This window comes from Candoia aspera, chromosome 5, assembly GCF_035149785.1.
Source record: "Candoia aspera isolate rCanAsp1 chromosome 5, rCanAsp1.hap2, whole genome shotgun sequence".
Classification (NCBI taxonomy): Eukaryota; Metazoa; Chordata; class Lepidosauria; order Squamata; family Boidae; genus Candoia; species Candoia aspera.
Genome location: NC_086157.1, coordinates 62,815,360 through 62,867,696, shown reverse-complemented (window position 1 = coordinate 62,867,696; position 52,337 = coordinate 62,815,360). Strand labels below are relative to the sequence as shown.

The 52,337-nt window shown below is 39.1% G+C and overlaps 3 protein-coding genes across 7 annotated transcripts; 1 reads left to right on the top strand and 2 right to left on the bottom strand.

The window, feature by feature from the left end:
* The first annotated feature begins 10,908 nt into the window (after positions 1-10,908).
* On the top strand, positions 10,909-30,373 carry IFNGR2 (interferon gamma receptor 2). The gene is made up of 7 exons (XM_063305420.1): positions 10,909-11,137; positions 17,823-17,949; positions 18,058-18,227; positions 20,226-20,368; positions 24,107-24,242; positions 25,957-26,111; positions 28,709-30,373. Exons 1-7 carry the CDS (start codon positions 11,068-11,070, stop codon positions 28,844-28,846), a joined length of 939 nt encoding a protein of 312 aa, XP_063161490.1. The 5' UTR covers positions 10,909-11,067; the 3' UTR covers positions 28,847-30,373.
* A 1,311-nt stretch (positions 30,374-31,684) lies between these two features.
* On the bottom strand, positions 31,685-52,037 carry TMEM50B (transmembrane protein 50B). 5 transcript variants are annotated; one of them, XM_063305414.1, is made up of 7 exons: positions 51,963-52,037; positions 40,933-41,083; positions 38,842-38,954; positions 37,914-37,981; positions 37,097-37,189; positions 35,023-35,080; positions 31,685-33,128 (listed from the first exon to the last, which is right to left on the bottom strand). In XM_063305414.1, the coding sequence occupies exons 2-7, from the start codon at positions 41,029-41,031 to the stop codon at positions 33,083-33,085; spliced, it is 477 nt and encodes a 158-aa protein (XP_063161484.1). In that variant the 5' UTR covers positions 41,032-41,083; positions 51,963-52,037; the 3' UTR covers positions 31,685-33,082. The 5 variants fall into 5 exon arrangements, with proteins under 5 accessions (XP_063161484.1, XP_063161486.1, XP_063161485.1 ...); XM_063305416.1 differs by lacking the exon at positions 51,963-52,037 and adding an exon at positions 44,346-44,370; XM_063305415.1 differs by lacking the exon at positions 51,963-52,037 and adding an exon at positions 44,198-44,264.
* Positions 49,836-52,039, bottom strand: DNAJC28 (DnaJ heat shock protein family (Hsp40) member C28). Its single transcript, XM_063305412.1, has 2 exons — positions 51,963-52,039; positions 49,836-51,372 (listed from the first exon to the last, which is right to left on the bottom strand). The coding sequence occupies exon 2, from the start codon at positions 51,324-51,326 to the stop codon at positions 50,193-50,195; it is 1,134 nt and encodes a 377-aa protein (XP_063161482.1). The 5' UTR covers positions 51,327-51,372; positions 51,963-52,039; the 3' UTR covers positions 49,836-50,192.
* Between the last annotated feature and the right edge of the window lie 298 nt (positions 52,040-52,337).

The following is a 52,337-nucleotide window of genomic DNA, read 5'->3' as shown; positions in this document are numbered from 1 at the left end:
GTGGAGATGGTAGATGTGGCATAGAAAGAGGCGAGCCAGCTGCTGAGCCGACGGCAATGAGGCGCATCGAATAAAATGAGCCTGCTTGGAGAAAAAGTCTTTGACCACCCAAATGACAGTTTTCTTTTGACTGGGGGGGAGGTCAACGATAAAATCCATGGAGATCTCAGCCCCGGGACGAGATGGTTTAGCAACAGGCTGGAGAAGACCCAGTGGTTTTCCCACTTTTCGTTTGGACATGGCACATACAGGGCAAGAGGCAACATAGTCTTTGACATCCCGCCTTAACGAGGGCCACCAAAATTGGCGGCGCACCAAATGCAGGGTTTTTACGAACCCTAAATGACCCGCCAGTCTATCATCATGGGAGCGTTGCAACACTGAAGCTCGCAAAGTTTCAGGAACATAAAGTGGGTGGCTGAGCCATGTGAGATCATCCTTAAAGGATACTTTGTCTCAATTAGCCAGCAACTGTCATGAGTAAGGATGGCGAGCAGGGGGCTCCCACCCAGACTGTCAAGCGCATGCGTAGCACTGAGGAACTGTTCAGCCATTCAAAGAGACACAGATCGGGACCGCCTTAACCTTTGGGGTTTATATGGCTGGGTTTTTCCCACGCTTCCTCAGTTTGTTAGGATTCTTGTTAAGTACAGGGTCTGCATGTAGGTGCGCTGAGCATGCTCAGCTTTTCCGGCCAGGCAGATCCGCTCATACAGGGACTCCGGATCATCTCTGCCCAGTGTCCACCTGAGGACATCTCTGTTGAGTCCTTCTTTGAATTTCTCGATGAGGGTTGATTGTGACCAGTCGGGAACCTTGCCCGCCAAAGCTTTGAATTCAAGGGCATAATCAGCTACCGACCTGGGTCCTTGGGTGAGGGCCTTGAGCACCTCCTTAGCCCTGGCTTTGGCTAGGGGATCTTCAAAAAAGAGCTTCAAGGCGAACATGAAGTCGTCGAACGACCCGAGCTCCGGAGCATCTGCTTCGGTCAGTTGGACGTACCAGTCCGCTGCTCTACCGTTCAGCTTAGGGGTGATGGCTGATATCTTAGCCTCTTCAGAGGTGAAGCACGACCCGTATTGCTTCATGTAGTTTTTCGCGTTGGTCAAGAAAAAGGAAAGTTTGGTGGGGTCCCCATCAAATTTGACTGCAAAGTCCTTTGCCACCTTCCCGGTTGGAGGGGACCTAGTTGCGGGTTGAGCTGTAGGGGCCCTGGACACCCCAACGGACCCTCTCCATGGTGAGGCCCCGTTGCGATGTCTCCTCCGACCCCGCACCAGCTGCGGTCCGCTAGGAGGAGGGGAGGAGGGCTGTGGAGAGCGAGGGCTCCTGTCGCGGCTTCCCTGGTCAACTAGCGCAACTGATAGGGTCTTCAGCAGATCTTCCACTGACTCCATCTTCGCCTCCAACCTTCTCACCCTCTCGGAAGTCAGTGATTCTTCCCCTCATTGGGTGTCCGGTCGCTGCTCTGGGGCCACTTTGGTTGACTCTCCCTTGGGAGTCAAGGGGAACCAATACTTCCAGGAAGTCCCAGCTGCCTCCTCCTTGGGTTCACCCTCATTGCTGGATCCCCCCAGCTCAGGCTTGAGCTGGAGCCCCTCTGGTAGAACAAAAAGTCGGGGGAATGGGAATGGGGCTCTTCGGTGCTGGATCAGCTTGCGGTTCCAGCCCCTTGGATGTTGGTCTTGATTCGGTCATCGCTGACTAATTTCCTCGCAAGGAATACCTTGGAAGGAGTTAACGGGAATTACAAAGATTCTCAGCTTTATGTAATGTTTGCCTATCCTGAAACACACTCAGACTCACAAGCAATGGCTTGAAACAAATCTGGTTTATTTAGGAGTAGTGTGCAAGTACAAAGAAAGCTGAGAATGAGCAGAAGCGCGCCAAATACAAACTAAAAACCCTTGGTGCAAATGTAAGCCCTCCCCCCGTACAACCGTTTCAAGTTCCCCATCCCAGGTGCCCCTAACAAGTTCTGCTAATCAACGGGTAAAAAGACCTTGAACACAAACGATAACCCAAACACATTCCATCCTCAAGAAAACAGATAGACAGCCTGGTACAAGGTCTCCCAGCAGCTCCCTCCCAACTGGAGGGACCATGGCATGAGAAACGTTACGATGTAAATCAAACATCGCAACGGTGAACATGACAGTTTTACTGTGTGTTGTATTATCTGTTGCCAACAAGGAATCGGACTAACGCTGAATAAACTATGAATGTTTTTTTTAAAGAGACTTGTGGCTTTATTTTTGAATGTTATCTTCTAATATATTTTGATTTATACATGGCTCAAAGATCAGGTAGAGCCTTCAGTCTGAAAGTGTTTGATATATATTTGAAATAACACACTTTATTAAGTATGTATCCTGTTGGGATAATCTCTTTATCATTTCTCACAGATTTACCCATGTGAACTTGCTGATCTCAATTGCTTAGCATGGGAAGGAAATACTTACAAATTGTGTCAGTTTCATTTTAAATACAAAATAATTAAGTCATCTTAATTTTAATTTGGGGGATAGTATTTGTGTAAAAATAGTATTTTTAAAAAACCTAAATGGTAGTGTGTGTACACACACACACACAAACATAGAGAGACAGACAGACAGACAATACTTCCTCTGGGACACAGTAAAGCAGCCATGCATGCATATGGGCAGAAGTAACTGGGGACAGCCTGTGAAGTACCTGCACAAGTTTTCCAAAAGATGTTAAAGTTCCAAGGAGGGGTGTTCACTCATGCCAAGGCATCTCTTCCAAATGCTTTGCACAACCTTGATGTGAATAAAGATTGTAGCATAATACTGAATTATTCTGTTGACAATAACAGGAACAAAATGGTTAATCTTCCACTTGGAAGGTTAACAGTTCAAAGCTGAACCCTAACATATATGTGTGAGACAATTAAGAGTAGTGTCAGTCACGTGAAAAGTAAGCACACCCCATTGAAATTTTTTACTCTTTCAACATATTTCAACATACGGATACTGTATTTGATTTTCATTTCAACAATATTGATAAAGGGGATATCTGTATACTACTAAAACTCTAATTGTGTTTGTACCTTCAAGTTAGCCCAAACGGTGCATTATACCACAAAAATACTTGAATCAAGGTACCTAAAAACTGCTAAGTGAAAGAATATGTAAAAAATCTGGGACTTTACTCCTGTGGAATTGAAATTTCCAGTGTTCAGACCAGCTTTATTCACAAAGTTGTGGCTGTTGCAGCATCCCCATGGTCACGTGATTGTGATTTCCAGCACTCCCTGCCAGCTTCCCACAAGCAAAGTCAATGGGGAAGCCAGCAGGAAGTTGGAAGTCACTCCCACTCCCTTTTTGCCCGCCTGTAGTCATTCTGTTTATATGTTTGGGTAAGTAAATACTGACTTACTGAAGTTCGTTTGCCACTGCAATTATTTTTATATTTATGATTTCTTTATGATTTATACTCTTCTTAGATGATCACAGGACTGTCCAGCATTGAGGTAAAAAAAATCTGATCAGCCTAAAATTTAATGTTCATTCTGGTCACATCAGACTGCGCTATCTTTTGGTCAAAGGATGACCCAATGGGTCACAGGGTTGTCTAGTAATATAACAAGTATGCACCATTTACCTTTTGTGTCTATTTTGTAATTTAAATGAACATAAATGCAAATTTTGCATATGAAAAAAGTAAGCAAGCCTCTACATTTATCACTAGTTCAAACACCTAAAATTAGAATCAGGTGCTCCAGATCAGGTGCTGATGATTAGAACATTGTTAGAGAGGATCTGGCAGGAACCTGTCTTATTTAAACCTCAGACATTTAGTTTGATTAGCTCTTTGTTGTTGAAGTGTGTGGTTTCACCATGCCTAATCAAAAAAGCTCTCTGAGGCCTTCAGAAAGAAGGTTACAGATGTCTATGAATCTGGGAAGGGATTTTAAAAAATCATGTAACTATTGGACATCAATCATTCCTCTATCCAGAAGATAGTCTACAAGTGGAGATGATTTCAGACAACTGCCAACTTGCCCAGGCCACTCTGTCTCAGCAAGTTCAGCTTGAGAGCAGAATGCAAGATGGTGAAAGAAGTCTCTAAGAACCCCATTTCATCACATGACCTACAGGTAGCTCTTGCCATTACTGATGACAAAGTGTATGAGTCTACCCATTAGAAGTTGCACAAATTAGATCTATGTGGAAGGTGTACCAGGAGGAAACCTTTGCTGTCCAAAAATAACATGAGGGCAAGACTAAAGTTTGCTCATGAACACCTAGGCAAGACTTCTGGAACAATGTGCTCTTGACAGAAGAGGCAAATAGTTATTTGACCACAGTACCAGAAGACCAGTTTGGAGAAAACCAAAGACAGCATTTCACCAGAAGAAACTGATGCCAGCTGTAAAGCATGGTGGTGGAAATGTTACGGTTTGGAGCGGCTTTGCTGCATCAGGGCCTGGGTACCTCGCTATCATGGAATCTACTATGAATTCTTCATCAAACCAGAGGATACTTGAGGATAATGTAAGACCATCTGTCAGAAGATTGAAGCTCAACTGAAAGTGAACTTTGCAACATGACGGTGACTCTAAACATTCCAGTAAATCTACCAAGGAATGGCTGGGGGGGAAAAAACGAAATGGAAGGTTCTGAAATGGCCAAATCAAAGCCCAGATCTAAGTCCCATTAAGATACTGTGGGCTGATCTGAAACAGGCTATGCATGCAAGAAACCCCTCATACGTTAGCTGAAAAAATTCTGCATAGAGGAATGGGAAAAAATTACTCCCCGTCGATGTCAAACACCTACTTCAGGTTGTTTCTGCTAACAAGGGCAATACTAGGTATTAGAACCAAGGGTGTACTTACTTGTTCCGCAAAAGGAAATGGCATATCTGTTAAATTTTTTGTTGAATAAATGATTGAAAAATCAAATTGTCATAGTTTTTACACGCTATTTATATAAAATAGTATATAAATAGCACCTTTATATACTATTTGAATGAAGATAAAATATTGATATGTTCACATGTTAAAAAAGAAAAATTACATGGGGTATACTTTTTCACATGACCGTAGACTCCTCACCTATCATATAGTCTCTAATACATATATCTTATTTGCATATGAGATTTGGTGCTTAACAGGTATCTGATATGCATTACAGGAAGTATATAGCTCACTTCAAAGATAGGCAAACTTTAAAGCTGTAAGATTTACTTTATGTCATGAGTAAGGATGGCGAGCAGGGGGCTCCCATCCAGACTGTCAAGCGCATGCGTAGCACTGAGGAATTGGTCAGCCATTCAAAGAGACACAGATCGGGACCGCCTTAACCTTTGGGGTTTATATGTCTGGGTTTTCCCACCTTCTTCAGTTTGTTAGGATTCCTGTTAAGTACTAGCAATAAATATTAGAGACCAGTTCCTTGTCTCAGCGTGTTTCCTGGCTGTTAGGACACTTTATTTTAATAGAGCCCTCAAATCCAAGAATCCTGGTACAAAAAACATGAATGCAGAACTAAAAATTTCTGAGTTCAGGAATTTTGTTTTGAGTTTCAGAAGCAAATGGAATTTAGTTCTTCCACGCACAAATCCATCCTGCCTGAAGTTTTCTTAACTTACTAGTATAATTTTAGTAAGGGATAGGTAGAGAATGAGTCATTCTCTTGCTATGTTGAGAATCAGAAATCTTGTTGATACATGCCAACTCATCCAGAGACCTGCCATTAGATTAAGTCTACATGTTATAGTCACTTCATCCTTGCATACCTGTATGTGTGAGACATACTTAAGGTTGTATATTTGTATGAAAAATGACCACTTGTTTCCTTGCATATAGGCTTGGGATGTGGGTGAGTGATAAAACATGTATCGTATCACAACACCAACTCCACTCTTACGTTCTTGCTTGTGATGCTATGATGCAAGTAGAAGAGCGGAGCTTGTGTCATCATTTTGACATCATTGTGGTTAGGAATGGATGCCTATGCTTAATTCTACTTGGTTACAAAAACTGTGAATTCAGAGTAAAAAATGCTTAAATGTGTTGTGTAGAGCAAGTTCCTGTGCCTAATTTAATTTTAAAATTAATGTTATATAATCCCCTTTAAAAGTATTTATCAATACCAACTATCTCACTGAAAATGTAATCTGATAGAGCCTTTAATCCTCATATGTCCATCCTAGTCCTCAGGTTAGAGTTCTGCATATGCTTCATTGATTTGGAATGCAATATAAGTTTCAAGATTGTGCTTCTATGTGGTTCCCAGGAGATCAAGAGGAAGTAATACATACTTGCTGTAATAGTGAAATCCTCATGATACTTGACTCATACTCATCTTTCCACAAAGACTGTAATGATTAACAACAAAAATGGTCAACTCCTGTGTGTAGTTTAGAATATTCCAGTTAGTTGTTTATATTTTGTAAAAATATTGAATTTATAATGAGGGAAGAATCTAGTTCAGATCCCTTCCTGAATCCTTATGATTCTGAACTCTCAGGACACTATAACTATGGAAATAAAATGAACTAAGTGGGTACTTAGTTCAAAGCTGTGAAGCAGCAGTGGGGACAACGTTGGATCAAGTGTGAATGTGTTTGAATCGCATTTTGCAGCTGTTACATTTCTTAGATGTCAATTTCATTTGATTTACAGAGATTTACAAATAAACAATGAAGAATCTTATTCCTTTGTCATTTCTGCTTCAGATATCTTGAAGTTTAACTTGCTAAACAACTCAAAAAAAAGAATAGGAATAGTTGTAAGAACAGATGGCAAGAGGCACTTTACATTTGCAATTTACGTTTTATACATACAGTAGAAATATTTGATAAACATTTTTAAACAGTCCATCACTAGCACTGGAACATAAGGCTGTTTGAATACCTCCAAGAGAAAAACTGTTCTCCCCACCCTCTGAACTGGATCATGTTAGATTATGATTGAGGGGTTCTAGAAAAATTATATGTTGAGATAAACAGTCTTTTCTTCTATACTGTTGAGGTAATCTTCCTTAATATGCCAGAATTCCTCCTCCAATACAGAGATTTATATCATCCCAGAAGTGTGTATTACCTAGAGTCACATCGGGAGTGATTTGAAATATGGCAATGTGATGAAACAGATTAAACTTACTATGGACAGTGGAAATTAAGCAACCAGGAAAAAGTTACCTTCTCTCATCATACTAAAGCACAGGAAAACTTTTATGTCCCACCCAGAGAAGAGGAACCTGTGAATCACAGGACATGGCTTCAGGATATTGCAGCTGCCATGATTAAAGAACTGCTGCTCTGGTCCCTGCAATACTTCAAGTGAACGGATAAAACTGACCAAAAACAGATCAAATGCAGATAAAATGAAGTGTCTAAAAGCAATATTCCAGGATAGGGTAGGAGAAGGAGATGGTAAGGAACAAATTTCATCAAATTTGCAGTCATTGTGTTAAAAATTTGTATTCAAGCTATATCAGATTGTAGTTATAGTTCTATTTTGATGCTTTACTAAAGGTTAGCAACCTGATCTTTGCTCAAAGGATAGTCCTCCCTGAGGCAAGGTTGGCAAGGATATAATAATGGGGTTGCTACTGTGGCTAATGCTACTTCTCTCCATGGGAAGTTCCTGAAGAAAGCAATTCCTTAATTGTAGGTAGTTCTCAGGTTGTGACCCTAACTGGGACTGGAATTTCCACTGCTAAGCAATGTGGTCATTAAGCAAAACATGACATGACCACACTGCTTAGTGCCAGCAGTCCTGGCAGTCTTGGTTGCGGTCATTAGGAAGGACTGTGCAGTCATTAGATGAGGACCCCGTACAGTATTTCTCCTGCCCTGTGTGAACTGCTTCCTCTTCAACTCTCCCCAATGCCTATCCCCCACCCCACCACATCTCTGCCCTCTTGGCTGCCCTGCACAGCAAGGCCAAGATACAGAAGCCATTCTATTTTGCTGCCAACACACCCCCATGTCACCAATGTCTCCAGCTGACCTTGTCATTGCCTTTGCCTCCCTCCCCTCCCCTCCCCTCCCAGCCCAGCCCAGCCCAGCCCAACCCCAGCTGGGTCCAGGAGACGCAGCCTCTCCTACGGCCAAGGCTCTGCAAAGCCATCCCGCTCATGTCCCGGCCAGCTCAGCTGAACTTTGCCACAGGGACCATGAGTGGCAGCACTCCTTCCCCCAGGCAGACCTGGATTGCATGGCACCTTTGCAAGCAGGACTCCCCAAGCACAGCATGCAGTGCACTCTGGGACAAAGCAGGGAGCAGCAGGTTGCAGAGGCAGAGCTGCAGCCTTGGTCATCCCCAAAGTCTCTGCACATGCCCCGAGGCTACCTGGTTACCACTTGCTCCCGCCTTTGTGGTGCAAAGGCCAGAGAGCCACCTCGAAAGCAACAGCGAATCCCAGCAGAGGCACGCACACGTTGGTTGTGGTTCTTTGCAGGGAGAAGCAGAACCAGGAGAAGCAGAAACTGCTGCAGGCAGGAAGTCACACTGGGACTTTTGCACCCAGGTCCAGGCGGATCTAGGGTGGGCTGGTGCAAACCCCTCTGGTGGGGCCAGGGAGGTGTCAGCAGAGGCTGCACCATGGGGCTTGAGGCTGGCCAGGAAGAGGCAATGAAAAAGACAATGAAGGTCAGCTGGGGGCAGCAGCAAGGGGCAGTGGAATACAGTGGCCTCTCAGCTATGCTGTGCAGGGCAGCCAAAAGGGCAGAGATGGGGGGGAAGGTGGGTGGGGGGGGGAGTTGAAGTGGAGGCAGTTCACACAGGGAGGAGAACAGGATTGCGGGAAGCTGGGTCAGTTGTAAATACAGGTGGGTTGCCAAATGCCCCAATTTTATCAATCAACTCTATACTATTTGTACAGTGTAAAATATGTATTGCATAAAAGTTACATCTTGTTTCCTTAGAATACAAATTTCTGCATCAGTGAAGCATCAAGAGATTATGTCTCTGACCTGGATGGAAAGTGGCAGTGCAACAGTGCAAAAAAACATCAAGAGTTTGGCAAAAGCTGAGGTTTGTTTTTTTTAAAGAAAGGGCTGTACTTTCCTTTTTATTCATCTTTATTTAGTTGTGTCTCTATGATGTTGTGTTCATCTTGTCTTCAGCCCACGTGTGCAGGCCCGCAACTAGGGTCTGTGTCACCCGGGGCAAACATGGATTCCGCACCCATTTTGGCGCCCCCCCCCCCAGCGTGGTGCCTGGGGCACATGCCCCGCTTCCCCCCTAGTTGCGGCCCTGCATGCATGAGACACCCTTATGTTGTAGCTAACAGTACTGTAATGTCTCTGCTTAAGCTGACATAAGCAGTGGCAATTTTAGGGAGTATACAATATGTTGCAGCTTGACAGACATGCCAGCAGCAATATAGGTAGATAACCGGTAGGGCAGAATAAGCCCTGCGCTTATTAATCCCTTCCTGCTGCTGCATGCACGCTTCCTTCCCATTCTCTCCCAGACCTGATCGCCCCCCTCCCTGGGAAAACAGCAACATACAGCTTCCAACTGCTACTATATCTGACAGCTTTCTACAGCCTGCTGAACAACTGATCAGCACTGAGGAGCAGTGCAGTAAAGTAGATGATCTCTCAAAGGTTTTGAGGGAGCAGGGACTCCTATTCCAGAGCTAAGAACCCGCCCCATCCACTCTTGGTGGACTTGTTTTGACTAGGTTTTAGTGCTCTTTCAAAAGTACATTTTTAAGGCAGTTCCCTCACCCTGCCTGGCTGAAGAACACTTAAAGCAAAGGTCTCGGTGGCCTCAAAAGGTGGTAGGTTTGAAAGAGCTGGGCTCTGCTGCTTTACTGGGCACCTCACCCTGCAGCTTGTTCATCAAAGGGTTTCTGAGATATTTTGACCGATGGCTTAATGTGCAGAAGTTATCTCACTGGCCAATGATGTTCAGAAGTAGGGAGGACACAAAGCCAACATTTAATCAATGGTTTTGTTTATCACACTCTGCACACCATCATCTAGCAGCAAAGAGGTCAGAGAATCTAGAGGCAGGGTAAGGACTGGCAGTGAGGAGAGCAAATTTTATGACACTATAATTTTCTGTAGGCTCTAGAAGAGAGTGGGTGTTGCAATTTATTCCTCAACTTGAACCTGAGACATATGTATGCATCTGAGTATGTAGATCTTGCCTTATCTTTATTCAGCCGTGTATCGTTTTACACTTAATTCGTTAATTCACTAGTTTGTATTTAATTCTGACTGTGAACTTGGTTGGTTTTACTTCTGCTAAAAACAGTTAATAAATCCAATTCCCAGTTGCAGGAAGTCTGTGCAGCAATAACGGTATGGATTTTCTTTTACCCTCTGCATAAGAGATAGTATTGGAAAGAAACAATACTGTAGCTGCCACCTTTGCTGCTACTTTAGGTAGACTGGCAAAAGGCTGCTGATGGAGACCTTCAGTCCTGCCACAGAACTCCAGTCTCCCAAAGACGTTGATTTTTAATGCCGGTAAAGGCACCGGCAGTATCTGCTGCCCACTGTTCAATATTCCACTTTTCTATTCATGCTGACCACCCCAGGTCTCTAACAAAACGAATTAAAATGCATACGCCTCAGGCAAGTATTTTAACGCATACATGCAAATCAATGCTAAATAAAGTGCGTATGTACATAAAACCTACAATTTCAGGGCAGGGAACCGGTGGCTTTCTTGATGCTGGATTCCACCTCCCATCAGTTTGAGCACGCCAAGTCAGGGCCTTGTAGTCCCTGGGGTTGTAGTCCAAATAAATTTGCAGGGCCACAAGCATCTCACCTTTCACCCCTGGAATTAGAGCGCTACAGGGAAAGACAGGACGTCTCCACAAGTAACAGCGCCGCCTCCTCTCGCTCGTCCTGGCGGCGAACTTCTCACCGCGCGGGAGGGAAGCAGCGACGCCTCGCTTTCGCGCCGCTTCCGCAATTCCGCCTCCACCCTCGTTCGGGAAGCGGATGAAGCAGAGCAGGAACTTGGTTGCCGCGGCCTGACGATCCTCGCGTGCAAAAAATGGCGTACGAGATGAGAGAATTGCCGCGTACCCCGTCGGGAGGTGCGTGAGAAGACGACGTTCAGAAGCCATGTTACCTCTTGCCGACTGGCTACTGTTCTTCTTCCTGTGGAGGCAGCTGTTTTCCGCGGCTGTCGAAGGTACTTCTCAGGGACTGGGAACGGCTACCGAGAGAGGTTGCCAAGGAATGTAGATATGGCGTTGGAGGGGGCTGGAGCGGGCGTGGGAGAGACGCCAAGGTATCTAGAAGTCGTCGTCCCTTTTTCATTAGGTGCATTGGCTTTTTAAATTCCAGATAAGGGATAGAGCTTAATTTTTCAGCATCTGAATAGGGTTATCTCTTTCCAACACTCCAGCAGTCTAGCTACTGAAATCCTTTATGATTTCAGATTCAATCTCAGCAGGTAGATTTCCTCAGGGTGATTAAAAAATAATAGAATATAAAGTCAAAATTCTGTAGCGCTATTGAAGGAGACTTCCCAGAGTGCGCCAGCTGAAGGGTAGAGGAAGGCTGCCTTAAAGGCAAAGGAGTGCTGTTGGATTGAAGAATGGCGAATTTACTCTGGAGGAAAGGGTACCTTCGATAAGCGAAAAAGTTCCTAAGTTTGAGCCGCTTCTTTGATAAAGAGATACGGTTTTAAAGTTCTACATTTGCTCATCTTTTAAATACTGCCGAATACAAGCCAATACAGCAATCTATCAGAAAATTTGAAACCATTGTGTAATGTGGAAAAAAAGTTTGTGCAGGCCTACTTTCCAGTGATTCTTGGTTGGGAATCAGAAGCGTAGCTTTTGATTAGAATTCCCCTTGTACCCACAAGAAAGTTTCAGAAACTGTCTGCACTTGCACCATTCTGGTTATGAGGTAAGAGGGAGGTGACATGTTTACCTAAACTTACCCTTTTGGGACTTCAGTAAAGGATCGTTACCTTGTCGTGGTGCTGGAGCTTGAGCACCTCAGTGATGCCATGAGCTAAACCGTGAAGGGCCACCCAAGACGGGAAGGTCGTGACAGAGAGGTCAGACTAAATGCGATCCCTGGGGAAGGTAATGGCAACCCACCCCAGGATTCTTGCCGTGAAAACTAAATGGATCAGTACAACCAGAGATATGTCGGTATACCATCGGAAGATGGTCAAAATGCTACTGGGGAGGAACAGAGGATGAGTTCAACTAGCCCCAGACGTGATGACGCAGCTGGCTCAAAGCCGAAAGGACGGCTAGCAGCCGACTGTGCTGGTGGTGAATGGCGAATCCGATGTTCTAAGGATCAACACACCATTGGAACCTGGAATGTAAGATCTATGAGCCAGGGCAAATTGGATGTGGTTATTGGTGAGATGTCAAGATTAAAGATAGAAATTTTGGGCGTCAGTGAACTGAAATGGACTGGAATGGGCCACTTCACATCAAATGACCACCAGATCTACTACTGTGGACAAGAGGACCACAGAAGAAATGGACTGGCCTTCATAATTAATAGTAAAGTGGCTAAAGCAGTGCTTGGATACAATCCAAAAAACGATAGAATGACCTCAATTCGAATTCAGGGCAAGCCATCTAACATCACAGTGATCCAAATATACGCCCCAACCACAGATGCTGAAGAAACTGAGGTAGAGCAGTTCTATGAGGATCTGCAACACCTACCGGACAACACGCCTAAAAGAGATGTTATTTTCATCACAGGAGACTGGAATGCTAAGGTGGGCAGTCAAATGACACCTGGAATTACAGGTAAGCATGGCCTGGGAGAACAAAACGAAGCAGGACATAGGCTGATAGAATTTTGCCAAGACAATTCACTCTGCATAACAAACACTCTCTTCCAACAACCTAAGGGACGGCTTTATACATGGACTTCCCCAGATGGACAACACGGAAATCAGATTGACTACATCCTTTGCAGCCAAAGGTGGCGGACATCTATACAATCGGTAAAAACAAGACCTGGAGCTGACTGTAGTTCAGATCACGAACTTCTTCTTGCACAATTTAGGATCAGGCTCAAGAGATTAGGGAAGACCCACAGATCAGCTAGATATGAGCTCACTAATATTCCTAAGGAATATGCAGTGGAGGTGAAGAATAGATTTAAGGGACTGGACTTAGTAGATAGGGTCCCGGAAGAACTCTGGACAGAAGTTGGCAGCATTGTTCAGGAGGCGGCAACAAAATACATCCCAAAGAAAGAGAAAACCAAGAAGGCAAAATGGCTGTCTGCTGAGACACTAGAAGTAGCCCATGAAAGAAGGAAAGCAAAAGGCAACAGTGATAGGGGGAGATATGCCCAATTAAATGCAAAAGTCCAGAGGTTAGCCAGAAGAGATAAGGAATTATTTTTAAACAAGCAATGCGCGGAAGTGGAAGAAGACAATAGAATAGGAAGGACAAGAGACCTCTTCCAGAAAATTAGAAACATTGGAGGTAAATTCCAGGCAAAAATGGGTATGATCAAAAAGATGGCAAGGACCTAACAGAAGAAGAAGAGATCAAGAAAAGGTGGCAAGAATATACCGAAGACCTGTTTAGGAAGGATAACGATATCGGGGATAGCTTTGACGGTGTGGTCAGTGAGCTAGAGCCAGACATCCTGAAGAGTGAGGTTGAGTGGGCCTTAAGAAGCATTACTAATAACAAGGCAGCAGGAGACGACGGCATCCCAGCTGAACTGTTCAAAACCTTGCAAGATGATGCTGTCAAGGTAATGCATGCTATATGCCAGCAAATTTGGAAAACACAAGAATGGTCATCAGATTGGAAAAAATCAACTTATATCCCCATACCAAAAAAAGGGGAACACTAAAGAATGTGGCACAAACTATTGAACAGTGGCACTCATTTCACATGCCAGTAAGGTAATGCTCAAGATTCTGCAAGGTAGACTTCAGCAGTTCATGGAACGAGAATTGCCAGATGTACAAGCTGGGTTTAGAAAAGGCAGAGGAACTAGAGACCAAATTGCCAATATCCGCTGGATAATGGAAAAAGCCAGGGAGTTTCAGAAAAACATCTATTTCTGTTTTCTTGACTATTCTAAAGCCTTTGACTGTGTGGACCATAACAAATTGTGGCAAGTTCTTAGTGGTATGGGGATACCAAGTCATCTTGTATGCCTCCTGAAGAATCTGTATAATGACCAAGTAGCAACAGTAAGAACAGACCATGGAACAACAGACTGGTTTAAGATTGGGAAAGGAGTACGGCAGGGCTGTATACTCTCACCCTACCTATTCAACTTGTTTGCAGAACACATCATGCGACAAGCTGTGCTTGAGGAATCCAAGGCTGGAGTTAAAATCTCTGGAAGAAACATTAACAATCTCAGATATGCAGATGATACCACTTTGATGGCTGAAAGTGAAGAGGAACTGAGGAGCCTTATGATGGTGAAAGAAGAAAGTGCGAAAGCTGGCTTGCAGCTAAACCTGAAAAAAACCAAGATTATGGCAACCAGCTTGATTGATAACTGGAAAATAGAGGGAGAAAATGTAGAAGCAGTGAAAGACTTTGTATTTCTAGGTGCAAAGATTACTGCAGATGCTGACTGCAGTCAGGAAATCAGAAGACGCTTAATCCTTGGGAGAAGAGCAATGACAAATCTCGATAAAATAGTTAAGAGCAGAGACATCACACTGACAACAAAGGTCCGCATAGTTAAAGCAATGGTGTTCCCCATAGTAACATATGGCTGCGAGAGCTGGACCATAAGGAAGGCTGAGAGAAGGAAGATCGATGCTTTTGAACTGTGGTGTTGGAGGAAAATTCTGAGAGTGCCTTGGACTGCAAGAAGATCAAACCAGTCCATCCTCCAGGAAATAAAGCCAGACTGTTCACTTGAGGGAATGATATTAAAGGCAAAACTGAAATAGTTTGGCCACATAATGAGAAGACAGGACAGCCTGGAGAAGATGCTGATGCTAGGGAGAGTGGAAGGCAAAAGGAAGAGGGGCCGACCAAGGGCAAGGTGGATGGATGATATTCTAGAGGTGACGGACTTGTCCCTGGGGGAGCTGGGGGTGTTGACGACCGACAGGAAGCTCTGGCGTGGGCTGGTCCATGAAGTCACGAAGAGTCGGAAGCGACTAAACGAATAAACAACAAACCCTTTTGGGAAGCATGAGAGTAGCAGTTGTGAACTTTGTGTCTGTGCAGAACTGTTGCTCATGAGGACTTAGAAAGATTGGTTGGGTGAATGCTCTATTTGTGCAATTTCATGATGATGTGCTGAATAGCTTGACTTCAGTATGTAAATGCAAAGGTGAAATGCCACAGATTACTCTGAGATATGTTTGTTTAAGGTTAGTATATGTACTATAAGGTGTTAGGAGAAAGCATGCAGTTGCTGAGTACCAAAAGAGTGCATTGTGAATCTTGTCAATATTATTAATAACAGTTATGTGTAATCCCTAAGGACTTTTGGCAGTGTATGGATAAGATACATAATAAATAATATACAGTAAAGAAATATAATACATAATAAATGTGATACAATAAAAAGTATACAAATACTAATGAAAAATATAGAATACTGTTAAACTAACCAAATGATAACCAAATGAAGATGAGGTCAAGACCCAAATGCCTTCTGCAAGAACTGTTTTGAGCAGCTTCCAGAAGGCAGTCAGGGTGGGAGCCAACTGGATGTCCACTGGGAGGCCGTTCCAAAGAACTGGGGCAACCACTGAAAAGCAGCACTGTCAAGCTTTGGACCCCCTCACTTCCCTAAAGTGTATGTATTTGTGTGTGTATATGTATTATATATTTGTCCCTTTGAGTCACTGTTGACTCCTAGTGACTGTCTGAACTAGTCCCTGCAGTTTTCTTGGCAAGATTTCAGAAGCAGTTTGCCATTGCCTGCTTCCTAGGGCTGAGAGAGAATGACTGGCTCAAGGTCACCCAGCTGGCTTTGTGCCTAACTGGCGAAGCCAATTCCAATGGACGGCTGAAGTCCTGCAGATAACTAGGCACCGAGCCACGCAGGGCTTATAGATTAGTATCCAGCACAGGTGTAATGTGCCTCCACTGTTGAATGTTGGTCAGCACATGGGCTACCACTGCACTCTGAAGCAATTTCAGAGCGATCTTCTGTAGGAGCTGTGAGTCTAAGAGAACCCCAAGTGCAAACCTGATCCTTCTGTGATACTGCCAGCTGGTGCAGAGAACCCCAGTGGACAAACAGTAACTCTGTTTAACTAGGATTCAGTTTAAGTCTGTTCACTCCCATCCAAATGTTAAAATCTCTAGGTACTGGGACAGGACTTCAGCAGCATCAGAGTTGGCTATTGATGTAGAACTGCATATTGTCAGAATATTTAGTTATGAATACTCTGTTGTTATTTAGACAGACATTTATGGGACAGTGGGTTGAAAACTAACTTGACCTGTAAGTTTCTTATGAAAGCTAGCAATACGGATGTTTGCTTTGTGCCTTTTAAACAGTAATATAAAAGATAAAATGCTTTTAAAATTAATGGAAGTATTTTTTGGCATCAGTAAGGCTACAAAAGCTGATGAATGTGTTTAAAGTTTGTAGGTAAAGAAAAATGATGTGAGTTACATAGAACTGCTACAACATATACCATACCTGTATATATTATAATTACTTGTCTTGATGCAACATGTTTTAGTGTACCTAGTTGCCAAAATCATCTGCATTAATATTTTGGGAAGGGCTTCCTTCCCTCAGTTCTATGCTGTCCTGCCAAATCTCCCAAAATGAAGAAAACAAATGGACAAAGGTCTACTAAAAAAGCAGTAAAAAAAATCATGCATGCGGTTAAAAAATCACCATGAGCATTATCTAACATGCCCAGCCACCCAATTTATACTTATGATTTATCTAAATAAACATTTTTGATGTCTTTCAAACTGTGTTCCACAGAACCCCAAAGCTTCATGAGAATGTGGTGAGGTTCTATGTAAGGGGGGGGGGGAAGTTCACTTGAATGCAGCCAATTTACCATCACTGGAGCTTTGCCTCTTGATCAGTGTTTCTGGATATATTTTTTTAAACCCAAAAGAATTTGAGACCCCCTACTTTAAAGTATCCTCTTAGTTCTCACAGCAAGATGATTTCTAGTAACTTAATATTTTACCAAGTATCTGTACATTGCTAACTTTCCATGGCAACAACTATGTATTTCTAACCCTGCCACTCTGACAGTTGGGGAATTTCCTCGGGCTTGGATTCTGAGCTTCTCTTAGATCCATCCTTCTACCCACACCTCCCAAAGCCCTCTCCCTTCAGTCTCTCCCTCTCCAGAATTTAAGTTGGACTAAGTGTCCAGTCTTACCATTCTAGCACCTAGTCATCATTGGGCCCAATTAAAGGTGCTGATTATTTTAACCTTGGCACCCATGTACTTGCAGACCCACCTTTCCCAACCAGAAATAGCTTCCTCCTGCCCCTCTCCCCACATGCCTGCACCTTGAAAGGGGCTGCTCTGGGTTCTCACTTTGTGGGAGGTTAAGGGAGAGGGGAATACCTTACCCCTAAAGTAAGGGGAGTCACCACCTTGCTTGTATTTTGCAGAGCTGTGGAAATCACCCTGACAGGCTTCAAACAGGCATGGTTTGCATTTGTAATTGTTATGAATTTTAAGAGGTTTTATGTAAACTGCTTTGAATCACAAGAAATAGGATGGTATAAAAAAGTTGTAATAAATATCCCTGGGCTACTGGCATCCTGGCAATAACCTCAGGCAATACCTGCATTAGTAGTGGCCAATTCATCTTACCAGTGAAGTGTTTTAGAGAATGCTGAACTGTGGATGTATGTGTTTTTATTCCTTTTACGCATCTTTTGTTTGTTTGTCGTCTTAGGATTTTCTCTCTCCTTACCTGCACCGCAGAATTTGACAATTAGGTCATACAATTTTCAGAATGTGCTGAGCTGGTCTCCAGTTAAGGGAATCAGTGGTCCAGTGTTTTACAGTGTTCAGCGTTGCTTGTAAGTAAACAGATGTCAAATATCAAATACATATTTCTATTCTTTATCACATGTTTTCATTCAAAGTACATCACTAAGGAATTCCACTGTCTTTGTATTATATTGCAGACAATCAGACCAAAGATGGGAAAAAGTGAACTGCACAGATATCACAGAGCCTGAATGTGATTTTGATCATATCAAGGATTTTTACAGAATTATTTTACGTGTTAGAGCTGAACAAGGCAAATTAAAATCTGAATGGACTGAAGCACCTGTTTTTATTGCTAAAAGACACAGTATGTTTCATGTGTTAACTTTTCATTTACTGATGAGTTAATGCCTCTAACTATGTCTTTTTTAGTCATAATTTCCTATGTGGAAGGGAAAACAAACAGTAGGCAGTAGGACAAAAGATAGGGCCTATGCTATAATATCAAGTCTTGAATTATCTCAGAGACTGAAGAATTTATAATGATTTCAGCTTTTATAAACTAAGATCCACAAGCATTTTATGATGTTGACTCTGTTTCACAAATGCTTGTCATAATAAGCTTTCTTTTTTTTTTAAAAAATGAGACTCTTATTTATCATAACAGAATACACAGCTATTTGTAGAAGTATGCTATAAGCAGATTTGTACATTTCATTTCACAGAGGTATACTAGCAACAATTACCTGTGTTCTGTATCAAGGTTGTATTCTCTTATCCACGCTTCTGTAGACATGTTCACTGATGTGCCTTTTTTAGCCCAAGAAAAATATTCATATGCTTCATTGGTACACTCTCCTCTGTGTAAGAAAATTTCAGATGATATCATATAACCATTGCATTGTACAATGATGAATAAGATTTTCATCATTTGCCAGAAGTACCTATGATGTAATGTTTTGTGAACAACTAGTCTATCTTAAGTATTCTATATAAAGAAAAGCATGGAAAAGCAATCTATTTTTTACTATTGCTCTTGCTTCTCTTGTCATCATACCTTCTGTAATATTATTTAGGTTTTGGTTGATTCATGTGTGAGATTTATATCCTACTTTTCCTTCAGAAACTCAGGGAGTCAGATGTAGCATACACTTTTCCATTTTTCACCTCCACAACAATAACCTTGTAGGATAGCTCATTTTGGGTCACCTGGTGAGCTTTTATGGCCAAAGGTAAACTTAAACCTGGATCCAGTACTATCAGAAAGTACCAAATTCTTTCATTCAAGGTATGACCCAGTGTTGAATAGAGGCTAATCCAGACTTGAACAGAAAAGACTCAGCCCAGTTCACAGGGGCCTCCCATTTATGTTGTCTTCAGCTCCTAGATGAATGGCAGGATGTAAGTCTAATGAAGGGTTTGTTCTATTTATTCAAATGGCAGTGGCAGAAAATGCTGCAAGTATGCATTCCTTTTTGAATGCAAATACTCTCAAGTATTGAAATAAACTAACACAGTTTGTACATGTTTCCTGCATGTTAGATGTAAGACTGGATTATCTATATACTACTAAAACTCTCGTCTATAATTTTTAACTGGACAAAATGGTGCATCATAGGGCAAAACTTATCCAACAGAGGTACCTCAAATGGGCTAACTTACAGAATGCAGGGACCCATTTCTCCTGTAGGATTGAAATTTGGGGAAATTATTGCTGTTTCAACCCCCTGCGCTGCCTCTGTTCAGTGCCACCACCACACTGCCACTGTCATGTGATCCTCATTTACAGTGTTCCCTGACACCTTCCCACAAGTCAATGGGGAAGCCTGGGAAGGTTGCAGAGAGAAAGTCAATGGGGATCACCTGACTGCAGCAGTGTGGCAATAGGTTTGGACTTGCAACTTCCTGCCTGGGAAGCTTGCAGGGAGAAAGTCAGTGGGGAAGCTTGTAGGGAAGGTTGCAAATTGCTTGGGTATGAAGTACTGCAGCGGGAGACTTACTGGGAAGGGAGGAGGGAAGGAAGGAAAGGCAGGTGGGAGGGAGAGAGGAATGAAGGGAGGGAAGGAGGGGAGGGAGGGAGGCAAGGAACAGGGAGGGAAGGGAGGAACAGGGAGGGAGGAATGGAGGGAGAAAAGGAAGGAAAGGAGGGAGGGAAGGAAGGAAAGGAGTGAGGAAGGGATGGAAGGAATTTCCTATGGTTCCTGCCAGTTTCCTTCCCTGCTCCCACTCCCACTGCTTTTTTGCCCCCCCCCCATCATTCTGTTTTTCTGTTTAGGTAAGGAAATATCTCTGAAATGATGACACAACAGGTCACGGGTTGTCTAGTGTTTGATTAAAAATAATAGTGTTTGTTTATTCATTTTAGCCATTTTAGGACCTCCAAGAGCAATAAATGTAACATCAGAAGCTAATTCAATTCTTCTAAGTTTCTTGCCTCCCTTTGACCAAAGAAGTAATTTCTCTTCATTTGAATATACAATCTATTGGGAGAATTCAACAGATAAATCAGTAAGTACTTGCCTTTGTTTGACAAGCCGATAATATAAGAATTATAAGGAAAAGTTTGTCTAAACACAGATTAACCTCTTATTTATTTTTATATCATTACCCATACTTTAATGTCAAAGCAATTTATAATAAAATTCTTAAGATTCAATAATTAAAAATACATTAAAATAATATAAATCATTGTCATTAAACAGTGGGAAAATCATTCATCTAATATTCATTCAGGGGGGACCTGGGTGAAGAGAGAGATCATCAGTGGCCACCTAAAAGATGTAATAGGGGATAGCTTATGGATATCAGGGGAGAAAGAAAAGCCTGCCCATGACTAACCTCATAAACCTGTAGTTATGTAGACAAAAAAGATGTATTTTTAAATGCATAAAAAGGTACCAACATTATTTTAATGGGGTTTGTTTGGACTATTTTTTTTTAAATAGTAGAAAATAGATTAGCTGTGCTGGTCCATGAAAAAAGAAATCTAGATTCATAGTTGGGTTAAATTTTTATTAGAACCTATCAACCCCTTTCTAAAACAGTACAGCGTGGATTAAACATACTGAATATAGGAATGCTGATTGACTGTTAACAGAAGAACAAAAAGAAGATTCACTGGGATTTGAGCAGTGTACTCATTTAATAAATAAAGAATGATGATGATAATTAGGAGGAGGAAGAGGCAAGGAGGTTTTATTTACTCAGTTTCTATGGCTGCTCACCTATACATGACTCTGAATGAACCTTTATACACTGAGCACTTGATACTGCATATTTTATTGTTGGTTCTACATCCTTTGTAATCTGCAAACAACCTAAATATCACTGAAGCTTTTCAAACTACCTACAGAACTCCTTATCCAGATGGGATAACATACTATGTTGTATATCAAGATACTTTTTTTACTTGACAGTTTTAGAGATCAGCTTTCATTCCTTGAAAGAGGGTCACAAACACCTTAGGGGTTTTTGCAGATGTGACTATCCCAGTACCAAGACCCTAACTTAGAAATTCTCCAGACACTCCATCAGAAAGCTTAAAGAATTCTTTATTAAGGATCCAATTAACACAGGATAGTAATCAAAGCTCCAAGTGAGATTTTGGCACCAAGACATTCAAAATGATTCTTTCCCTCCTCTGATCTCATCCCTTCTCCTTGACTCACAAACAAGCTGTTTCTCACTCATTTGTTCCCCCCTTCCATCTCAGCAGTTTATTAACATGATTAACAACACAGGTGTCTTATCAGTAAAGCATCCTTGGCTGAAACAGCTGAGGGAAAGGAATGTGAAGCTAACACGGGTTGAATCTCTAGGAATGCGGTGAATGTGTGAAGCCAACTAACGCGTGTAGAAATCTCTAATGGCAGGCCAAGAGAAGGGAGCCTGACATGCCCCCTCCTAGAAAAAAGAAGTCCTGGCAGGAAAGAACGAGGAATGCCGACCCTGCAAAGAAGAACAGATAGAGCATAAACAAAATTATTTAGGCTTATCAGGGAAACAGGCATGGAAAGAACGAATTAAGTTGGGGGCTTGGACATGGTGACTGTTCACCCATTCGCTGTCACTTTTAGGGAAGTGTTTCCACTGAATGAGGTACTGAAGGTGACCTCTGTGTCGTCGGGAGTCCAAGATTTCCTGGATTTCAAATGTTCACCATCAATCATGATAGGGTTAGGAGGAGGGGAATCAGGATGCCATCGATCCAAGGCTTGAAAAAGTTTGAGAAGGCTGTAATGGAAAACAGGGTGAACACGTTGCATATTTTTGGGGAGTTGCAGCTGTACTGTAACAGGATTGATGACTCTGGTAATAGGGAAGGGTCTGATGAATTTAGGGCCCAACTTCTTAGAAGGCTGAGTGGATTTAAGCTGTTTAGTGGAGAGGTAAACTTTTTGTCCTCTAGAAAGGTCCCATTCAGGGGTGCATTTGCGATCTGCAAAATTTTTGTGAGTGTCTTTAGCATCTTGTAAAGTTTGAAGCATGAGGGGCCAGTTACATCAGATGTAGTCCAGTCATCAGCCATGAGAGGCTGCTCAAGAGTTTGAGGTAATTCTGGAATAGGAACAAAGTCTTGTCCAGATACAAATTGAAAAGGGGAGAACCCAATGCTTTTGTGAATAGAGTTATTATAAGCAACCTCAACGAAAGGAAGTAGCTCCACCCAGTTGTCCTTTGATGACTGAGATAACAGCGAAGATATTGTTCTAGAACAGCATTCAATCGTTCATTCAATCCATCCGTTTGAGGATGAAAGGAGGAGCTTAAGGCTTGTTCCACCCCTATGAGCTTAAGAAAGGCTTTCCAAAATTTGGAGGTGAATTGGGACCTGCAATTGGAAATGACACGTGAGGGCACCCCGTGGAAATAGTAGATGTGTTGAACAAAAAGCCTAGCGAGCTGGGGTGCTGTTGGCAACCCAAAGCAAGGAATGAAATGTGCTTGTTTGGAACATAAGTCAGTGACAACCCAGATAATGGTTTTCTTTTTTGCTGTCGGGTAAATCAGCAATGAAATCCATGGCAATTTGTTCCCAGGGTCAAGTGGGATTGGCCACAGGCTGTAGTAACCCGGTAGGCTTACCCCCTTTATGTTTAGAGGCAGCAGAAACAGGACAAGTGGAGATAGAGTCTTGAACGTCTTTTCCTAAAGAAGGCCACAAAATTGCCTGTGAATCAAATGTAGAATCTTTGTAAAGCCAAAATGACCAGCAGGTTTGGAGTCATGGCAGTGCCGCAAAATTTTCTTGTGTAAGGTGTCAGGGACATAGATTTGAGCTCCATGCTACCAAACTCCATAGTGCTCTGTGAGATTAGTTTTGTTTTGCAGCAGCCACGTATCTCGTTGCTGGGCAACAGTCAGCTCATGTAAGTCAGCCAGTGGGGAAGGCAGGGTAGACGTTTTAGCACCTCGAGTCCCAGCAACCAGTCCCAGTGAAGGAGGGATGACAGAGTCCACAATCTCCTCCCTGTTGCTGTTGTGCTAAGGCTGGTGGGATAAGGCATCCACGAAGAAATTTTTCACCCCTGGGAGATATTTTAAAGTGCAATTAAAACAGCTGAAAAACTGCACCCAACGAACATGTTTGGGATTCAATTTCCTAGGAGACTGGAGTGCTTGGAGATTTTTATGGTCTGTCCACTCCTAAAGTGGCTGAGGCGCTCCCTCTAATAAGTGGTGCCAAGTTAGGAGCGCATAATGGACAACAAAGGCTTCCTTCTCCCAAACATGCCAATGCCGCTCAGTATCAGAGAGTTTGCGTGAAAGGTATGCATAAGGGCGTAGAACCCCCTGATCGTCTTTCTTGAACAGTACACAACTAATAGCAAAGTCAGAAGCATCAGCTTGGATGACCAGGGGTAAGGAAGGGTCAGGATATTTTAAAATAGGTTCTGCTGTGAATAGCGCTTTTAGGTGATCAAAAGCCTTTTGGCATTCTGCAGTCCAATTGATTGCTGCCCCGGGTTAGAAACATTAGATTAACTGGGAAGGGGTATAATTGCAGTTTTACCCCATAACAAAAATGTTGGCTGTGCCCACTCAGAGCCACCTGAGGGCCAAAAATGGGATTCTTGGGGATGCAGGTGTGCAAGGGATTGCCTATCCTAGATTGAAACAAAGGTATTGTAGGTAAATGGACTACAAACTAGAATAGCTGTAGTTTTAAAATTAATGTAAAATGGATGTAATTTGGATGACAGGTATTATTTAGTAATATTTTAACTGCTCTTTACTATTATACAGCTAGTCATCATGAATACTATACACAGATTGAAGAATCTAAAAGAAAGAACCATGTATTGCTTTAGGATACAAGCAACACTGAGTGAACTCAAAGGAGAAAAAAGTGGTATTTATTGTGCAAAGACTACAATCACTGGTATGTATTATCTTACTATTTAATAGCTGTATAATTACATACATATGGAGTTAAGGGAATAGACTGTTTTCACTGGTTATTTATGTTTAAATCATCTCCCCTGCCATGGGAACATGATGCCAAATTCAAGACCCAGATGGGTACATTCTGAGAAGGGAATGTTTATCTCCCTACCAACCAGGTCTTGGAGATACAAGCCAGTCTACCATGATAATAGATAAGAGAGTTATTATAATTTGGCCTGCCATCAAAAACAGTGCCCAGGAACACTGCTGTAGGTGTAGCATAACCTGGCCCCTAAGACAAGATCAGGAGCTGGAAGTGAGGATTGGCCTCAAATATGCAGTCTCCTTTATTGAGTGTGTCCATGTCCCGCATCTCATCATATGTTCTCTGCCTGTCTGGTGAGATTTTCTGTGGATCTCATCCCTTAAAGAAATATTGTCATCAGAGATCCTTCTCTATGTCAGCCCTACTTCTATGGAATAGCGTACCTGTAGAGGTAAAGATAATCCTATCCTAGTTGCTGCTGTTCCATAAAGTGATCAAGACCTGGTCTTTCTGCAGGGCCTTTGAGAACGGGTGGCTATTGTGTCACTCCTGAAAAAGTAGCACCAGGTATTTGTTGTATATCAAGAGAAGTATGGCTGTACAGTGGTTACGATTATGATTTTACTGTTATGCCAGCTGTGGTTTGATTACTGAGATTTATATTGTGCTTTAAATTTGTACTGTAACGAAGAGTGCAAGCCACTCAAGGGTGGGGTTTTTTTTTAAACTGGAATTTCATGTATGGTGATGTTCATCATATATGAACTGATGGTATATACTGTAACTGAAGATGCTACTTGAGATTATAGCTGTAATGAACAACTCATTATTGCTTTCAGTATGAAATGTATTTAGAGCTCAAGCTGAAAACTGACCCTGGTGTCTCAGATGACCCATATAGTATGCTGTGTTGTCCCTTAGTCCTTTCCATTCTTCCGTTCAGTTTCTTGGGATTAAAATTTTTGTTCTTGAATCATGCAGAAATCAAGTTCAGCTCTTTCCCATGAAGCAGTCTGTAATGCGTAGGAGTAAGATGAAAAACAATGATTTCTTAAAAACAAAATGTGCTGAATTTGACAATATTCCTATATATAATGCTCACGTTTGCAGATTATTTGACTGGGATTATTCCTAAACCGAATAAAATAAAAAGTAATGAGACATGTTTCATTGTTTGAGAAGGAATTTCTTCTCCTGTTTCCCAAATATAAACTGCCGCTTCTATGCAATAATTTATCTGCATAATTCAAATTTAAATGTGATTTTTTTTATATCTAACTCCATATTCTGCCCCTTTTTCTGCCATGGTGCTCCTGGACTTTCTTCCCATTTAACTGTCTAATCCACAACCAATTTCTGTCAACAGTACATACATTTCAACACTCTTCAGGAGCCCATGTTCAGTTTTGTGCTAATAGTGTTTTTTGTCCCCAAGTCCTATATATTTTTCTCCAGCTACATTGGCAGCTCACTTCCTGCACAGAAACTTCCTTAGTAGATAGTATAGTACCATTTTTCTGAATTGTTTCTGAATTTTCCTTGCAGTGTATTAAAACATTGTAACCCAAGATAGCTGAGAATGTTTCACATATTCTTGCTGTTTTACTGCAAATGGGTATCTCTCTGTGTGTTAATAATATGTCAATGTCCCTTTTTCTTTTAGAGGGAACGCGAATACTCTTTGGCACATTAATACTTGGATTTGTGGTTCTTGTACTTGTTTTAATATTTGTGCTGTTGATAACAATTCGGAAGTATTCCAGTATAATTAAATCCTTTTGGCAACCTCCTCTAACAATACCATCACACTATGAAGAGGTGTGTATATTGAAGATTTCTGCTAATTTGCAATAATGTGTGATTACAGTAAGCTGTATCTGGAATTCACTTACATAGAACTGTGCTATGTTTAAGCACAGTTTAAGCACATTCCCATTCTTTATTCCTTAGCAAACTCCAGGCACGACTGGAATTGAGACATGTTAATGTGTAATGATGGGTCCTTTTCTTGTGACTTAACATTGCAGCTTGTTTTACCTATTCTACAGCACAGTAGCAGAACTGTGCAGTCTCTCCACCCTGCTCCATATACCTTATGTTTGCTGTGATTGTGAGCTGAAGATAATAGTGCAGGATACAAAAAAAGTACACCACTAGTTTTTGATTTTCAATCATGGATTAAACAGAAATCCTGATTGGCTATAAATGTGACTCTCAGTGAGGCTGGATCTTTCAGGGGGAATCTGCACTCCAGAAGGCAGGAACAACGTGTAATTGTATGATCTACTTGTAGTTTGTTTCACATTGATTAAGCCGTGAAAACATTACTCTGCACATACTCATACTTGAGAGACTTCTCCCATTTTCTTTTTTGTCCCCTTTCCCAGCCAAATCAAGATTTGACAAAAGATGCTGTGTTTAACTTTGTTTCATGTAGTCAGGTTCTGTCCACTTGGGGATTCATTCAAAAAATAATTCAGTGGGGATGCTGAGACTTTTGCATATAACTCTTGATTATAAGTCTAGGTCTTCTTTATCTGACTCTCCTTGATTTTTTGTCAGAACATTTTTACAGTAGATGGAAATTGCTTAATATTCAGTTAGCTTGTATTTTTCAGTAAATGAAAAACTAACCAAATGTAAGTTGTAATTGCAATGTGCATCTGAATTTACTCCTGAAAAATTTCTCTGGTATATTTGTTTTGCAAGCCCTTTTATGTCTCTCAAGTATCATTATAGTGCTTATATAGTAAATTACTGTAGAGATTATTTAGTCAAAGTCCATTTTATTTATACAGCTCAACTCTATATTTCATTTAGAGAACATAAGCAAAAGATAACTAAGAATCTAAAAATTAGATTCCAGCAGTGAAGTATAAAGACTATGAATTAGCATACTACACATTTTTCTTAAAAAAATAGAACACTAATCTATATATAAGAATTATAAATATGAATACGATGATTAAAAACTATATTAGACATATGAGTTAATAAAAATGACTGTATATATTTTATTTATATCTAATTTTTAAAAAAATATTAAAAACAGTTCCAAAACAGAGATTAAGATTGCATAGATCAGATTTGCAAAAAATATGGCCTGTCAGGATCTTGGATGCAGTGCTCAGAATGAGTAGGACTGAACTTTTTGGACGTTTTTTTATGCATTAGGAAGATCAAGGGCAAAGTGGCAGCTTTAAGTATAGCAGAGGCTTGAGATCTCCATGCATCCCTTAAAAACATGGCAGAGGGCCTGTTTATTTGAGGGACCACCTGCTTCTGTAACATCTGCCCAGCTGTTTGGATCCTGCAAGGTTGGCGCACTCTGGGTTCCTTCGATTAGACACTGTCACCTCTCAGAATCCCAGAAACACGCCTTCTCTGTAGCAGTGCCTGCCCTCTGGAATGAGATCCCCCCACCCAAAATCTGGATAGCTCCCACTCTGCTGTTGTTTAGAAGAGCCATGGAGACATGGCTTTTTACCCAGGCATTTGGAAAGGGAGAGTGAGTCCCCTCACCATCGTGTTTGCTATCATTTTTTATTTTTTTTATGTTTTATTGTTAATTTCTTTGATTGCTGTGAACCATCCAGAGTTTTTGAGAGTCAGGCAACATACACATTTAATAAATTATTATTATTAAAAACCTCCATCCCAAATCTTTTAGAAGGCTTAAGATACACATTTCTCTTAAATCCTTGTCTGTACTACCAAATACAAAGAGAGAGTCCTTGATTGCACTTAGTTTGGCAACTTTCTTCTTTTACTTGACTTGCTCTTCTGTCTATAAAAAAAGACAAAAGAAATAAAACTGATCCTGCCCACTTTCTGAGTATCGCCTTTGACATGCCGTGCAAAGACCAGTATACAGCCCTTGTACCCAGAGAGATTGCAAATCCCTGGCATAAATCAAGAGTTAATCTGCTTGCATCATTCTGGTATATTGCAGCATGGTTATGAAACAAAACTAGAGATTAATAACAATCTGAATCATCAGGAGCAGAGAATGTATTTCTTTTCCCCATAGTACTGCCTGACTGCTTTCAGCTTTCTTTTCTTCTCTTGAATAGGTGCCATTTCTGTGAGAAAAAATATTAGCTTGAAGTTTGATACATCTGAGATATGATAAAATGTTTAAAAATGGATTTAATGCAACTGAACTCTCTAGTTAATATAAAATTGGACACAGTCAAGATCCTATTTCAGTTATAAATCTGTCTATATAAATGAAGATAGGATACATTTATATGAAGTGGATGAAACTCCCTTTGACTTCAGTGGAATTTTTCTCAAAGGAAATGTGAATTGCCTTCTGTTGGCAATTTTGCATTTCAATATTATAATAGCAACTATGAACAGTATATAATTTGTTCTATTTATTGGTTTCTAACAATCTAATAGCTTTTTTTTAGGACCTAAATGACCCTCAAATGATTACAATTGAAGAATTTCAGAACTGTGCAGGAGAAGACCATGTGGACATTATTTCAATTATCTCCAGAGCAGAAGAAGATAAAATTCTGACAAGTTTTGCTAGTGAACACAGTTGATAGATAATATGATGAAAGGTATTTTATGTCACTTGCATCTTATTCATTACAAACAAGTTGTTATAGCAGCTTGTTTAAGACCAGCCAATTTCTAAGGAAGTTCCACTCATCTGTCTGTGCAGCACTGCAAATTGACTGATTTTAACAGTACAATCACATGTTTACTCATTTGGAAGAAAGTCCCATTATTTCAATAGGGTTTAATCTGAATCAATGCATTCAGAATTTCAGTGTAAATATGTTAGGAGAATGCAAATCCTATTGTCTCACAGAGATATATTTTTCTACTGATTAAAGTTTTGCTTCTCCCTGAGCAATATTGTCCTATTCTAGAACAAGGATAGTTTACATCAGGATTACCTCATGGAAGCTCTGCCATAAACTAAACCAAGATGATGACAAGTTGGCTTTGACATTTGGCTAATGAAATCATTTGAAAGTTCAGTGCTGTTAAATACATCAGAGGCACATAACAGCATGTTTGATTTGGTTTTAATTTACAGGCTTGATGTTTGCATTATTAAATCTTATTGATTTGGAGCAATCTTGACAATGTAAAATTAAATCCTGTTGACTGCAGCTGGTGGATGGAGATTAGAAAGATATTACTGTGTTTTGAATAAGTTTGTGCTCTTGAACAGGATGGAACCAGGTCCTTCCTGCTTCACTTTTCTGCATGATGGACAGAAGCTCCTATGAATTATGTCTGGTGGATCAGCTGCAGCCTGTTTACTAATTGGGATCTTGCTTCCAACATTGATGAAGCAGCAAGTTTAAATTATTGTAATTTACTGTGACTTGAGCTGCGTGAATATTTCAGTTGCTGTAGATCCCATCAACTTTTAACAGACTAGGCTGTGGTGCAGTTTTGTTTTTTTAATTTTAATTCAGTGGAACTGGCTGCTAGCAGCACTTGAATATGCTCTTAGCCTCCAGGGGTATATTACCCATACTCTTCTTGCTAGGAAGCCTTTTTAAACAGTGTATATAGAATTCCAGACAATTGTTTAAGCGCTGAGATTACACAGAATTGCAGCAGAGTGAATTCCTCTGTTTCTTTTCCAGAGATCACTACAGACTGTCCTTTCTTCTGCTTTCCTTCCTTTTTATTATGGCAAGATCTGAGGTGTTGAACAGAACTTTGCTATGGCACCCACTGTGAAATTTAAATGATCCTTCATTTTGTAGTTTTCATGACAGTTGCATGTGCTTTCAGAAGAAATGCTCAGTTCTTGGGCATTTTTATACTGTTTTTATACTGAATTTGTGATTATACATACACACATACATACATACATACATTTTATAAGATCAGTTTCTATCAGTGAAGCAACTTGCATTGTATAAACACTAGAATATAGGGAAGAAGGTACTGACTATATGCTATTTGGTTGTAGTGAGAATCCAATTTTAATTTGGGGAGCTGGCCTAAGATTAATAGTACTTTTTGCAAGATGTAAAAATTATGTTCTTGTTTTTCTCCTGGTAATGTATGTATATCTTTACTGAATAAACCATAAAATCAGAGATGCAGAACTTGAATTGTATTAAAACTGTGGCTGATTGATGGGAATTAGAACTTAATTTCCCACGTTACCTTTTAAGACTGAAGAATATTCCAAATGTATCCAGTGTTCAGTCTCCCAAAACTGGGGACCTCTGTGTTAAGCCAAAACTAAACTACATTATAGTTTAGTGTGATATGTGAACCCAACCAATAATTGACAGTGACCCTTCCTCTCATAGGTGGAGGATATTAATCTGTAAGAAAGCAGTAACATGTTAAGTTTCTTTTTGTGCTGAAAAATGAGTAAACAATTTTTTCTTTTTGAATTTAGAGCTGTAAACAGATGTAGTTCTGGTTTTTTAAAAGCATCCAGCTTGGCTGTATAGTTTTTCAAATATTTGCATTTAGTTTTCAGGCTTAGGTCCTTTTGTTTTCAAATTAAATCTTCATATTTACAATAGGATTCTTAAAATTAGGAAACATCTAAAGCTGACATAATAAACCTCTCTGCATTGAAGAAATATGCAGAAATGGCTTAGAGACTAGCTCTACTTCCTTATGTGTTCAACGCATGCTAGAAGAAATTGTTTACCAAAGCCCCAGTCAATACCTCAGATGTCTTTGGGTACCATAGTACTGGCAACACCATGATGTGCCCACCAAACATAACACACTTAAAACACACACACACACCCCTTGCTTTTCTGGTAACCTTTAGCCTGTCACAATATTCCCTACAGGGCTGTGCACATGTTTGAAATAGGTGCTTTACAAAGTGTTAGCTCAAAAGCACCCCTCTACTAAGTCCTAATGCAGCAATATTCTTTGCAAGACTTGCCTGCTGCTTTGAAATTTGTTCCTGGTTCTCTCTGCATGCAGACAGCACTGCCACCAGACTGATCTGACTGTGCATGGGTGTGTGTGAATGCAGTCAGAGATAGCTTTTTAAGCAGATGCACAAGCCTTGCAAAGGATGTGGCTGCTTTATTGCTTTGGGGTGAATTTGAACAGCACCTCTTTTGAGTGCCTTGACATACCCATTTTTATCATCCCCTTTTTTCTTCCACTTTATCTTCTGAAGTCCATAGCTATTACTGAAAAAAAGGACTACTGCTTAAAGATACGCTAGACTTTCAAGGTTTTTGTTCCCTTCAAAATAAATAAAAGTATCAGGCGGAGAGAGTCTGACTATCACCAAGGAGAAAATCCGTGGACACCGTATTGGAGACTCCATTCCCACTGCAATTATACTGTGCCTTTTGATAATACACAGCTGAGATAAAGCAGCACTGCTGGGTGATCTTTTCAAAAAATCATCTTATGCTAATATGTAAAATAAAGCAAGGTTTTTATATTGCTGATTATTTAACTTTAATGCAATTACAATGAACAAAATAGTTTAATCTTTGTAATATGGTGACAGTCTGGTACCAAGAAAGATGACACAGGACAACTCTTAGCATGTTAAGTTTGCTTCATTGTCTGTCCTTTGAGAGGGCTAAGGAAGGCTTCAAGAAATAACTACCTGGCCAGTTTACTTTCTAGCTGTGGGAAAAGTCAAAAGCATGCAAGGTAGAAAAGCTGGAATATCTGCTTCAGTAGGACCTTCTATAGTCAGACTGTAGAGCAACTTGAATATTCATAATTTAACAGAATTTTTAAATTACATAGCATGCCATAATTTTCAGTATACAGCTAGTCTAGATTAATATGTGTCACTGCACTGCATACATGTTCATTTATATAAATTAAATATCTAAAATTTTTGAAAACATTTAAGATGATAGTCTTGCCATATGTTGTAATAAAAATATATACTCTCTCCACCAATCCTTTTTGTTGGAATCTAAAAGATCACATCTAAAGATACATAGAATTTTTCCTAATAAAGTAAACAATAAAATAGGAGTTCCTGAATTTTTTGAACATAAAATTTCTCTTACTCTGCATATTGCATAAGCATATAAAATATGCAACAATTCTGCATTAAAATAATTGCAATCTCTATATGTATAAATAATATATGAACAGAATCTTAAGTGAGATTATAAAAATCTTTAACAAAATGCCTAAATATTGTAAAATTTCATACAGATTTTTGTTACAATGTCAAATCTATCAGCACTTTTTGGGCCCATCCCATTTTAAGGCATGCTGTGCTAGAAAATTAAGCTCTTAGTGCATTTGCAGTAGCTATTCACAGACTTGCAAAATTAGTGTTAAATGAAATTTGGAATATGGTACTCCTTCACACAAGCACTTAAAAAAAAAGCTTGAAGCTTGAAGAGGTGAAGTCATATAATGGTGGAACCCTGCAGATACTATTTGAGATAAACTTCAGTCTCTCGCGTTCCCATCACTACAACTTTGTCTCTTGGCTGATGTCATCTGAGAAGGTACTAGGCTTATTTGTGCTTAAGAGCAATAGATGTTCTTGAAAAACCTATAGATTTATAACATTCTCAATATATATGATCAGGAAAAAAACCTGCCAACTGCAATAAAAATGGAAGGGTTGGGGTCAGAGGTTACAGAGAACCATAATATACATATGGACAGATCTGCTCTACTAAAAACTTGGAAAAGAATACTAAAATGAGTTCTCTTTCCAAAAAATAAATATACAAATCGTGTGATACAATGAGCTTTGCAAAATAGAATACAACCAAAATGTAGATTCTATTATTTACATAAAAGACTTGCTATGCAGGATGAAGAAAAATGGATTCTTACGCCCACAATTCTTCTGTTCTTCCAAATTTGAAGATAAGGGTACTATGAAAACAGAAGTTTAGATTTGTAAGTCAAGCATTCTTTTGCTCTTCAGTAAAAAGTTACAGTAAAACCTAGCATATATTTCAATTTATTGGTGCTCCCATCACTAGTTTTAAAAGCAAAAGCAGATGTGCTCAAATATGGCACCAATGGATATCATTCCAATATAATCCAGTATTTCTTTGGAGATCTGACCTTGTTTAAACAGCACTTTTTAGAAGGTGAAAGTTAAGGTAGCATACCAACAAAGCCTTATTAACTGAATTAAATTGCCTGTATTTTTCCTTCTACACAGCACTTCTAGGAAAAAAACGAGATCAGTGCTGGATAAGTTAATGCACTCTTAAGATTCAAAGGAATTCAACAAAGTAAAGAAACTGAAAGCATACTGAGGTGAAAGATACATAGCCATATTGCCTGTTAATCTGACTGCTTTAATTTTGAAAAGAAAGTTCGGTAAGAAACCTCAACAAGGTTTTTAAAAGTTGCTAAAATATATTAAACACTGTATAAACATTAAATATGAGACTGCCTCTCCCCACTTAAAATCCAAAAGGTGAGAAACAAAAGAAAAAAGGGAAGATAAAGTCAACAAAACCCAAAGGACAATTCTTAAAATACATATAGGTTTCAGTTGTGTGTTTTAATGATGAACTGCTTGAATGGAAAGAGTTGAGAGAAAGAAAAGGATAAATGATATTTAGCTTCTCAGCTTTACTGATGAAATTGTGTCTAATGACAGTGACTGAAGTTGTGTTGACCTCAGTTGTGTTGAACTGGTGTGGCATTACTGTTGGAGGATATTTCTACACAGAGGGACTTAGAAGCACCAATCAAAAGGTGATGTGTGGTCTTTCCAATATGAGAGGAGATGTAATAAATGAAGACATTTTAAAAAATAACCTTGTGATTGGTCTCTTTCTATATCTACCTGCATATAGAAATGAGGGTACACAAATCTTTAACTGCCAGTTTAAGTTTAAGAGCCAGTTTGGCCTAGTGGTTAAGGCAATGGGCTTGAAACCAGGAGACTGAGAGTTCTAGTCCCGCCTTAGGCATGAAAGCCGGCTGGGTGACCTTGGGCCAGTCACTCTCTCTCAGCCCAACTCACCTCACAGGGTCGCTGTTGTGGGGAAAAGAGAAGGAGGAAGGAGTATTAGGTTTGTTCGCTGCCTTGAGTTATTTATAACAATAATAAAGGCGGGATACAAAATAAATAAATAAAAAATAACTGTGACAAGATACAGCACTGTCTATGCATCTTCCTTTAATGAGCAAAGACAAGTGGAATCAATCCTGAAGACAAAGGAAAAGAGAAAACATGTACTTTTTCCTCTGACTTCATCTTGAGATTTATTTGATACTAAGAACGGGGGTTTAAAAAAACAGCTAGGCAAGGGATGGATCTTCAATTGTTCAAGAATACAAGTTGAAGAAGACTCTACCACAGAACTGGACATATATAAACATCCTTTGATACACAGCAAATCATCAAGACAGCCTTTGTTTTGTACATCTGAATAAAACAGTTATTCTCCAGATGTTTGTTCAGACATAGAAGAGACAAAGATATTCTACTGTGAGAAGCTAGAGTAATTTTTTTTAAAAATCGAGGCAGCAGTACTGAAATTAGAAACAGATTTATTACCCAACCCATCAAATGACAGCAGCAGGAAATCTGATTACAACACCACACTGGAGTAGCCCAGGGTACACTCTTGTTATTTGCTTAGAAATTGTTTTATTACTAGGTTGAATATTTACTTAACTTCTAATTTTGATACACAGTGATCTAGAATGAATACCCGCACACCCAGTTCTGCTGTCTGAATTAACCAATTTAAATATTACAGATTTAACTTACTCATTCAACTTTTTAGGCACCAGTACTTACCTAAAAAAAATCAAAGCATTTTGAAAAAACACAGCTAATCCCGGGTATACATTAGTATCTAAAAATACAAAGGCCAAAAGGTATTTTTTACTTTGATATAAGAAAGGAAGTAAAAGTTACCACACACCACTATAAAATGCAAGGATTTAATTCAAAAGACTATACAAGCTGAGTCTGCCGTGGGAATAGGGCCCTTCACACATCCTAACACAGCATCTTAAAATTCTGTACTGCTACTCAGGGCTTTGAAGTTGAGCTGCTGCTAGGGTAAGGAGAGGCTCTTTAACTCCTACCTAAATATTTGAATTTCAAAAGTTGTCAGCTTATTAAAGAAACCCAATCATATGAGATGTCTATAATTAGTAGGAGAGCATGTAAAACCATGCTCTTTCCAGGTTTCTGAGGTTATCTAAAGTCTCTTTTAAATATAAGAATTCCCTGTATTACTTTAGTGCTAAAATAACCTGAGACTAATTGATGGCACAACTTAGGTTTCCCTTGATGTAAAGTCCAGTCGAATCCGACTCTAGGGGGCGGTGCTCATCTCCGTTTCTAAGCCATGGAGCCAGCGTTGTCATAGACACTTCCGGGTCATGTGGCCAGCGTGACGACTCGGAACGCCGTTACCTTCCCGCCGAAGCGGTACCTATTGATCTACTCACATTTGCATGTTTTCGAACTGCTAGGTGAGCAGGAGCTGGGACGAGCAACGGGAGCTCACCCCGCCGCGCGGTTTCGAACCACCGACCTTCCGATCGGCAGCTCAGCGGTTTAACCCGCAGTGCCACCGCGTCCCTTACAGCCTAAAATAATAGTCTTCTCTTATACATTGTATTTACACAACATGCTTCCGCATTATTAGTATCATCACAATTTACTTAACCTACCAATCAAATTACTTAACCTAATCTTCTGGGTTCACACAATACATTGAATTGTGAACTAGTCAGCATAATAGGCTAAAATATCATTAGCTAGTTTGTGATTCAGTATGTTTTTGAAAACAGAGTTTACAATTTATGCTTGCTACATAGGAAAGGAAATGAGGAACATGTCCTGACTTTTAAGGAAGTCCAGTTCTACTTGGTAAATAGCTGATGTGTTCATGATAAAAGCACATTAGTTAAGTGAAAGCATTGTCTATTTAACATTCAAAACCTCCACAGAATGTAGTATATTTAGTAGGCTGTTCAGTGCTTTGGAGTGTGTGGAGGTGTAAGCATAGCATCCCTCTCCATCTTTTCTGAGGATAGTGTGTCTGCATTTGACAGATGCAGTGCAATCCCAGGAAAAGACACAATTGGTTTGAGGAGTTGTAGTTGGGCTCCATTCCCATCCCACATGCTCTGAAGCATCTTCCGGCCTTCATATCCAAAGTGCTAGACAGTCCTAATATTTACATTCCTGAACTCAGTACTGTATAATTCAATTCAGTTACGGTTAGATCAGCAGAAACCTCTTTGCTTTCTCCAATTCTCTATACAGAATTTCACTTGTAGAGATGTTGCAATTAACTGCCGTCCAGAGTCACATTCATGAGAAGGGCAGCTATATAAATGCGATGAATAAATAAACTGAGGGAAAGCACATTTACTGTTACACAGCCCTGTTCAGACCTATTAAGAGAACCTTTCCCCCATTTTTAAAGCCTGAGCCACACATCTTCAGGAAAACATATGCCAAACAAAGATCTCTACTTCCCCAGCTCATACAGTATGCATTATTGTTCTGTGTTTGAAAAACTGGAAAAAAAGTTGGTTTGATTTGATGGTTACATTTCAGTGCACACATTTTTAAAATCTACTAATACTTTAAATATTCTGAAATTACTTTTATTTAAGCTATATTCTAACCATTCATCTGCTTTTATTTTTATATTGTACTTTTGTGTTCTGTATACTATACTATATTGGACATTTTTAACAGTAAATCAGCCTGAGTTAGTATTTTCTACTCTTATGTTAAATAATTTCAAAACACACAATTAACATGCATTTGATTGATTTAAAACACTAATTCTTTTAAGTGTGTTTTTCTTCCCTTAATTAAAAAAATAGTAAGAAAGGATTCTTACTTTGGGTAACATATGCTCCAAAAAGGATCCATATAGAAGCAATAAGTGAGCCAAACATCAACATGAAGCCAATGAAGAGCCAGACACGAGCACCTAAAATAAGATTTACATTCATTGGGCCAATCTTTACTTTTGTGCGTTAAAGATTTCCATGATAAAAAGGACACATCTACAGAAAAATATACTATTTTCAAATGCCAGATCAATAGTTCCTAATAAATTCAAGGAAATTAAGGTACAGCATGGTGCAAGAGTAACCAGATAAATGTTACCTTTAAGTATTTGGTCTAAATAATTAAGTAATATTTAGCAATGTCAGTACAGTGCAATTAAAGAGGGCTATTTTGGCAAGGGGGGCCTCAACCTTCACAATGAAGTTCATTAGATAACTTTGGGAGCATTATTCAAGTATTTGCTGCAAAGATAAAATGGGACTAGACCCTAAACATACACTGTCCAACGTTCATGAAGGGGGCAACATAAAATTGTGATAAAGCACCACTTCCCATGGGATGGGCAGCTATATAAATTTGACAGATAAACAAACCTTCCTGAAATTATCAGATTATCAAAGAAATTTTTACTCCTTCCTTTGTTCAGCCTGAAAATTTAACATTTTTTCTAAGCATTAATACTGTTTTGACAAAGCAGCATTAGCAGTGTTTTTCTTCAAAAGCAGAAAGAAACTTGTGCATTAATATCTCTTCTTCATAATAATGTTTTGCCTTATAGTATGAAATCAGGACAGGAAGTTCTGCATCTTCTCCTGAATAGCAAGTTTTCAGATCAGGAAGCATGTAAGCAAGAGTGCACTCACCTGTTCTTCCTAAACATCCATCACCATAGCTGTCACCTCTCACTTGAGCATTTGATACAGCATTTATCCTGCAACATTTTCACAGACAAAAAAAATCTTAAGAATAGAAAAAAGCAGAAATAAGATCCATTTGATTACATTTCTTCATTTTGTAATTCATTTTAGCTTTCTTTCCTTTGAATCCAAAGAAGTTAAAGCAGAAAAGATACCAAATCCAAAATATTACAGCTCAGTAACCAGTGTTTAAAACAGGAATACTTAATTTATTTTCTTGTTCGATTTTCTGTAGTTATCGTATTTGTCTGATAGTTTACTATGCCTAAGCATCTTTTTTTCTGATGTGGTCACAGACCAATACAATGAACAGTAATGCCTTGAAGTGAGAAAAATAGTAAGTTGTAATCAGTTTTAATAACAGCTGGCATGAAGGCATATTGAAATGGGAAAACCATAGAGCAGGAACGGTTCTCTGAAGATGGAATGGAAATCTTTAGTACAAACAAAACCCTTTGTTTTTTTAATCTTTTTTTTTAAAGCAGAAAATCTTTATACATAGATGTTAAGGTATGAGCAATAATGAACAAATGAGAAATCAAGGAACTCCCTTAGAAATTTATTTTGCTTTTGTAACTGTCAACAAACAATAATTCAAAAAACAACTGAAGTACAGAGAACAGGTGTATATATAGTGAACTGATTCAAACATGACTCTTGCTGAGTACAAGGATACACGTACATTGTATTCTAGACAAGATTCAGAAATGGATTTGCCATGGCTTTCTTCCAGGATGTTTTTAGTCTGGTCTACAGCCTGTGATTTCCTAGTGGTGTCCCACTAACCCTAACCAGATCAAATCCTGCTTAGTCTTTTCAACATCAGCCAATGCAAACAAAGTGCTTCCCCTGCCGTGACTTTACACAGACTTACATGAAAAAAGCGAGAGTGGAAAATACTCCACATGTGTGGAATGCATGGTTCATTTCTTCTGGCTTAGAGTAAGCTACTGCAGCATCTATCATTATCCACCAACCTGTAAAAAACTGTAAAAATATGATTGATCATTTAATTCCAAAAACTATTTTAAAAAAATGCATCTGTTTCTTCCCAATATCATCACTCCTTCATTAAGCACCATAATCATATGAGCCCCAGCCATTCAATTCCATAATTGAAACCAAGCTTCTAAGCCAAATAGATAGATTGTCACAAGTTATTCATTTCCAATGTCATTAAGACAATGATATGCTGGAAAAGGTAGTGTGAACAAGGTATTTGCAATCTATACTATTAGATTTAATTATAAAAGCCACAGTAAGAGAAAGCCAAACAAACAGACTCCATGACTTGGAAAGAAGGATCTCTTAATCCTCCACCATGAGTTATCATTAAGTAGTTGTACTTAACTTTTAGATTGCATTTCTGTAAAATATATGAAGCAATGCAGAATAAAAACATAAAAATAGCATATCATAATTTTTTACCCAAAAAATTATCACAAACGTGTATTAAATGTTTTTAAATAATATGCTAGTTCAGCCAAGAATAGCAAAAGTAACTCTTACAATTTACTAGTTATTAACGTTAGTATAAAGTCACAATCCCATAAAAAGGCACATTGGATTAGCCTTTTATAATTCAAAACATTTCATTCTTAAGTCATTTGATACAGCAAATTCTCCACATCAATACTTTAATGACTCAATGAATCAGGAGGATTGGGGGAATCACTAGAAAAATAAGCTACTAGCACTGGAACATTTATAAAGTATGTCTGGAATAGTATCAAATAGTCATCAGTACAAATATATTTATCCATAAAGCCTGTGTTCTTTCAATACTCTGTTGTATTGTGGGAAGGGGATGTTTCCAGTTTGCAAAAGAAAACAAACATCGGCAAAAATTTGCAGTTCATACCACTTTCAAGGCATCTTTTTGTAACACAAAGGATTCTTTCCTGGCCAATAAATATTGTTATTTCTCAAATAGATATGGCTGTGTTAGCTGGGGCTTATTCTAGGCTCATGATACTTAAAAAAGTGCTTTTGATTGGCTGTAAGTATTTTTATTCCAGAAACTCTACAAGAACATAGTTCAGAACACTGTTATCTGTCTGTTTCCTAGAGAACACAATTTTGGGGGAAATATGTGGAGAACTGCATTGTAAGAGGCCAAATGATATCAGTATAAGTTCAAATATAATAATACATACAAATATAAATTGAGAGATTTTACTGATAACAAGTGGGAAGTTCTATTAAATAATAAAACTTTCTAGCCTTTCTTTACTATAAGAAATAATTATTAAAATACAAGAAATATAATGCAAGCCACTTCCAGATGACCAGTCTTTCCAGCTTCTAACTTTGGACTCAGCGTCAGTTGACGCTGACCTGGACTACTATGATTACTTTCAAATATATTTTGGATATCTGGATATTATAAGCATGGTACTGTAATTTATTATTGATTACTATTAGGCATATCAAAGTATAAGCATGGCCATGTTTGCACATTTGCAAGTCTACAAAGCTCACAGACAATCGGTAGCTAGTCACCACTTGTCCTTCCAATGGATATTGCATTACTAACATAATAATTCATGAGTTCTCACAGCAATGAGGACCTGACTAAGGTATCATGTGATGAGCAAGCACTCATCTCACTCCATGATTAGAACTGAACATCCATCCATCATTATTTGTAAAAGATTACAGATACAGCAGTTATGAGGACGTCTTCAAGTCATTAGAAAAGAATTAAAATTAATCCAAGTTTTCCTTTTTCTTTTATGTGCAAAAGAAAAAAAAAGAAAACCCACAAAAATATGTAACTCTTACTAATCAAAACTAATATTATATACATCACATCATACAATGTCACTGTCAAGTCATACTAAACAACTGAATTATTAAAATTAATGCAAATTAGTTGGATGCCACAAACCCTTACAGAAGTGAGATATAGGTCATGATAATACAAGGACTTAAAATAAGCCATAAATAATGTCATATGACTTACCAAGACCCCAGCTACCACAGAAGCAACTGTATTTCTTCTTTCACTCCAATCAATACATTCACATTCAGGCCAACGGAAATTGTCTAGGAAGCCTGCCATTTTTCAAGTTCAGGTGGGCTTCTTTACACTAGATTTTTGTAAGTACCCACTCCTAAACAAAAGATTAGAAAGAAAACCAAACTGAAGACCAATGGGGTTATTTTCATGTTATAGCTTGGATTGGATGAAAAGACTGTTTCAATTAATTGAATTATATATTAGCTCTGTGTCACTATATTCTGATATCCTTAAGAATGTTTATTGTGCATTTCTCAGTATTTTTTCAATACTGAGTATTGGAGAGGAACATTAATAGTGGCTCGTTCAAAGGAGAGGAGAGATTAAGTTTAAATCAGAACTTTCTGGCTCACAACTTAGTTCAATGAGCAGAACACCAAACAGAACGCTCAATTATAGCATTTTGAGGAGGAAGGCCTACCTATAATACAGGAGGGAATCACATCATCATCAAGACCAATACTTAGGCCTTTACAAAATAAAGCACCTTGGAGGCTGATACTCCACTAAGCCCTTTAAGACTATGATGAAAAGCAAAGTGATGAACTGTACCAAATATTATTCAATCAAATCACAAAGAACTAAACACATACATACACTTCTAGAATCATCAGCATAAGCAACAGTAACTTCAAAAGCCATATTCTTCATATGAACAAATACAAAAATATGCATAAACTTGTGCACGTTTGACTATTACAACTGAATGCAGGTTATACTGATTTCAATTGGAACTAAATTTAACTAATGATCTGGATCTGACTCATGTGTCCCATTTCTACTTTCATATACTTTTGCATACATACTCATTCCTTTCTTTTAATCCTTCAGCATCAAAATAGAAGGATAATGATGATAAAGTATATTTTACAAAAGATACACAGACACAGAAATATATGCAAAATACTTATCATATCCAGATTTGTATTTATTTATACAGGATAATTTGTGTATAATTCTTTCTTTGGATGCAATGACTAGGTTTGTACAATATTTTAGGCTAAAATGTGATCAGCTAGTGTACGGTTCAGTGTGTTCCATAAACCCCAGGTAACGGTAAATTCAGTAAACCAAGGTTCAGAAAATTAATTAGCATGTTATATCAAGGTAGTCATTAATTAGTCTTGACAGTAAAACATATTCCATAGTTCTTTCTAGGAAGATGTTTTACTCAGAAACAATTTATCTAGGAACAGTTATTATAGTAAGCATGAAGTTGTCTATACTCTCTTTTAGGACAGGACAATACACAGAATTAAGAAGTTAATGAATTATTAGTAAGCCATGCTGTTCCCCATTCAGTGGTACAAAACACAAAAAGGAACAGAGGAAATGAATACCCTTGCTTGTCAATGCATACATACACCCTTTTATATACACACACAAATTTGTGTTTTAAGGCCCCAATTTATTTCAGAGATTTCCAGGCAGTTCCTCCCTTCCATTCATTTCTTTAAAAATAACACCAGATATTTCAAGGAAAAGTTGAAGAACATCCTTTTTGGAACAGCTGTGAGACTAGAGATAGGCACTTCCTCCCTTACAATTGTAAAATAAAAAATGGAGAGAAAAATATACAGCTGCATCCTTTGAACTTTCTCTTTACATGAAACACATATTATTTATTTTTAATATTTATAAAAATAATAAAGGCAGGATAAAAAACTCAAGGCAGTGAACATACCTAATACTCCTTCCTCCTCCTATTTTCCCCACAACAGCAACCCTGTGAAGTGAGTTGGGCTGAGAGAGAGAGACTGGCCCAAGGTCACCCAGCCGGCTTTCATGCCTAAGGCGGAACTAGAACTCACAGATTCCTGGTTTCTAGCCCAGCACCTTAACCACTAGACCAAACTGGCTCTCCTTAGGCATATATCTTTTAACAACTTTTTTTGTGCTGTACTTGATACCCAGAAAAATATTCAACCTGATACTTCACATTGAAAATAAAAATTTATTAGTCATTTTGAATGAAGATGAAAGAACAGCTGTTATAATTTATAAAATTCCTAGCAAAATGAAGGGGAAGCAACCTTCCAGGTATTTTGAATTATAACTCCAATAAACCTAAGTCAGTGCAGTCAATCAGAGATTACAGTTTGTTCTAACATTTCTGAAATTGCTATATTGGCTGTAATATCCAATTATGTCCAATTCAATATTAAGCAAATTCTATAGACTACATGTTTCTTTGACAAGTTAACACCCTATCATAAGTACACTCAGCACTTGTTCCTCTCTGCTCTAATGCATTCAGTAAGCATTTGCCACAATTTCATAGAACAAGCTCACACATTCACATCCTTTATTCAGAATTAGATTACGAAGTGCAAAGCTACTGAAGATCGGATACTAAAAACAATATAATCAAATTAAGAACTTAAAAGTTATTATTTTATTAAGATTTATCTGAGAATTAAAACACACTGAACTCTAAAAGAAACATTTCAAGCCAATTTATTATGCATTTGTCATCCACTACTGATTCTTTTAATCTCCAGGAGAATATACCCCATCTTTTTAAAGCTACAGTTCTAATAAAGGCCACACAAGATAATAAGGTCTAATTCTCATTATTCTCATCCTCCAGAAGGACTTAAATTATTTTATTCACCCGGCAGATTGTGGTCACGCAAGTAGAACCAGTTTCAAATTAAAAGATACTGTACTAGGTTGCAACTATTTCCACTGAGTATAATTAAGCCGAACATTATATAGACGCACCGTGGGTGGAGATCGCTTTTCTAGCTATTCCTGTGTAGGGCTTTAATCTTTAAAAAAAAGGACGAAGAAAAAGGTATAGAAAGAGATGTCAGGAGTGGTGCATCCACACGGACATGAATAACCTCGCTTGAAAAAGGAAAGTAAAAGGGGCGCTTGAAGGCTAAATGAGTGAGGCGGGAGAGAATTAGACGCAGCACCTATTCAGAATTATTAAAGATTTCTGTTTCCTTAAAGGTTTGTTTCCTTTGCAATTCTGTTGACACCGTCGACGCACAAGTCAGTGCCAGGCTCCATCGGTCTCCCCACCATCTCCCAGCTGAGCCGCTATTTCTTTCTTTTTAAAAGCTTCTCGCTACTCCAGGAAAGCAAGCGAGGTTCCTCACTTTGCCTGCCCGTTAACCTCATGACCGCCAGAAAAAGAAGCGGCACTGGGCGGCGCCCATTTAATTAAAAAAAACCTACCATTTAATTAAAAAAAACCTACCTTAATTCCTCTCAGGTTAAAGAAAGCAAGCAAGCGGCAGGACGAAACAGCAGAAAGAATGTCTCCACCCCTCCACCCGAGTCCCCACGAGCCCCTGAGCAAAGAGAGCTGGGGAAGAAGGCGACACGCGCCAAACCAGGTCCCTCACCTAGTAGAAGGCGCCTCTCCATGCACGACCCCACCGTCCCGGCTCTACCAGCAAGAGGCATGAGAGAAGGACGGGGTCCTTAGCCAATCGACAGCCAGCGTCTCGTCACAATGGAGGACGGACTACTTGCTAGTAAGCGCGGGGATTGGACAGCGGCGCAGGCTTGCTTTTCCGGGAATAAAAGTGGGCATAGACCGGGGTTCCGCCCACCTCCTCGACTTGCAACAGTAGATGAAGAGTAGCAGGACCTGCTGACTCGCCGCCCCCGCGATCAAGGCGTATGAGGCAGTAGGAAAAGTGGGGAGGAGTCCAAGGCTGTAAACTCCTTGAAAGTCGTAGCGCACGTTTCGACCTTATCCATCTTTATTTGGAGAGCGGTCTCAATGAACTTAATAGGGATTCTTTCCAGTTAAATGCGCATAAGACCGCATCTGCAAAGAACGCGAAGTTAGCTAGCAAACACACTTCTAAATTCGTTGCAATTTTCATTGTACTCACTTCTTTTATTCATACAGTATTTCTTGTTCTCCCTTTCCATGTACTGTATACGTTGAACATTAAAACAGCCCTGCTGGATCAGGCCAAAGCCAGCGTTAATCCAATTATTTGTTTCTCAGGGCAAATCTAGATGGGTTTTGAGATACTTGCAAGCAGGAGGTAGAAATATATTCCTCTCCCACCACTATTCCCCTCCAGCTGGGGAGATACGTTGCCCGACTTGGGAGGTAACACTGAGTCTTCAGGAGCAATAGCATTTGTTAGCCCTGTCCTCCATGAATTTATCCAATCTCATCGCTAATGGCCATCACCACGTGTGTTGATAACTGTGGCAGGCTATTCATTATGTGAATTTTTTTTGTTTTAAATCTCTTTCCAATCTGCTTCACTGGTTCCTGGTCCTAGTGTTTTGAGAGTTTTCACTTTCTTCATGCATGATTTTACACACCTTGATCATGCTTCCCTGCTTGCCTTTATTTCGAACTAAAGAGTCCTCAAATAACCTTTTCTCATAAATACCTTTCAATCTATGATCGTTTTATTTGCCTTCTTCTGCAATCTTTCCAGCTCTTACTGTATCCTTTTTCAGATGTGATTACAACTGTATATAGTACTCTATATGCATCATACTTTTGCAAAAAGGAATTTTTATTTTCCTATTAATCCTTAGCATGGAATTTGCCATGATAACTGTGAAACGTGCACACGCTGGGGTGACGTTGTTGAGCTATTCATTATGACTTCACAATATACATCTTATACCCCATTAATGTATTTACAAATGTATTGACTTTTACAAAGTCAAGATTTTTGGCCACATGTACAACTTTTGTGAGTGTGTGTGCGCGCCTTTGAGTTAGTCTTGACTCATGGTTACTTCCTGCACAAGTCCCTGCAGTTTTCTTGGAAATGTTTTCAGAAGTTATTTGCCATTGTCTTCCTCCTAGGGCTGAGAGTGTGTGACTGGCCAGTCATCCAACTGGCTTCATACCTAAGTCAGGATTAGAACTCACAGTCTCCCAGTTTCTAGCCTGGTGCTTACCCACTACATCAAACTGGCTCTCATGTACAACGTACTACACTAACGTGAATTGAATTGCATTTGCCATTTGGTTGAGCATTCCCACAGTGCAGGGAAAACCTCCTAGAGCTGTTCACAATCCCTTTGGTGTTTTACCACCCTGTATAGTTTAACATAATCTGCAAATTTAGCCAGCTCATTGCTTATCTCTAGGTCAAGATCATTTATGAACAGGTTAAAAAGTACTGGTCCTAACAAAGATCCTTGAGGAAATCCACTTCTTCACTCCATTGCGAAAACTGCCTACAGGTAGTCCTCATTTATTGACCACAATTGGGACTGGCAACTCAGTCGTTAAACACAGCAGTTGCTAAGTGAAACCATGACTATGATCTTCAGTTTTCCTTTGCTTTACAGACCTGCGAAGGTCATAAATGCAAGGACTAGTTGTAAAGTTACTTTTTCATCACTGTTGTAACTGCAAACTGTCACTAAATGAGGTAGTCACTAAATGAGGACTACCTGTATTTGTTCTTACTCTTGCTATCTGCTCTTTAACTCATTTGCAACCCATAAAGAGACAGGTTCTCTCATCCCATGCTATGGTTGCTAAGCTTGGCGAATAGCCTTCATAAGGAAGTTTGACACAGGGCTTTTGAAAATCCAGCCATGTGCCAGCTGAAACTTGCAAAAAATTCCAAAAGGCAGGTGAGGTTGGATTTATCTTTGAAGAATCCATGCTGATTTTCCTTCATTGTATCTTGTTCCTCTATCAATCTTTTTTTATTTTACTATTTTTACCAACTGCCTAGAACAGAAATTAAACTGATTGGCCTATTATTTCCCGGCTCTTCGCCAGGGTTTTTAAAGTCACATAACCTACCTTCCCATCCTGTCACTGAGTCTGATTTGAATGATAAACTACAATTTTTTGCTAGTTCAGCAATTTCACATTTGAGTCATCCCAACCTAGTCATTTGTTACAATGCAGTCTCTCAAGAGATCCAGAATATTTTCTAATATTATCTCAATTTGCTTTAGTTGTTCTGATTTTGCTCATATATCTGTTCCATATAAGAACTTCTATAAGACAGATGTGGAAGAACTCATTCAGTTTTTCTGCACTTTCCATATTCTCCTTCAAGATATTCTCCTTCAAGATTCCTTGTAATCCTTTGTCATCTAATGACCCAACTATTTCCCTATCTGACTTTTTAATTTGTAGGGGTCTGGATGGGGAACAACAGGCTTCACCTGAACCCTGGTAAGACGGAGTGGCTGTGGGTTAAGGGTTCCTCCGTATCCAGGACGTCATCTTTAGTTCTGGATGGGGTTGCACTGCCCCAGACAGACCTGGTGCGTAACCTGGGGGTCCTCATGGACTCACGGCTCCTGCTGGAAGAGCTGGTGGCAGCCGTGGCCAGAAGGGCCTTTGCACAGCTTCGTGTTGTGCATCAGTTGCGCCCTTTCCTGGATCGGGAAGCCCTTCAGATGGTTACTCATGCCCTTGTTATCTCCCATATAGACTACTGCAATGCGCTCTACATGGGGCTACCCTTGAAGAGTATCCAGAAGCTTCAGCTGGTCCAGAATGCGGCTGCATGGGCTATTTTTGGCGCCCCTAGAAGGGCGCACATAACACCTTTGCTACGTGAGCTGAATTGGATACCAGTTTGCTTCCGGGTCCAATTCAAGGTGTTGGTTATCACCTTTAAAGCCCTACATGGCATGGGACCGGGTTACCTGAGGGACCACCTCTTCCCCGTATCATCAGCCTGTCCCACCCGCTCATGCAGAGAAGGCATGCTGCGGACCCCGTCAATAACAGAATTCCATCTGGCGGGGTCCAGGAGGCCAGTCTTCTCGGCAGTAGCACCCGCCCTTTGGAACATCTTGCCCCCAGAGGTAAGATAAGCCCCATTGCTTTTAGCCTTCCGGAGGAAGTTGAAGACCTGGCTCTGCCACTGGGCTTGAGGCAGGGAGGAGAATCGACATACTTGGGGTTGGCTGGTGCCTTGAAGTGCCCCTCCTACATGATGGTTGAAGAGATCATAGCCATCTGGATTTTATGAGCTGGAGTAGTTAAGAAATTGTTTTGGTTTTTAATGGGATTTTATTGGAATTTTACTGTGTTTTTATTTGAGTTTTTATTGTATATTTATTCTGTGTTGTAAACCGCCCAGAGTCCCTCCGGTCGGAGGAGATGGGCGGTGACAAATTTGATAAATAAATAAATCAAATATATTCAAAGAAATCATTATTCCCTTTTATGATTTTTTGCCACATGTTCAAATTATTCTGTTCCTTTGCATTCCTTATTATCATCTTATGCTTTGTCTGCCAGAACATGTGTTCCTTTTTGTCTCATTAGGACAGACTTTCAATTTCCTGAAGAAAGCCTTATTTTTACATCCTTCTGGACACTGCTAGAAAGCTATCCTCCTCCTGGTTGATCCTTTCTTATGCTGTGGAATATGTTCTAGCTGAACATCAGTTACTGTGATTTTAAATAACCTTCAGATACTTGAAGATATTTGGGCCTTTTGACTTTTCTTTTCAGTCTATTTTTCAGTACTCCATTCATTTTTAAGAAATTTCCCCTTCTATAATTAAATCTGGATCCTGCTGGCAGATTCCCATTTGTCTGTATGTTAAATTTAATGCCATTATGGTAACTGTTTCCCACTGGCTAGAATACAAATACTGTTTCAGTTTGTGATTCTGCATTGAAGATTACTTTCATCACGTTATTTTTCAGAGAATAGTGAGAAAAAGTGATACAAGTAGAGAGACCTTGTACCTTAAGGGTAACTAAAGGGAACAACAAGCACAGGTTTTTCAGTGGACAAGAAACCATTTATGTATTTATTGTGTGACAAGGGAGAGGTTTAAGGGGGAATTTCTATCAATAGAAATGGGAAACATTTTCACTTATATATATTTTATTAAATTAGTATTATTAAATATTTTAATGAAAATTAATTAAAGATATTAATATTAAAACTAAAATTTAATAACATTAAATTATAGAAATTATTACCTATCTTTGTAGGAAAATTCAAGGAGACAAAAAATCAAACCAATTTTTATTTATCAGTTATAAATTTTTTTGCAGAATGCCAAAAAGCAGCTGGTTGAATGACTCTACATAATGTTATAACAGATTACTTGGGGGATATTAGTAATCATGCAACCATGTATCTTGGTATGGGGCTCAGATACAGTGTCCAGTTGGTTTCAGTGGAGGTTATTTACTGAATATAGCCAGTGTGAAACCTAAGCCATTAACACTAAGTAGATATACAGTAATACCCATCACGTTCTACAGCATACAGTTTGTTGAACTTTCCAATTATATCTTTCTTCGCAAAATAGCATTTCTGTAAGCCTCTTCAATTACATTAACTGCATCTGATGTCACTCCCACAAGCACTCCTTGTTTCACCCCAATTTAGTAATCACTGGTAACCTAGATTTCTGATCATCAGTTTCCAGCCCCAATAATTTTAAACCTGCACCTCCTTAAGTGTAGCATTATAATTATTTTGAGAGCAAAGTTCCTTCCTTTCATATTCTGATACGAATTTTTGAATTATATTTTTGAGTTATAGAGCACTTCTGTATATTTTTAGTTCAAACAGATGTCACACTTACTCAATAGCCTAATTATCAAGTAATTTTTCATAGGATTTCAGCCTAAAACAATTTTTGTTTAATTAGCAGCAAGATTAGCCCACTCCTTTTAATAAATGAGAATGGGCTATCAATACAAATAGCTAATAGTAATTAACTATTAAACAAAGCAGTATAAAATATATGAAAAATAATGTGCATTCATAAAAAAGCATTCATATCTGGCCTCAGGTTTTAACATTTTCTTAATTGGCTTTTGCAGGAAAAAAAAAATTGCAGGATGACAGGAGGAGCTTGGAAATAATACAGTTATATCAGTTTACAGATTAGAGAACAGCTTTCTCATGATTTCAACATCAATTTCTTTTTATCCCTAAAAGTACATAAAGAAGTATCTTCTCTTAAATGTACTATTTCAAAACACAGAGTAGTCCTTTTTTGAAAAAAATACCCTAATTTATGAACACAATTAATATTCTAGTTATTTAAATATTAATTTGACAAAGGAATATCAACAAAAATAAGATTATTGGTAAAAATTTATTAGTAGTTTTGCAATTCAATTCAGTTCTTCAGTTTGAATAAGGGATTGTTCCAATAGTTAATTGGAAAAAAGAACAGAAAACCTTTGGCAAGTTCTATAAATCTTATTTAAAGTGCATTGAATATGAAACTAAATTACTACATTCTTAATCTTACTTCAAAATAAGATTTATCCATTTAAAAAAAATGGTTTTCATGTCACGTCTACCAAGTTCAATTTCAGTTTCTGTTTTCTTTGCTTCTGGTTCGGACTTCTTTTTCATCTGGGTTTCATAGATGTCTTGTGCGCGTGCAATCTCTTTCTCTGCATTAAAATGCACCATCTGTCTACTAAGAATAGGAACAACCAAGTTGAAATCATTAATTCTTTTGTTTAATGTCTTAATATTTTCCCTAAGTTCTTCACAAACTTTCTTCCATTGCTTCTCTTTTTGGGCTGTCATTGGATCTCCTAACTTATTCCTAGAAGCTACTATAGCCTTCCTTAACTTTCCAATTGTTTCCCGTATTTCTTTCTGTATAAGGATCCATTCTGGTTGGTATCCATTATCTATCAGGATCCTATTCAGATTGTGCGTCATAGGATCAATGTGTAGGCAGTCTGAAAATTTTTGTAATGGCTTTCCTTTACCACTTAGATTATCAAAGTCTCCTTTTGCCATAGATTCTTGAATGAGGTCTTCAACCAAACGTTCAATTGCTTGGGTTATTTTTGCTTTTTTACTTTGCTTTACATCTTTAGCTAACATAACATCACCCACAGCCAGCTGGCTCTCCATTTGCCGCTGTCGATATTCCATGATTTGTTCAGAAGCTCGATCAACTCTGAACTGCACATACTGCCTTTCCCTTTGACTTGGAGTACCAAAACCAATACCTTCAAAATTTAAATACTGTCTATGTTGTACAGCTTTCAATTTTAATTTGTCTTCAACATCATCCTCTTCCTTGTCTCTTGATTTTATTTTCTTGACCATATCATTAAGCACAACTCTGTAAGCTTCTTCAATCTGAACAAAAGTTGCAGAATCTGCTGTAGCTGATCCACTATCTGGATGGTATTGCTTAGCAAGGTCTAGAAATGAATTTTTAACATCATCCAGTGAACACCCTTCTCGAAGTTTAAGCAGCTTGTAAGAGTCTATAATGTCTTGAGGTTTGTGATCTGACATCAGTCTACAGCCATAGGTAAAGCAATGTTGAAATGATCTTGCTTTCTTTGGAACCAACACTGAACACATCCAGACATGATAGTGAATTTTTCTCATCAGCACCACACACTTCATAATTCTTCAGTGCAGCTATAGTATTAACCATCGCCTAACTGTAAATCTGAACAAGTTTAAATAGAATTAAATGGATTATTATAAATTAATACTTCTTAAATTACCTATTGTTAATACAAGGCTCTTTTCTGTTAGACAGTTTTAGAAAATCAAACTGAATCGGTACACACAGTAACAATTTAGAGGGCAAAATTTGTGCACTGCACTTTATATCTGCTGCTGGATATCCCATTATGTCAATGGAATCTATTTTAGGAGACATGTTGATTCTGCCATGGTGTATTAATACAACAGAAATTGTTCTCCTGAATAATGAACAATTATGAATTGGAGTTCAACATAGACTGCACATACTCCACGGACATTAATTGAAAGAAACACAATCCATTTCCATCAAATATTATAATATTTAAAATGTAATTGATTAAAAAGCCAATGATTTATTAACCCAACTAGGAAATCAGTGAGGTCAACTAAAAAGAAAAAAAATATTTCCCAGCAGACTAACCTAATCATACAAATATTGCCCCAGAATGCTGCAGAATGACAGCATTATGCTGCAATGCTGCCAAACAATGATGTGTAAAACGTAATAGAATTTCTTAATATTATAGAGTTAAAACCATTAATACTTACCTTTCATTCTTCTATAAAAGCATGGTTATTCTGCACATCTTGAGAGTACTGAATTCTACTGGATTTCTTTTTAGACTGTGAAAAAATGAAAATTCCCACCAAAAAATATGAACAGCAGCAAAGGTGAACTGTTGGTCCATCAATTAAACCACTCTATTACTAAGCTGAAATGCGACCATTATTTTTCATACATTATGTCAAATATTTTTTTTCTTTTTCTACCTCTTGTTATCCTTTATTGTGACTCATTCCTAAAAGGAGCTGTTTCTTGTAATTCACCTGTTCATGGTTCTAATTAAAACCCCTTCCCTTTCCAACCTAAAACAAGTGCAAAATAACAATGTAGGACTGGCATTTGGTGTAGGCTCAGTTTTG

Coding starts and splice junctions, on each gene's coding strand:
- TMEM50B (XM_063305414.1), bottom strand. CDS start 41,031: ATGGCAGGCTTCCTAGACAATTTCCGTTGGCCTGAATGTGAATGTATT. Junction 37,982..38,841: donor TCCACTCTCGCTTTTTTCAT/GTAAGTCTGTGT, acceptor AAAATGTTGCAG/GATAAATGCTGTATCAAATG. Junction 33,129..35,022: donor AATGCTTTGATTTTTTTTAG/GTAAGTACTGGT, acceptor CTGTTTTCATAG/TACCCTTATCTTCAAATTTG.
- DNAJC28 (XM_063305412.1), bottom strand. CDS start 51,326: ATGAAGTGTGTGGTGCTGATGAGAAAAATTCACTATCATGTCTGGATG.
- IFNGR2 (XM_063305420.1), top strand. CDS start 11,068: ATGTTACCTCTTGCCGACTGGCTACTGTTCTTCTTCCTGTGGAGGCAG. Junction 18,228..20,225: donor TTTTATTGCTAAAAGACACA/GTATGTTTCATG, acceptor TATTCATTTTAG/CCATTTTAGGACCTCCAAGA. Junction 26,112..28,708: donor TACCATCACACTATGAAGAG/GTGTGTATATTG, acceptor GCTTTTTTTTAG/GACCTAAATGACCCTCAAAT.